This window comes from Vombatus ursinus, unplaced genomic scaffold (genome assembly GCF_900497805.2).
Source record: "Vombatus ursinus unplaced genomic scaffold, bare-nosed wombat genome assembly UNPS02014798.1, whole genome shotgun sequence".
Classification (NCBI taxonomy): domain Eukaryota; kingdom Metazoa; phylum Chordata; class Mammalia; order Diprotodontia; family Vombatidae; genus Vombatus; species Vombatus ursinus.
Window position 1 is genome coordinate 1977093 of NW_020954576.1, and position 72089 is coordinate 2049181.

The 72089-nt window shown below is 39.7% G+C and overlaps 1 protein-coding gene and 1 pseudogene across 2 annotated transcripts; one reads left to right on the top strand and one right to left on the bottom strand.

The window, feature by feature from the left end:
* Nucleotides 1–16134: 16134 nt before the first annotated feature.
* On the bottom strand, nucleotides 16135–18415 carry LOC114049878 (annotated as a pseudogene).
* Nucleotides 18416–27937: 9522 nt separating this feature from the next.
* LOC114049947 (peptidoglycan recognition protein 3-like) lies at nucleotides 27938–51352 on the top strand. Of its 2 annotated transcripts, XM_027871430.1 has the most exons (11): nucleotides 27938–28196; nucleotides 28375–28431; nucleotides 31782–31881; nucleotides 34242–34361; nucleotides 35803–36004; nucleotides 39597–39715; nucleotides 40776–40928; nucleotides 45673–45871; nucleotides 47318–47436; nucleotides 49279–49457; nucleotides 51186–51352. In XM_027871430.1, the coding sequence occupies exons 3-10, from the start codon at nucleotides 31833–31835 to the stop codon at nucleotides 49455–49457; spliced, it is 1140 nt and encodes a 379-aa protein (XP_027727231.1). In that variant the 5' UTR covers nucleotides 27938–28196; nucleotides 28375–28431; nucleotides 31782–31832; the 3' UTR covers nucleotides 51186–51352. The 2 variants fall into 2 exon arrangements, with proteins under 2 accessions (XP_027727231.1, XP_027727232.1); XM_027871431.1 differs by lacking the exon at nucleotides 28375–28431.
* The last annotated feature ends 20737 nt before the right edge of the window (nucleotides 51353–72089 follow it).

Here is a 72089-nt window from a genome sequence, read left to right on the forward strand (position 1 = left end):
GAAGGGGAACTGTTTACGTTTCTCCTGTGTCTTTTTGTGAAATTCCCAGTTCTCCTTCCCCCCCCTTTTACCCTCCCCCCTCTCCAAGCTGGTTTGGGAGGAAATAAATTAGCCTCTGCCTTCTCAGCAGCCGCGGGGATTGCAGGCTTTCACCACCACAACTGGCCTCAAAGGGCATTTATCTTGTAATTAAGTGTATTAGAGTTATCTGTATATGTTCCTTATTCATTTAGGGACTAAATTCCGTAAGGACAGAGATCGTGTCTTTCTTAAACTTTGCGTTTTCTCTAATTCCTAGTATAATGTTCTACACACAGTAATTTGAATTCATTAATTCGATAAGAAAAAAATATTGACTGTCTCCTATGTGCTAGACCTGGTGTTTAGGGGTTAGGGGAAGGGTGAGGACCCTGTGGCCTTCTAGGTCCTCAAAGGCCCCACTTGAGGACCTAAAGGACCACAGGTGGCCTTGAGGCCCCAAGTTCCCCACCCCTGTCAGCTAGGGTATATGTGATAACTAAGAAACTTTTTCTTGAGAAGCCCGTCTTATAGATAGATATCCCCAAGACTTAACATATAAGCCAGAGTATAAGGGAATAAGAAAAAGAGTGATATACCTTGAGATCTAGAAATTTCAGTGGTTACCTAGTATGATTTTCTCATTTTACAGATGAGGAAAGAAAGTCCCAGAGAGATTAAGGGATTTAGCCAAGATCTGTAGCTAGCATACATGAGGGCCAGGACTCAGACTCACCACAGAATCAGAGATTTAGAGATGGTGATGAAGTTGGGGATTGAGCTTCAACCCCCTCCTCTTATAAATGAGGAGGCTGAATCTCAGAGCGACTTGTACGAGGTCACATAGGGAGTAACTGGCTGAGACTGAATTTGAATTCAAGTCTTTTGACTTCACATCTCACTTTCTTTACACGTCATCAGGTTTTCTAAAAAACACCAAGACCAATGATTTCTCCATTACACTACACTGAGAATTACAATGTGCTATAGGAATTCAGAGAAAGGAGAGATTTCTTTTGGCTGGGAGAAGGGGTTTTGTGAGGAATATTCAGGGGAAGACTTAATGGAGGAACTGGTATTAAAAGATAGGTAGAATTCATGCAGAAAGATGAGATGCGGAGTGTAATGTGTAAAATTAATAATCAATGCCTCGAGGGCTTTGCTCTGTATTGCTTTGCTAAACTTTTATCAACTACAATCATTTTAATCAGATAAGAGGTAACTGTGATTTATGGTAAGAATATAGTCCCGGGTGAAAGTCTGTGTGTAACAGAAACTAAGATATAGTCCCAGAGAAGTACCTGTGCTGTTAATTTTAGGAATATAATTATAATCATCTTTATATTAAAATATAGTGCGTAAAAGGTGGACCTAGCCTATAATGTAAAAAGGCTTGCTTTTTGTAACACCATAAAAATAAACCTACTGTACTTACTGTAACATCATATGTAATGAGCTGTGTATTGACACATCATGGACTACTTGAGCCAAAAGCCTGCTTGAGTAAAAGGGTGCTGACCATTTACACCATAGCCAGCCTACTTGCACCAAACGTGAATCAAGAGAACTATAAATAACTGTGAATTCTGTTATTCGGGGTTTCAAACCCTGAATACTGGGCGGATTGTAGACCCCACCTTTGTTTCTCTTTAAAAAGGTTGGTTTCTCTGCCCAGAAAGGCTTCCCAGTTTCTTTATCTCAGGGGGGCATTTTGGGCTAGGGGATTTATGTGAGCAAAGACTCCCATTTGAAAAAGGGCTAAGCCAGTGCGGTGAAGAGAGCCGGCAGATTGTTCTGGCTGGAGAGGATGGTAGGGTTCGTACTGTACAATGCTTTGAATGCCAAGCTAGATGTATATGGAACTGGCCTTGTTTGCTGTTTATTTTCTTTCCCCAGTAGCATCTTGGATGAAGGCACAGACAACATGCTTTTCATACTTGCAGATGACAAGAACTTGGGAGGGATAGTTAGCATAGTGCATATTTAGAATCTCAGAAGATCTCTGCAAGCTAGAAACATAGGTTGACTCTTAGAAGATATAATTTCATAGGAATAAATGTGAAGTTCTACAACTGGGTTCAAAAAGTCAAGTTCACAAAGATGGGATTGGGGAGACCTGATTAGAAAGTAGCCTATGTAAACAAGAGCTTGGGATTTTAGTGTACTATGGACTCAAAATGAGCCAACAATATGGCAGGGCAGCCCAAAAGTCTATGAAGATTGTATTAATAGAGGCATAGTGCCTAGAAAGGAAGTGATAAGGCAAAATCAAAAGAGGAGTGGTTCTCTTTCATGTATTGGTTAGACTGGGTGGTCCTCTGAGATCACTTCCAACTCTGAAATTGTGTGATTCTGTGGGAATGGAGACCATGCCCTATGAGGTCGGATGGAAGCAGCTAGGGATGTTTAGCCTGGAGGACAGAAGACTTGGTGGTGGGTTGAGGAGGGCATGAGAGTTGGCATTGAACATCTGAAGGGTTGTCAAGTGGAAGAAAATGAGATATTTGTTCTGTAAATCTTAGAAAGACAGATTCACCCTGATGTTTAGAAGAGTTTTAAAATAATTGGAACTGTCCCAAAGTGGAATGGACTGCCCAGGGAAATAATGGATCCCTTCCATGGAGGTCTTTTTTTGGTTAAATAACCAATTGTTATGTGTGTTATAAGGGGGTTCTCTTTCAAGTTTGGTTTGGACTAGATTAGGGGCTCTTCACCTGGGGGGGAAATCCATAAATTTGTTTTAAAAATACTTTGGTAATTCTATTTCAGCACAATTGGGTTCCTTTGTAATCCTATGTATTTTATTTTATTCATTTAAAAACATTATTTTGAGGGGCAGCTAGGTGGTGCAGTGGATAGAGCACCATCCCTGAAGTCAGGAGGACCTGAGTTCAAATACGATCTTTGACCAAACACTTGACACTTACTAGCTGTGTGACCCTGGGCCTTAAAAAAAAAAAATGCTAATTGTCTGACTGAATCACAGTTCAGAAATCACAGAATTTCAGAGCTGGATAGTAGCCATCTAGTTCAATGTATGCATGAAAGGAATGTCCATGAATATATCAGTAAGTGAGCTGTGATAGTTAGCTGAGATTCATGGAGAAGGGCGGCGAACAGTAAAAACTGGGAAAGGAGGAAGGGGCCAGAAGAGAAGGCTTTGAATGTCTGGCTAGGAGTGCTTGAAATTGACCCTGAAGACTGTAGAGGACCACTGGGAGTTTCTGGTCAGTGGACGAGATGGGGTTGAGGTTAATTTTATAGGAGGTATGCACTGAATTATTCTATCAACCTGTGTAGGCAGAGAGGCCGGTTAGGAGACAATTGCATTTGCAATGAGGTGGTGAAAAGGAGTTACTAGGCACGAGAATGGAAATGAGGGGCCAGATGCAAGAGGTGTTGTGAAGGTATGCACAGTTTTGTAAATACTTCCTCTTTCTACACTGGCTTAGCACTCCTATTCGCTACCATCCCATCATTTCATGTGAGTCTGTATGAGTGTACCTGCCTTTGCCAGGAACCTGCAGAGAGAAAGCCTGCCTCGCAGGCTGCACAAGTTTCTGTGCGGTGCCCTGAGGGATATTTGCCGTTTCTTGGTATTGGATTTTTATTCATGGTATTGGGGTGGACCTGGGGAATCCCCCCCTTCCAAACTTCCCTATTTCTGTTGAGGGCAATAACATCTCTCTAATCCCTGAGGTTCAAAATCTTGACATTATCCTTGACCCTCCCGTCTCTTACCACCCATATCCATTGGTTGTCAAGTTTTGTGGCTTCTGCCTCCTCAACGTTTCTTTCATCTTTTATCTACTCTCATGGCTGCCATCCCATTGGAGGCCCTCATCACTTCTCACCTGAACTATCAGGTCTCCTTCCTAATTGGACACTCACCTTTCAATCTATCTCTTTTCCAATCCACATTCCACACGGTTGCCAAAATAAAATTTCTAAAGTACCAGTCTGATTGTATCATTAGCTTTAGTGGGTCCCTATCACCTCAGGATAAAATTCAAACTCTTCATATTGGTATATAAAGTCCTTCCCAACCTAACTCCAGATGATTCTTCTACGTTTATTTCACATTATTCCCTTTACATAATGGCCTGCTTACCATTCCTCAGACTTGGCATTCCATTTCTCACCTCTGGGATTTTTGTACAGTGTTGTGGGCCAGGATGCTAGTAGAACTGGGGAAGCTTGAGTTAATACCTACACTACCACAATATCAGTGTGTGTGTGTGTGTGTGTGTGTGTGTGTGTGTGTGTGTGTGAAAACCAATAAGCAATGGAGTAGAGTTGGGGCAGTTTGAGTCAATTTACCCCCAGGTAGGTTGATCTGGGACCCAGATGTGGGCCTTTTGGGCAAGAAGGATATAAAAACAGTTTCAAGATTTTGGCAGAACATTCTTTTTTAAATTTTTTTTAATTAATTTATTTTGATTTATCAACAATCACTTCCATATGCTTTTGAATTTAAAATTCCTGCCCCCCTCTTCCTCCCCACCACCCTCCCCAAGATGGTGCACAATCTGATATAGGCTATACATATACATTCTTATTAAACATATTTTCACATTAGTGATTTTGTAATTGGCAGAATATTCTCGACACTTCGAGGAACTTCCTTTCAGATAGCTATTATTTAATCTCCTTGACTATGGCTTTTACTTGTTTTTTAGACTGTGATGAGCTGGGGGTTGTCAGATATGGTTTTTTTTTATTAAAGAAATTGTTTATTTGAATTCTCAGACTCTGGAGTTCATGGAACCAGATGTGGAACCTTAACCAAGACAAGTGTGTCTGCTGGGCCTGGAATACGCTCCCTCCTCACCTTCGATTCTTAGAATCCTTGATGTCCTCAAGGCCAGGTGCAAGTCCTAATTCCTTCAGGAAAACTTTCCCTGACGACTGCAGCTGACAGTGATCTTCACGCTCTAATAACTCTTCCCAGAATCAGAGAATCTTGGAGTTGAAAGGGACCACAGAGACCATCTAATATAATCTGTACACAACTTAAACCTCGAACATCCATGAACAGGAATCCCTGCGGTGCTCAAGCACTAGCATTTAATTGTTTTGCCCACTTCTTATGTACTGCCTCGTATTACTTAACTCTGTGAATATAGGACTTGTCTATATTGTAAGTGCCCAGTGTGCAGGGGCTGTATTTTCTCTATATGTTTCCATAGGATCTAAGCAGGATCTATTGCACATACCATAGCTGCTCAGTAAATATGTGTAGAATGAATGAATGGATTGTGCAAATACTGTACAGCCCATGAATCTTTCAGTGAAACCTTGCGTAAACTTTCTCTACAGTCAATGTGCCCTCTGCTTTTTAGGCTGATGGGAGTGGGGCATGGGTGGGGAGCAAAGATTATATAAAGTGATATTGTTGGCACTTAGTACGCTTGGTGTGATGAATTTTATTTATTTATTTATTTATTTTCTAGTGAGCGGATGAATTGCCCCAGCCATGTTTGGCTTCTGTGGGTTTGAATTTCCTGAACTGGCCCTGGTGCTTGACAGTAGGAGTCCCAAGACTAGGTAAGGGGGCAGCTAGCTAGGGATTTAGCATAGATTCTAGGATCCCAAGACAAATAACCCCTCATGATTAAATCAGATTTGACTGTTCGTGCCTAACCTACAAGTGTTCCAACAGGGAAGACCTCTGGTGCCCTCATGCGGCCTTCCTCAGATTTTACATTTGCTGTGGGAAGTGAGAGCTGAGACTTCAAAATGACCAAGGTTAGGAATTGTAGACTTCTAATGTTCTAAGATATTTTTAATTTACTTTTTTTATTAATTTATTTTGATTTATCAACAATTACTTCCATATGCTTTTGAGTTTAAAATTCCTCCCCTCTTCCTTCCCACCACCCTCCCCCAAGACGGTGCACAATCTGATATAGACTATACATATACATTCCTAATAAACATATTTTCACATTAGTGATGTTGTAATTGGCAGAATATTCTTGACACTTCAGGGAACTTGCTTTCAGATAGCTATTATTTAATTTCCTTGACTATGGCTTTTACTTGTTTTTACTTCCCTGGACTTTTTTTTTTTTTTTAAACCTCCTTCTAGATTTCAGTGAGCAATCAGAATTTTTCTTTTCAGCTATATTTATGATTTCACAAAATTTGACTGTCTCCTTGTTTTTGGAGGATCAACTAGGAGAATGAAAGCAGTACCTCTCTTGTGTGAGTTGTTTAGGGAAATGCCCATTTGGGGGTCCTTTCTGAAAAGTCTCTTGGAAATACGATCTGGTCTCTAATTGGGCATCAGTCAGTCAGAAAATATGTCTTGAACAAATAAGCACTGAAAAATAGGAGACTAATTTCCTGTCCTTGGTATTAGTTTTCTGTTCTTAGTGACAGTAACAGTCCCCCACATCCTCAGCCCTTTGCTGTGCTCTAACTAGCAGAACAGTTTTATGGGGGAAAAACCAAAAACTGAAACAAACAAACAAAAAACAAAACAGTACACTCAGAGTTAGGAGATCTGAGCCTGATACTTAGCAGCTGTGTGACTGCAGGGAGGTCATTTAACCTTTCTGCATTCCTGCTTCCTCACTTCTAATATGTAGGTATTAGTAAATGAATACTTTCTATACAGGGCAATTGTGAAGAAAACCTACAAATGCGACTTCTCTTCTTTTCCCTCCATTTGCTTATTTTGTTTGAGAAAATTTAGTCTCTGGGGAGGGAACAGGCTGGTGCTTTAAGACTCAGCTTGGTAGTTTAACAAATCCTTAGAATCATGTAATATTAGAGCTGGAAGGTTACATACAGTTTAGTTTGATCCCATTATTTTACAGGTTAAGAAACTGAGGTCCCAAGAGAGGAAGTGACTTGCTGAAGTTTCCATAATGCCATGATTCCATTACATCAAACCACACCCTTTTGTGGAATGAGTGACTTGCATGCAAATGAAAGAATTAGAGGGGAAAATAATCTTAGAACATTAAATTAATAAAGACTAAGCAGTTACTTGAAAGGAGGGAATTTTTTTTGCCTTTCTTTGTATTCCCAGAATCCCCTTAGCACAGTGTTTTAGTAGGTGCTCAATAAATGTATGTTGATTTGGTTAGGACCAGTGGATAAACTGCTGGACTTGGAGCCAGAAAGTCTTCAAATCTTGCCTCCAATTCAACTTACTAGCCTGTGTGACTCTAAGAAAATCACGCAATGTTTCTGGGGCTTGGTTTCATCACTTGTAAAATGGATTTGTGGTCTCTAAAATTCCTTTAAGATCTAAATCTATGCCACTCGAAGACTAATTCAGCATACTGGCTGATGTGATGGAATGGTGGTAGTAAGAAGGCTTCATGGAAGAGATGAGATTGGATCTGGGTTTTAGAAGGAGGTCTTTCCACAACATTTGACCAAAAATCTGTCCTTTGGAAAAACACTGATCTCTGTTTTGGAGAAGCTGCACAACTGTGGAGGAGGAAGAGAAAGATGAGGAGGAGGCAGTGGTAAAACAGTGAGATTTCTAAATTCCTAAACCAGGAAATTCCTGGTGGGCTATAGTTCTGTCCTCAAGACCAATGTGAATAATACAAATTCCCATTCAAATTGCTTCTGATTCCCAGGCCAGAGCTCTTTCTGTCTTATCATTCCATCTCCCAATTTAATTAAATTCAACATACATTTATTAAGTGCCTACTGCATATAAGACAATATTCTCAGTCCTAGGGACACCCATGAGAAAAATAGTTCTTACCCTCAAGTAACCTATATTTAAGAGGGGAGTAGATGGAGGGAAACAACACACACACATAAGAAAGTAAGGACAAAGTATGTACGAAGGACATTCAGGAGGAAGAGAGGGAACAGGTAAGACCTTCCTACACTAGTCCATACTTCATTCAGTTGCCAAAGTGATCTTCCTAAAGTGTATGTCTGACCATATCAACTCTACCTCCCCCACCTCCCCTTCTCAATTCAGTAAACTTTAGCGGCTACCTGTTACTTCTAAGATCAAGTATTAAATCCTCTGGTGTTCAAAGCCTGAGAATGTTATGCCCCTTCCCAATCCTCCCACTTTTCCAGTTTCCTTACACCTTACATATCTCTCCTTCTTCCCTCCCCTTGACACAGGCCTGCTTGCTTTTCCTTGAACGAGACATTCTGTCTCTTGACTTTGGGCATTTTCACTGGCTCTCCCTCATGTATAGAACACTGTTTTTCTTCATCTTCACCTCCCAGATTTCCTGACTTCCTTTAAGTCCTAGCTAAAATCCTACCTTCTATGTGAGGCCTTTCCTGATCTCCCTTAATGCTAATGCCTTCCCTTGGTTGATTATCCGATTTATCCTGTATATGTCTTACTTGTACATTGTTGTTTATGTTGTTGCATTTGTCTTTTGGCTTTCTTTGTATCCCCAGTGCTTGGTACAGTGCCTGACACATAGTTGGTGCTGGATAAATGTTTATTGATGTTAACTAAGATGGTATCAGAGCTGTGCTTTGAAGAAATCTGGAAATTCTGTCAGGTGGAACTGAGGATAGAACATATTCCAGATGTAAGAATACTTAGGCAAAACCAGCCATATACATTAGTACTATAACTCATCACGACATGTACATGCTCTATAGAGCATTTAGGGGAGCACATAGATAAGAATTTGGTAGGATAGAAAGGTCTGCATGCATTGTTATTCAAGCCCCCCGAAGGGAATACCAGCATCTACAAGATTACAGATCCAATTGCGTTTACCAGGTAGGTGGTGCAATGGAGAGACTGCTGGATATAGAGTCAGGAAGACCTGAGTTCAAATGTGACCTCAGATACTTCCTAGCTATGTGACCCTGGGCAAGTCAATTAACCCTTTTTGCTTCACTTTCCTCATGTAAAATGAGCAAGAGAAGGAAACAGCAAACCACTCCCGTATCTTTGCCAAGAAAACACCAAATGGGGTCATGGAGAGTTGGCCATGACTGAAAACGACACAACAATAACAAGTTTACCATAACTTTGCTCACCATAACTCTATGAAATAGTGTAAGTCTTATTACTCCAGTTTAGCAGATGAGGAAATTGAAGCTCCAGGAAGTTAAGTAATTTGTGTGTGATCATAAATCCTGGAACCTGCAATCAACCTCAAGGTAGTGGCTTCCAGGTACACCTGTGGGTCCATCACATCATGAATAATCAGTCTTTGCTACCATCTAGTGGTCAAATCTTGTAAGCTCATCTTTTCTTTTAAGCCTTCAGGAAAATAAATTTGTCACTAACAACTGTTGTAGCTTCGTCTTGTATATTTTTGCATGTTGTATTGTTATTGCAATTATCCTTGATAGAATTTATTCTTCTCTGTATAACTTTGGCTTTTGACTTAATCATTCTTTTTATTTTATTTTTTAAAAATTAAAAAAATTTTTTTATAGGCAAATGGAATTAAGTGACTTGCCCAGGGTCACACAGCTAGTAAGCTAGTAAGTATTTGGTCTGAGACCAGATTTGAACTCAGGTCCTCCTGACTTCAGGGTCAGTGCTCTATCCACTGTACCACCCAGCTGCTCCCTTGCCTTAATCATTCTTAAGCAAATCATTCTTGTTTCCATTTAAGACTGCATCTTTTAATTATTATTTACCTCAGTTACCATTCTAATTGTGTGGTCTAGAAGATTAGTGTTTAAAATGTCTGCTTGTGGTTCTGCTTCTTGGAGCCAAGATGGGAGAGTAAGAAGTAAGTTGCTCTCACCTTCCCTCAGTGACTTGTGAAAGCTCAGAAAATATCGACCCAGGAAAAACGTTGAGCCAGCAAAAAAGCAGAGCTAGCACTCTTGTACCCCAGGAAGCTTGCGGGATGAACAGGAAAGGCCTTTATTGCTCTGGGGGAGAGGGGCAGCGCAAGATTGGAGGTGTCACAGCAAGCCAGTGGCAAGCCCCACCTCAGCATACCAGGGGGAGAACCTGAGACCCAGGTTGGTGGAACAGGCAAGTGCCAACGCCAGAATCCCTGAGAGCCTCAATACAGGAAGGGGAACTGGTAGACACCAGCTCAGAAAATGATCATGGGCAATAGTGTACTCCAGCAACGAAATCACCTGGTATCTCAACACAACTCTGGGAAGCACAACTCCAGAAGGAAAACTCCAGGCTAACAGAAATCCACCAGCAGCAAAACATCCCTGTGCAAGGCTCTGGCAACCAGGAGCCAAACATTCAGGTGAAAGGCCCTGGTGAGCAGGAAAAGAAGCTTGGGTAAGAGCCCCTTTCAATCGAGGAGAACTCAACAGTTTTTTTTTTTTGTAAAAAGTCAGATAATAGGCAAACACCATGAACAAAAAGCAGAAATGGAAAATGACCATGGATTTCTATTTTGGGGAAAGGGAAGATCAAGGCACAAATTCAGAAGAGGACAACATTGTTAATATACTCACATGCGAAACCTCAAAGGTGAATATGAACTGGTCTCAAGCCCAAAGAAGAGCTCAAGAAGGATTTTAAAAGTCAAACAGGAGAGGTAGAAGAAAAATTGGGAAAAGAAATAAGAGGTATGCAAGAGAGAGTCAATAGCTTGGAAAAGGAAAGACAAAAATTAACTGTAGAATACAAGTCCTTAAAAAGTAGAATTGGTCAAATGGAAAAGGAGGTACAGAATCTAAAAGAAGAAAACAACTCCTTAAAAATTAGAATTGGGCAAGTAGAAGCTAATGACTCTATGACAGAGCAAGAATCAGTCAGAAACAAAAGAATGAAATAATACAAGAAAACATAAAATACCTCATTGATAAAACAATTGACCTGGAAAATAGATCCAGGAGAGACAATTTAAAAATTATTGGTCTACTTGAAAACCATGATGAGAAAAAAAGAGCCTGGACAACATCCTTTAGGAAATCATCAAAGAAAATTGCCCTGAGGTCCTAGGACCAGAGGATAAGTTAGTCATTGAAAGAATCCACCAATCACCTCCTAAAAGAGATCCCAAATTGAAAATGCCAAGGAATATAGTAGCTAAATTCCAAAACTACCAGATCAAAAAGAAAATAGTGCAAGCAGCCAGAAAGAAACAATTTAAATATCATGGAATCACAGTCAGGATCACTCAGGACCTTACAACTTCTATATTAAAAGATCGGAGGGAGTGGAATACAATATTCCATAAGGCAAAGGAGCTTGGATTATGACCAAGGATCAACTACTCTATGAAACTGAGCATAATCTTTCAGGGGAGGAGATGGATACTCAACAAAATAGGGGACTTCCAAACCCTGATGAAAAGACCAGAGCTCAACAGAACATTTGACCTTCAAATGCAAGACTCAAGAGAAGCATAAAAAGGTAAACAGGAAAGGAAAAAACCCCCAACATATTATTAATAAGGGCAAATTGTTTATATCCCTACCAGGGAAGATGATACTTGTAACTCTTAAGAGCTGTAATGTCATTATGACAATTAAAAGGGAATATATTTAGACAAAGTGTATGGGTTTAAGTTGACTTTGATGTGATGATAAAAAATCTAAGTGATAAAAAGGAATTGTACTGGGAGAAGAAGAAAGGAGGAGCAGACAAGGATAAATTATATCACATGAAAAGGCACAAAAACCAAATACAGTAGAGGGAAAGAAGGGAGGGAGATGAGCATTGTTTGAACCTTACTCTCATCACATTTGGTTCAAAGAGGTAATAACATAAACAGTTAGGTATAGAAAACTAACTTACCCTATAGGAAGTAGAAAGGGTAAAGGGAAAAGAAAAGGGAGGAGGCTAATAGAAGGGAGGGCAGACTGAGGGAGGCAGTGGTCAAAAGCAAAACTCTACTGAAGAGGGAAAGGAAAAAGGAGAGAAAAAAGCATAAATGAAGGGGGGAATAGAATGAAGAGGAAGACACAGATAGTAATCATAACTGTGAATGTGAATGGGATGAACTCTCTCACAAAATGGAAATGGATAGCAGAGTGCATTAAGAACCATAAATCTACAATATGTTATCTACAGGAAACACATTTAATGTAGAGGGATACACACAAAGTAAAGATAAAAAGCTGGAGCAGAATATATTATGCTTCAGCTGAAGTAAAAAAGGCAGGGGTAACAATCCTGATTTCAGACAAAGCAAAAGCAAAAATAGACCTGGTTAAAAGAGATAAGGAAGGAAACTACGTCCTGCTAAAAGGTATCATAGATAATGAAGTAATATCGTTACTAAATATGTATGTACCAAATAGTATAGCAGCCAAATTCTTAAAGGAGAAGCTAAGGGAGATACAAGAAGAAATAGATAGCAAAATTATACTAGTGAGGGACCTCAACCTCCCCCTATCTGAACTAGATAAATCTAATAACAAAATAAACAAGAAAGAAGTTAAGGAGATCAACAGAATCTTAGGAAAGTTAATATGGTTGACCTCTGGAGAAAATTGAATGGGACAGAAAGGAATGTACCTTTTTCTTGGTGGTGCTTGGCACCTACACAAAAATTGACCATGTACTAGGGCATAAAAACCTCACAATTCAATGCAGAAAGGCAGAAATATTAAATGCATCCTTTTCAGATCATGACGCAATAAAAATTGCATGTAATAAAGGGCCATGGAAAGATAGACTAAAAATTAATTGGAAACTAGATAATCTAATCCTAAAGAATGAGTCAAACAATAAATCATAGAAACAATCAATAACTTCATCCAAGAGAATGACAATAATGAGACAACATACCCAAACTTATAGGACACAGCAAAAGCGGTCCTTAGGGGAAGTTTTATATCTCTGAATGCTTATATGAATAACATAGAGAAAGAAGAGATCAATGAATTGGACATGCAACTAAAAAATCTAGAAGAAGAACAAATTAAAAATCCCCAATTAAGTACCAAATTAGAAATTTTGAAAAGCAAAGGAAAGATTAATAAAATTGAAATTAAGAAAACTATTGAACTAATAAATAAAACTAAGAGCTGGTTTTATGAAAAAAAAACCAATAAAATAGATAAACCTTTGGTTAATTTGATTTAAAAAAAGAAGGAAGAAAATCAAATTACCAGTATCAAAAATAAAAGGGTGATTTCACCACCAATGAAGATGAAATCAAAACAGTACTTAGGAGCTAATTTGCCCAACCATATGCCAATAAATTTGACAATCTTAATGAAATGGACGAATATTTGCAAAAATATAAATTGCTCAGATTAACAGAAGAGGAAATAAAATACTTAAACAACCCTATTTCAGAAAAAGAAATTGAACAAGCCATCAATGAACTACCTAAGAAAAAATTTCCAAGGCCAGATGAATTTATAAGTGAATTCTATCAAACATTTAAAGAACAACTAATTCCAATACTATATAAACTATTTGGGAAAATAGGTGAAGAAGGAATCCTACCGGATTCTTTTTATGATATAAATATGGTGCTGATACCTAACCTGGGAAGAGCCAAAACAGAGAAAGAAAATTATAAATCAATTTCCCTAATGAATATAAATGCAAAAATTTTAAATAAAATATTGGCAAAGAGATTACAGCAACTTATCTTGAGGATGATATTCTATGACCAGGTAAGATTTATACCAGGAATGCAGGTCTCTTTCAATATTAGGAAAACTATCAGCATAATTGACCATATCAACAACCAAACTAACAGAAATCATATGGTTATTTCAATAGATGCAGAAAAAGCATTTGACAAAAGAACACACCCATTCCTATTAAAAACACTAGAGAGCGTAGGAATAAATGGAGTCTTCCTTAAAATGATAGATAGCATCTATCAAAAATCATCAGCAAGCATTATATGCAATGGGGATAAACTTGAAGTATTTCCAATAAGATTGGGGATGAGACAAGAATGTCCATTATCACCCCTGTTATTCAATATTGTGCTAGAAATGTTAACTGTAGCAATTAGAGAAGAAAAAGAAATTGAAGGAATTAAAATAGGCAAAGAAGAAACAAAGCTATCACCCTTTGCAGATGACATGATGGTACATCTAGAGAATCAAGTGAAAAATTACTTGAAATGATAAGTTTAGCAAAGTTGCAGGACATAAAATATACCCACACAAATCATCAGCATTTCTATATATTACTAACAAAGCCCAGAAATAAGAGATACAGAGAAATTCCATTTAAAATTACTATGGACACTATAAAATATTTGGGAGTCTACCTGCCAAAACAAAACCAGGAACTATATGAACACAATTACAAAACACTTTTTACGTAAATAAAGTCAGATCTAAATAATTGGAAAAATATCAGTTGCTCATAGGTAGGCTGAGCTAATATAATAAAAATGACAATTCATCCTAAATTAATTTACTTATTCAGTTCCATACCAATCAAACTACCAAAAATTATTTTATAGAACTAGAAAAAACAATAACAAAATCCATTTGGAAGAACAAATAGTCCATAATATCAGAGGAACTAATGAAAAGAAATACAAGTGAAGGTGGCCTAACTGTACCTGATCTTAAATTGTATTATAAAACTGCAATCATCAAAACTATTGGTACTGGCTAAGAAACAGAGTAGTGTATCAGTGGAATAGGTTAGGTGTGCAAGACACAACAATAAATGACTATACTAATCTACTATTTGATAAATCCAAAGACTCCAGCTTCTGGGATAAGAAATCACTATTTAACAAAAACTGCTGGGAAAACTGGAAAAATGTATGGCAGAAACTGGGCATAGATCAACATCTTACACCCTATACCAAGATAAAGTCAAAATGGATACAGGATTTAGATATAAAGACTGATACTATAAGCAAACTAGAAGCTCAAGGAATAGTTTACTTTTCAGATCTACGGAGAAGGGAAGAATTTATGACCAAATAAGAGATAGAGATGATTATGAAATACAAAAAGGATGGCTTTGATTACATTAAATTGAAATGTTTTTGCACAAATAAAGCCAATGCATCCAAGATTAGCAGAGAAGCAGAAAACTGGGAAAGAATTTTTACAACAATGTCTCTGACAAAGGCCTCATTTCTAAAATATATAGAGAACAAATTTATAAGAATACAAGTAATTGACAAATGGTCAAAGGATATGAAGAGGCAGTTCTCAGAGGAAGAAACTAAAGCTATCTATAATCACATGAAAAAAGGTTCTAAATCACTCTTGATTAGAGAAATGCAAATCAAAATGACTTTGAGGTACCACATCACACCTATCAGATTGGCTAACATGACAAAACAGGAAAATGATAAATGTTGGAGACGATGTGGGAAAATTGGAACACTAATACATTGTTGGTGGAGTTGCGAAATGATACAACCATTTTGGACAACAATTTGGTGATTAGCACTTTTAATGACTCTATTCACTTAAGTTCAAAAAAATTGAACTTGTTCAGCATTGAAAACATGGAGATAAACTCTTAAGTCAATAAGCATGTGGATTTATATATTTGACATAGGTCATTGCCCCTTTCTGCTTTTCTCTGACTCCTATTATCTAAGGGGGCAGCTCCAACAGTTGAGGAATAGTTTCTCATTTTAAAAGAGGTAATCCTTCAGTCATGTCTGACTGTTTGTGAGAAAACCCATTTGGGGTTTCCTTGGCAAAGAAACCGAAGTGGTTTGCCATTTTCTTCTCTAGCTCATTTTATACATAAGAAACCTGAGGCAATTATGGTTTAGTGACTTACCCAGGGTCACGCAGCTAATAAGTGTCTGAGGCTGGATTTGAACGCAGGTCTTCCTGTCTCCAGGCCTAGCATTCTATCCACTATGTCACCTAGCTGCCCACAATATGTACCAAGGTTTAAAAATGTTTAAAATGACATTTGTGATGTGTCATTGGAGTATGACCCAGTGTTTTCCTTTAACTTTAGTAAAGATATTTTTAAAATTCCCCCCTGCCACCCCGATGGTTCACGTTTTAAACCTTGGAGATTACTTGTGCAGGAATGGAGGCAATGCCTGTGAGGTATCATATGTTAACTTCACTTTAAACATTGTCAAGAATAAATTTAAATCCCGTGATGTGGCAGATCCATCAATCCAATTAACCAGCCTTTGCATAGAATGTTTGATACTATAATTTCATGATCAATAAAAAACCGGACAACCAGTATAGTCAGCTATCAAGCTCTTCCTTCTTTATGATGGTGGCTAACGCTGCAACTAGCCTGCTGCTTTACGATGTCTTCCTCATCTGCAGCCCGTCTTCCTTATATTGTTTTCCTTCAGTAATCTTTTTTTTAAAATTATTTTTATTTTTTAAAAACAATTTATTTATTAATTTTTAGTTTTCAACATTTACTTCCATGAGATTTTGAGTTTTAAATTTTCTCCTTCTCCATCTCCTCCACCCTCCCCAAGAGGGTGTACAATTCCTTCAGTAATCTCTTAACTGCTACTTGTAGCCTCTTCTATTCTTCTGTGACTTTCTTAGCCTGGATACTATGCCAAAAAGAATGTACAGATTTAGATGTAACGGATGATTCCAACATCAATGCCATTGTGGCTATAATTTTACTTATTTGTGCATCATATGGTTTATCACTCGCTGCTGGCAATTTAAACACATATTTAACAAAATCGTAAGATCTCCTGGTTTTGCCTCCTCCGCTGCTTCCATCATTGAGGTGTTGGTCAGAGCAAACACTGATTGCACCATAAACTTCTATTTGCTTTTCTTGTTAGGATCCATCAATCAATCAGTCAATAAACTGCATCACAGATACATTAATTGATTTTGCACCAGTAGTTCTACTATTATATCTCACATAGTACTGGCAGAGTTCAGTGGTCTTCACTTGAAAACATGCATGTCAATCTGAAGATTTGCCAAGATTTAGGTCGGTGATGACAACATCTGTGAAGAGAACGTTTCTGAAAGATTACCATAAACAAAAGAAGAAAATGCCTTGTTGAAAAAACTTCTAAGAAGTATCTTCAATTCAGAGGCAGTGTTACATAGTAAATAAATACTGTGGTGGGCTAAGAGTCGGGAAGACCTAGGTCCAAATCTCACTTCAGACACTAGCTCTGTCCTTTGCTACATTTAAAAAAATTATTATTTCATTTCCCCCCAATTACATCTAAACACATTAAAAAATTTTTTTTTTAAATTTCGAGTTCCAAATTCTCTCCCTCCCTCTCTCCTCCCATTGAGAAGGCAAGCAATTTGATACAGGTTATACATGTGCAGTCACACAAAACGTATTTCCATGCTAGTCATGTTGTGAAAAGAAAACACAGGTTTAAAAACACAAATAAAAACAAAGTAAAGAAAAAGTATGCTTCAATCTACTTTCAGATTCCATCAGTTCTTTCTCTGGAGATGAATAGCATTTTTCATCATAAGTCCTTTAGAATTGTCTTGGATCATTGTATTGCTGAGAATCTTTGCTACATTTTTGATAATTTCTTTATGTCCTATGATGTGGTAAATTTTTGTAAGTGTACTGAGCACATTTGATTAAAATGTCAAGTCTATTTCACTCCAAAAATCTAGCAAATCGAAAATTTTAGTATTTTGTCTATAACTTCTTCCTTATTGGTTTTTGTTTAACTTGTCATGTTCAGAAAATGAGGTATTGGAACCCCCCACTATTAATGCTTTTCTATTTAGATTTTTGTGATTCAGTTAATTTTTTCCCTTAAAATCTGATGTTAGCAGTTCATTTATAGTTTGATTTCTTCTTCTTGTTTACATATTTTCTATTTTTGTAGATGCTCATCAATTACCTTTTAATTTTCAGTTTTGTATAACATTTTGGATAATTGTTTTATTTCCTTTCTGTTATGAATTAACTTTGTAAGTATTTTACTTTAGTCATTCAATTTTCTTTTTTTGTTTATTTTTTAAACAATCAATTTAATTAATGGTTTATTATATTTTTAGTGTTTAAAAAAACAGCACTTAGTTTTTATCTGTTCTACAGTCTTTTTGATTAAAAAACTTAGTTTCATCTTAAACCTTTCAACCTTAAACCTTCCACTCCTTCCATCTTATAGCACTCATTGAGACATAGCTCCCTGCTAATGACACAGTATCATTGACCACCTTTTCTAGCTATGGTTGTATTTTCACTCATACCCTTTGATTCACTGGTCATGGTGGAGAAGGTGGAATACTCCTTACCTTCATATTAGGAGACTTCAACATACAAATTGATGATATTCTTTCAAATACCCTTAACTCTTGTTATATTATACTGCATTAAGAGAAGCACTGTTAAATTTTCAGTGTGAACATTTTCAATTCAAAAATCAAAAAAACCCCTACAAATCAGGGCTTGATATATTGTTTTGTTGATTGTCTTAAGAAAGTGAGAAAGCTGATAGACTTAAGAAAGTTATGGAGTTAATAATTTAATAAATGTGTTGTGATCATATCCCCCCAAAGAGACAGTTATCAAATATTTACCAGAGTACCTCTGCTTCCTTCCTTGCTCATCAATCTCCTCCATTCCAATGACCTACTCTTCCACTCCATCCCAGCTACATTTAGAGATGGTCATACTCCAGAGTCATGAGTTGCCCCATGAACATGGGTTTCCCTACTTACACTCTTCATTATCTTTAAGTGTGCACGTACTCTCCATGGTCATTGTTTGCATTGGTAGGGGAGTGTGACCTATGCTTATGAGTGTACTATTATGTTATGTTACATTTTGATCATTTCTGCTTTTGCCTTCTATTGAATAAATGTTACCTTATAATTATTATTGCTTTGCCTTCTATTTATAAATACTTCATGATTAAGAATTAATGGTATTATTAGCGACTTGTATAAATGTGAAGCACAGTGGTGGGGGCTCAGGAACTGCAATAGTGAGTAGTAGGAGTAGAACTTCCTCACACTAAGATCACCTATAGGACCCTGAGAGAATGAATTGAAGTGGTATAGCTAGCCACCTGTGGCTGGCTCACTCCTCTGGGGACACCACCCCAATCTACCAGTGTGAGTACAGGTAGAGTGAGTGATCTAGCTCCAGCCCAGGGAGAGAAAAACCTTGGAGAGAGTTGGGGTTGGTGCCACATCTGTGCTATACTTGTAATGTCTCCAAGTCTTTTTTTCCAGTACAGATTTTTTTAAATCTTATTTTGTTGTACTTTCTGCTCCCTCTGCTGATTGGTTCAACCAGAGTATTTTATTTCCTATTACTTCTATTTCTCTATTTAAAATTTCCACAGCTTTCTCCATGTTTTTGACTTTGTTATCAGTCTTTGTAATAGGTTGACACTCTGAACCATGCCAGTACAATGGTTTTCTCTCATGATTTCATATGCCAAACTTGTATTCCCCATTCATTATGCTCCAAAAGGGGGTGGTGGTGGTATATAGGTAAAATATACCATATTTTGCTCCTGTGGTACAACATGATAATCAATCTAGCATACACAGTAGCAAGGGGAACATTGTGTCTTTGGTTGCATTGAATCCCTTTCCCCTCTTTATCCTGCAAACACCATGCTATTCCCCATGTGCTATCACTGAGTTTTCCATCTTTTGTCATCTTTCTAAATGCAGTGAAGTTTAGGTTATAAAATGGATAGATGAAACTATGACAGAATGTCAGTGTTCAGGTAGGGGCCAAAATGACTACCTGTTTAATTATTTCATTTTTACCAATGATAAATCTGTCATTATAGATGCCAGATCTTTATTGACACTAGGGCCTCCTTCATTTCCTCTAAAGTGTGTATGATTTCTTTTGTTAGGTTCACTTTCACTTTTTGGGCCATTACTGAAGTAAATTTGTTATTTTTTCCTTCTGATGGCTTATCTTCAGGACTTTTAAATTTAAAAAAATTTATTGATCTTTTGTTTCTATATCATCTTCATTTCACCTCTCCCTATTTATCAATTGTTAGTCCTTGTAACAACAACAGCAGATAAGAAAATTTTTTTTACTAAAACTAGTCAACACATCAACCCAGCTTGGCAGTATATTATATGTTCCATGCTCATGGACTTCAAAAAGGAAAAGGAGGTGCATTTTCTCACCTCTTATTTAGGACAAGCTTGATTATTGTATTTACACAGCTTTCAATTACTTTTTTTGTGGGGGTTGTTCGTTCCATTGGCATTGTGGCAATCATTGTGCATATTGTTTCCCTGTTTCTGCTAGTTTCACTCTGAATCAGTTCATATAAATTTCTCCGTAGTTCTCTGTATTTTTTCTTATTAATTGTTTCTTATGGAGCAATAATAATGTATTATACACTCATTCCACAAGTTATTTAAAAATTCTCACATGAATGAGCATCTACTTTGTTTACAATTATTATTAAGTTTCTTTTACCAGAGAAATGCTGTTATGAGTATTTTGGTGCATATGGGACACCATATTTTTCTTCTGCCTTTGATCACCTTGAGTTATATTCTTAGCAATAGGATCTCTGGGACAAAGTGTATGGGTATTTTATTCCCTTTCTTAGCCCAATTTATAATTGCTTTCTGGATTTTGGCCCAATTTATAGCTCCATCAACAGTGTATTAACATTCCTCATCATTTTTTGAAGTCCCTTAAACACTAGCTATTCCCATCTTTTGAAGAATTTACAGGCATAAGATAGAACCCCAGAATTTTCTTTTATTATTAGTGATTTGTATTCCTTTATTAATGTAGAGGTTATACCCTTTGTTACATTTGCATTTAGTATCGATATTGGTTCATTATCAATGATTCCTTTGATCATAATCTTCAGAAACTTTTAATATGTCTGGGTCTAGTACCAACTAAGGTCTAACGTGGGAGATTTTTTTTCTTGCTGTTTGTTCATTTTCTTGTTCTTTCCTTTTTCATATCTTCAAAGTTATTCCCTTTTAAGGCCCTTTGGATGTCTTTCTTTTTTCTCCTCCATCTTTTTTTTTTGGCTTCATTCATTAATACTTTTATTTTATTTTGAGTGCATTCTAATCTATTCATACTGAAGGGGACAGAAGAACAGGGCTCTACCACACCTCTCACTCTACCACTTTTATTCATCCACCCAGTGGAAGAACTCCTGGACCAAGATTTCTGAAGAAAAATAAAGTAGTTCTTTTTAAAAATATTTATTTATTAATCTACTTTGATTTATCAACAACTACTTCCATAAGCTTTTGAGTTTTAAATTTTTCTCCCCCTCCCTCTCCACCTCCATCCCTAAGATGGCATGCAATCTGATATAGGTTTTACATATACCTTCCTATTAAACATATTTTCACATTAGTCATGTTACAAGGAAGAATTAAAACCAATAGAAGGAACCACAAGAAAGAGAAAATAAAACAAAACAGAAGATAAAAAGGAGCAAATAGTATGCTTTAATCTGCATTCAAACTCCATAGTTCTTTCTTTGGATGTGGATAGCATTTTCCATCATGAGACTTTTGGAGCTGTCTTAGTTAGATCCTTGTATTGCTGAGAAGGGTTAAGTCTATCAGTGTTAGTTATCACAGAATGTGACTGTTACTGTGTACAATGTTCTCCTGGTTCTGCTCACTTCACTCAGCATCAGTCCATACAAGTCTTTCCAGGTTTTTCTAAAGTCTGCCTGAAAATAGAGTACTTCTTCAGCTATGCTGAGTTATTGGCAGATTTAGAATTGATGAGTAGCAAAAAAGTCAGAGTCATGATGTGGCAAGGCCCAGCTCTAGCCCCTAATTAGTACAAAATCTAGACCCAAGACCAATTCTAATCTTCCCAGGGAAATCTTTTCTTTATCAATACCAGATTGTTTTGATGATTACCACTTTGCAATATAGTTTGAAACCTGGTACTACTAGGCTGGCTTTACCTCACTCAAAGTGAGAACCTGAAAAGATCATAGCTTAAAAGGGCCAGGGCCTCCCATTGCATCCTAGGCCATCTCTAGTTGTCCTGAGGAATATTTGGCCACTGGACCCAGATGACTCTGGAGGAGAAAATGAGGCTCCCTCCTTCAAATCAAAGTCAATTGCAAGTCATGTCATCATCTCCCTGATGTCATGGTTCTCTTTGAGAATGAAGGACAAACACAACAACAAAAATTGATTCCTTTGATATTCTTGACCTTTTGTTCCTCCAGATGAATTTTGTTATCATTTTTTCTAGCTCTATAAAAAATTCTTTGGTACTTTGATTTATATGGCACTGAATGAGTAAGTTAGGTAGAATTGTATATTTCTCCAATTGTTTAGATCTCTATTTGTGTGAAAGGTGTTTTGTAATTGTGTTCATATAGTCACTGGTTTTGTCTTGGCAGGTAGACTCTCAAGTATTTTATATTGTCTGTAGTTATTTTAAATGGAATTTCTCTTCCTATCTCTTCCTGTTGGGATTTGTTGTATGTAGAAATATATACGATAGAAGTATATCAAAATACTGATAATTTAGTGGGCTTATTTTATGTCCTAAAACTTTGGGTTCATATATTTTTTATGTCCTACAACTTTGTTGGAGTTGTTAATTACTTCAACTAATCTTCAGTTGATTCTCTAGGATTCTCTAAATATGTCATCACATCATCTGAAAAGAGTGATAGTTTTGTTTCCTCATTGCTTATTTTTATTCTTTTGATTTCTTTTTTTTTTATCTTATTGCTATAGCTAGCATTTCTAGTACAATATTGAATAATAGTGGTGATAATGGACATTCTTGCTTTGCTCCTGATCATTTTGAGAAGGTTTTAAGTTTATCTCTATTACAGATAATGCTTGCCTTTATTTTTAGGTAGATACTTCTTAATAATTTTAAGAAAGCTCCATTGATTCCTATGGTTTCTGGTGTTTTTAACAGCAATTGGTAGCGTATTTTGTCAAAGGCTTTTCCTGCATCTATTGATAAAATCATATGATTTTTGTTGTTTTTGTTATTGATATGGCCAGTTATGCTGATAGTCTCCCAAATATTGAACCTGCCCAGAATTCTTGGTATAAGTCCCCCTTGGTCATAATTTATCATCTTTGTGATATATTGTTGTAATCTTGCTAGTATTTTATTTAAACTTTTTGCATAAATATTCATTAAGGAAATTAGCCCATAGTTTTCTTTCTCTGTTTTTGCTCTTTCTGGTTTAGGTATAAAAATCATATTTGTGTCATAAAAGAAATTTGGTAGGTCTCTTTTACATATTTTTTTCAATAATTTATATACTGTTGGGATTATTTGTTCCTTAAATGTTTGGTAGAATTCACTTGTCAGTCCATCCGGTCTTGGTGATTTTTTGTTAGGGAGGTCATTGATGGCTTGTCCAATATTTTTTTCTAAGGTAGGGTTATTTAAGCATTCTATTTCCTCTTCTGTTAATCCAGGCAATTATATTTTGTAAATATTCATCCATTTAATTTAGATTGTCCATTTTATTTGCAAATAATTGGGCAAAATAACTCCTAATAATTGCTCAAATTTTGTCTTCATTGATGGTGCATTAACCCTTTTCACTTTTGATACTGGTAATTTGGTTTTCTTTTTTTTAAAAAAAAATCAGATTAACCAGTACTTTATCTATTTTTTTTCATAAAAAAGCTTCTAGTTTTATTTATTAGATCAATGATTTTTTACTTTCAATTTTGTTAATCTCTTTTTTGATTTCCAGGATTTCCATTTTAGTGTTTAATTGCAGGTTTTTAATTTGTTCTTTTTCTTCTTCTCTTTTTTTAGTTGCATGCCCAGTTCTTGATCTGCTCTTTCTCTCTTTTATTGATGTGAGCATTTAGAGACATAAATTTTTCCTAAGTATTGCTTTGACTGCATCCCACAAATTTTTGAATGTTGTTTCATTGTTGTCATTCTCTTTAATGAAATTATCAATTGTTTCTATGATTTATTCTTTGACCAACTCATTTTTTAAGGATTGGATTATTTAATTTCCAATTAATTTTTAATCTATGCTTCTATAGCCCTTTTATGAATGTAATTTGATTGTATTATGGTCTGAAAGGGGGTACATTAAATATTTCTGTTCTTCTACATTTGGTTGTGAGGTTTTTATGCCCTAATACATGATCAGTTTTTGTGAAGGTGCCATGTACAGCTGAGAAAAAGGTATACTCTTTTTTTATTCCCATTTAATTTTCTCTAGAGGCCTATCATATCTAACTTTTCTAAGATTATAGTCATCTCCTTAACTTCTTTCTTATTTATTTTTTGGTTAGATTTACTAGTACTTAGAGAGAAAAGTTGAGATTTCCCCACCAGTATAGTTTCATTATCTATTTCCTTCTGTAATTTATTTAACTTTTCCTTTAAGAATTTGGATGCTATTCCATTTAGTGCATATATGTTTAGGATTGATATTACTTCAGTGATAATACTTTGCCTTTTAGTAAGATGCCGTTTCTCTGCTTATACCTTTTAATTAGGTCTATTTTTAATTTTACTTTTTCTGAGATCATGATTGCTACCCCTGCCTTTTTTATATCAGTTCAAGTCTGCTTGAAAATACATTTGCTTTGGCCCCTTATTTTAACTTTGTGTGTGTCTCTTGGTTTCAAGTGTACTTCTTGTAAACAACATATTGTTGGATTCTGGTTTCTAATCCATTGTGCCATCTGCTTCTGTTTTATGGGTAAATTCATCCCATTCACATTCACAGTCAGAACTGTGCATTTCCCTCTATCCTATTTTTTCCCTATTTATCTGTCTCTCTCTTTTTATTCTGTCCCATCTCTAAAGTCTGTTTTGCTTCTGACTACTGTTTCTTTTTATCCACTCTCACTTTTATCACCCATGCCCTTTTTCTAAATCTCTTCCCCAACTGCTTTCCTATTGAGTAAGATAGATTTCTATTACCAGTTGAGTATGTACATAAATTTTTCCCTCGTTGAACTAATTTAGATGTGAGTGATGTTGAAGCATTGTCTGATCCTCACAGTTTTCCCCTCCACTGTAAAAGACTTTCCTCATGTGCCTCTTTTATGTGAGATAATTTCCCCCATTCTACTTCCTCCTTCCCCCTTCTCCTAGAGCATATATCTTTCTCATCTATCCATTTCTTTTACATTATACCAACATTGTCAACTCACTCCCACATCTTTTTATGTAGCATCCTTCAACTACCCTGATAATGATAAAGTTCTTAGAAGTTATATGCATTATTTTCCCATATAGAAAGTCAAACAATTTAACCTTATTGAGCCCCTTATGATTTCACTTTCATGTTTACCTTTTTATGTTTCTCTTGAATCTTGTATTTGAAAGTAAAAATTTCTATTCAGCCCTGGCCTTCATCAGAAATGCTTGAAAGTCCTCTATTTTATTAAATATCCATTGTTTTCCTTTGAAGGATTATACTCAGTTTTGCTGGCTAGGTTATTCTTCATTACAATTCCAGCTCTTTATCTTCCAGAATATCATATTCCAAGTTCTTTGCTCCTTCAATGTGACAGCTGCTAAATCTTGGATAATTCTGACTATGACTCCACAGTATCTTAATGGTTTCTTTCTGGCTGCTTGAAGTATTTTCTTCTTCTTTTTTTTTTTGGCTAAGCAATAGGGTTAAGTGATTTACCCAAGGTCACACAACTAGTAAGTGTTATGTGTCTGAGGCTGGATTTGAACTCAGGTCCTCCTGATTCCAGGGCCAGTGCTCTATCCACTGCACCACCTAGCTGCCCCCATTCATCATTTCTTATAGTACAATAATATTCCATTATATTCATATACCACAACTTGTTTAGCCATTCCCCAATTGATAGGCATCCTCTCAATTTCCAATTCTTTGCCACCACAAAAAGAACTGCTATAAATATTTTTGTACATGTAGGTCCTTTTCCCATTTGTATGATTGCTCTGGGATATAGCCCTAGAAATGCTATTGCTGGGTCAAAGGGTACACACATTTTTATAGCCCTTTGGGCATAGTTCCAAATTGCTCTCCAAAGTGGTTGGATCATTTCACAACTCCACCAATAATGCATTAGTGTTCCAATTTTCCCACACCTTCTCCAACATTTATCATTTTCCTGTTTTGTCATGTTGGCTAATCTGATAGGTGTTATGTGGTACCTCAGAGTTGTTTTGATTTGCGTTTCTCTAATCAATAGTGATTTAGAGCATTTTTTCATATGACTATATTTTGGCTTTAATTTCTTCATCTGCTGCTCATCATTTCTTATAACACAATAGTATTCCATTACATTAATACACCACAACTTTTTCAGCCATTCCCCAATTGATGAGCATCCCTCCAATTTCTAATACTTTGCCATCACAAAAAGAGTTGCTATAAATATTTTTGTACATGTGGCTCCTTTTCCTATTTTTATGATCTCTTCAGGATACAGACCTAGAAGTGGTATTGCTGGGTCAAAGGGTATGTACAATTTTATAGCCCTTTGGGCATAGTTCCAAATTGTTTTCCAGAGTGGTTAGATCAATTCACAACTCCACCAATAATGCATTAGTGTTCTAATTTTCCCACATCTTCTCCAACATTTATCACTTTCCTGTTTTGTCATGTTAGCCAGTCTGATAGGTGTGATGTGGTACCTCATTTTGATCTGCATTTCTTTTATCAATAGTGATTTAGAGCATTTTTTCATATGACTATAAATAGCTTTAAATTTTTTCCCCTGCAAACTGTCTGTTCATACAGAGGAGAATTTTTAAAAGGACCAATAATTCAGCAAAACCTTACCCTACTTACAAGTTTCCTAAAAGTCAAGATTGACCAAATAAAAATTGATAACTTCAGAAGACAACAAGAATTTTAAAAAGAAAATCAAAGTCATATTTGTTAATTTGCAGGGTGTGAGGTGAAACCTCAGAGTTGTTTTATTGTACATTTAACTTATTTTTTATTTAGACCATTCTTTCATGTGATTGTGGATTCTTTACCATTCTTCTTTTTACTCTGATTAACCAGGAAAGGTGAAGACTTGGAATGGATGGGGCTCATAAACTAAAATTTTAAATGGAGGTAGTCCAGAGTCCTTTGAACCTGGGGTGACCTTACCTGGAAGATCAATTCAGTGAATTGGAAAGTGTTTCCAGGTATTACATTATTATAATTATGATAACATAACATTTGAATGACTTATACTTTTCAAAGCACTTTTCACAATTTCACACCCTTTATTTCATTTATTCTCCTTAATTGTTAGTGATCCTCCCTCAAATGTTTTCGTATTTATCTGTTTATATATACTATCCCTCAGTAAGATGTAATCTCTTTGGAGGCAGAGACTGTTTATAATTTTCATCTTTGTAGCCCCAGCTTCTAGCATATGCCTTGTATATAAGCAGGTGCATAATAAATGTTTAGTTATTAATTGATTGACTAGTGTTGGTTGTGGGCAAAAAATGTATCTATTGTTCCCTGGGGTGATTGGCTTAGGGTGTAGGTTTGCCAATGAGGTCTGAGGGGGTGAGCAGGAAGTGGCAATTCTGATATTAGAATAAATTATTATGAAGTAATGTGAAGTTCCCACCTGAAATATAGGATTTCCTGCCCTCATCGTCCTAGTCCTGACAGTGACATTGGTTGTTGGGGTGTGGGAGAATGAGTGACCTGACTTTACAACCCTCCTCACTTGCTCCTCTGGTCCCAGTTTTCAGCAGAGAATTTCACTTTGGGATGAATGATTCCCAAAGGTTAGACATAACTTCTCCTCTTTAGCTTTGTTGCCTGAAGTTTTGTTTTTTTTATTTTTTTTTGGACTGAAGGGAGAAGAAAAAGCTTGGGGAATGAGTAGGGTAGGGTTAGGCAACAGGTTTTTTCCCAGTCGAACACCTGAGCTTATTCACTGGGTGTGTCTGGTCGCTTATGCAGGTTCTTTCTGAATTGTGTCAGGTTTCATAATCAGCTCACTGCTTCAAGAGAAGCAGTCTTGAAATATACAGAACTCTGTTCTCTTTCCCTTTCTTTTTTATTAAGATATATTCTTTCTCTTTGTGATTACAAAAGATTCGAAAGAGAGAGGAAGGTAAGAGCCCCCAAAAGGGAGAGACAAAGAGGAGAGAGAAAGAGGGAAAAGGCAGAGACAGGGAGAGAGAGAGAGACAGAGAGAGAGAGAGAGAGAGAGAGACAGAGACAGAGATAGATACAGAGAGAGACAGAGAGAGAGACAGACAGAGAGAGATGGAAGAGAGATGTCTGTCAGGAGGAAAATTTTGACATAACAAGTAGCCATTTCATTCAGACCTGCTCTATAGGAGAACTCTGTCAGACAGAACACTGTCCATCTACTCCAGGAGCCTCGGGAAAGAGAATCCTCTTGGATGAAACCAGAATAACCTCTTTTTTTGGACTTAGCCAACTACTATCAGCAACACTCAGGTATTGTGATGTTTGAATGTGTTCTATTTCAGTGAGCCTCGTTCTATCTCTGTAGCTGAAATCTAACATTCAGCAAAATATCATAACATTTACTTCTATGAAATGCTTCTCTCTGCTTTTGAACAACTCTGAGATAATTTGTCTTCTTTTTTTCCATTTCCTGGTCATTTCCTGGCAGGCCTGGCAGAATCGGAGGATACAAGTATCCATTTTGCCTCTTTCTTCCTAACCCAAGGTACATTCATTACATTCCCTTTTCACTTATTGCTTCTTTCTTTTATGTTCTTTCTTGACTGCACCAAGTAAATTAATCTCCAGAGATTCCTTTCCAAAGCAGAGATGCTTATCATAAACCAAAAAGCTCCTAAGGCATTCCTTCCTTAAATTGGTTTTAGTTCATGGATCCTGTATCTTCTTCCCCTTTTTTCTAAAGATGATCCCCAAATATGCTTGCTTAAGTGATTGGGCTAAATCCATAGGTTGGGGATTGATGAGATGGTATGTTTATTTAAAAAGATATCAAAAATAAATTACAAATTCATTCCAGAAACAGAATAGAATCTAAAATCTCAAGGGACCTGAGGACATATCTAGTCTAACTTTCTACCTAAAATAGAAATCCCTTTACTACAATGGCTTTTAGGTGGTCATTGGGCTTTTGTTTGAACAGATGGCATAGAATTTTAGACAGCATAAAGTAGTGTGTCCAGATGAAGGAAAGTGAGAGTTTTGCCCTATTGACACCACATCTAAAATATTATCTTCAGGGAAGCCCAGGTTCTAGTCCTGGCTCTGCTACCAATTGTCTGAATGACCTTGGAAAAGTAATTTAGCTTCTATGGACTTGAGTTTCCTAATTAGTAAAATGAGGGGGTTTAGATTAGTTCTCTGAAATCCCTTTTAGCTCTACTATTCTGTGACTTCTAGTGATGGAGAACTCACTACTTCACAAAGTATCACATTCTATTTTGGACAGCTCTAATTGATAGAAAATTCTTTATTTTGCTGAATGAAATACACTTTGCTATAACTTATTAATTCCTCAGCTTTTCCTTTGAGAATTACAAAAAAAAAATTTGAACCCTATTCCACAGAAAAGCTCTTCGAGTATTTGGAGACAACTACTGTGTCCCCACTAAGTGTTGCCCACTAAACTGGAAGGGAGAAAGAAGTGAATAAGCATTTGTATAGTGCCTTTGTGCTAAGTGATTTTTTAAAATACATTTTTTACATTAAAAAAAACCCAAACATTACTCATTTCATCCTCACAATAACTCTGGGAGGTAGGTGCAATAACTCCATTTTATAGTTGAGGAAACTGAGGCAGATGGCAGTTAAGTAACTTGCCCAAGGTCACACAACTAGTAAATGTCTGAAGCTGGATTTGAATGTAGGTCTTTTCAACTAGGGGCAGCTAGGTGGTTTAGTGGATAGAATGCTGTGCCTGGAGTCAGGAAGACTCATATTCATACCAGCTGTGTGACCCTGGACCAGTTATTTAACCCTGTTTTCCTCAGTTTCCTCATCTGTAAAATGAACTGGAGAAGGAAATGGCAAACCACTTCAATATCTTTGCCAAGAAAACCCCAAATGGTGTCACGAAGAGTCAGATACGACTGAAAAAGACTGAATGCGAAGAATGACAGCTTCCTAAGTCTAGGCCTACAGCTCTATACACTGAATTACCGGCTGCCTCCAACTTGGTTGGTTCTCATATCAATACTTCAAGGATTTGAATAATGCAGCCTCTTTGTCTGTGCATATCAGTCCCTACATAACTTAGTCAGAAGTTTTCCAGAGTTATTGTGTCCAAAAAAAGTCATCATCCTAAAAGTCACATCTGCCTCTGTATAATTAAGCTAGGATGCATTTAAAATCTTTCTAGATTGGTAGGACTTTCCAGAGTTTGAGGTTTACTGTAACTGTCTTTGAGAATCTAGGGTCACCTTCATGTCACCTAGTCAGCTAGGAGGCACAGTGGGTAAGAGCACTGGACCTGGAGTCTGGAAGATCTTAGTTCAAATCCAGCCCCAGATAATTACTATGTAACCTTGGGCAAGTCATTTCATGTCTGTCTATCTCAGTTTCCTCACCAGTAAAATGGAGACAATAATATCACTTTCCTCAACAGGGTTGTTGAGATAAAAGGAGATACTTGTAAAACACTTTGTAAACTTTAAATAGCTGTATAAATTCTAGCTCTTATAATTATCATTATCATCAATTGGATTTGGGAGAAATAGGAACCACTGGAGTAAATTGAGCAGTAAGTCCTTCAGTAATGTCCTCCAAGGTCAATGACCACTTCTTGGGAGTGTTGTAGTGCTGTAGAAGAGACTCTTGATCAGGCATAAATTGTATTAATGTCTTCCAGTGCTGAGATTCTGTGATTCTGTGGCGAGCAAACAGAAACCACAGAGGCAGATTTCAGCTCAGTGTATGGAAGAACTTCTAATAATATGGTCTTGTTTTGCAGTCATTTCAGTCGTATTTGACTCTTTGAGTCCCCATTTGGGGTTTTCTTGGCAAAGATACTGGAGTAGTTTGCCATTTCCTTCTCCAACTCATTTTACAGATGAAGAAATTGAGGTAAACAGATGAAGAAACTGAGAAAGTGACTTGTCCAAGGTCACACAGCTAGCAAGAGTCTGAGGCTAGATTTGAACTCATGAAGATGAGTCTTCCTTGACTTTAGGTCTGGCACTCTATCCACTGCACCACCCAGCTGCCCAGCAATATGGTTTATCTAACAGTTAACTGCACCGCCTTGTGAAGTGGTGAACTCCCTAGTAATAGAGTGTTTGAGTAGAGGTCTCATGACCACTGTAGTAACATAGTGCCAAAAGTAATAAGAAAGACAGAAAAAAGGACAGAAATAATGGAAATGAGGAGAGAGACAGAAAGAGAGAGAGAGAGAGAGAAAGAAAAGAGAGAGAAGATGAGAGGGAGAGACAGAGAGAGAAGCCCACTGGGCACAGTGGTACACACCTGTAATCCCTGCTACTGGGGTGCTGAAGCTGGCAGATCACTTGAACTCAGTTCTGAGTTAGAGTCAACTAAGCCAATCAAGTGCCTGCACTGTCTGACACCAATATGATGAGACCATTATGGGGGGGGGAGCCCTAGGATGCCTAAGGAGTGGTGAACCAGGCTAGGGAGACCCATCTGACATAAAGAGAAGAGAAAAGCAAAGAAAAGGATAACAGCGTCTTGTACAAGAAAGTCCTTGCCAAATGCTTGTTGAGTTCAACTTTATGGCATAGAAGGGATTCCCAGATTGGGTGGGAGGTTGAACCAAACGCCATCTGAAGCATGCCCAGTGCCAGTGCCCAGGATGGTAAAGGGTCTATAGACACCTCAATATCCCTTTCAACTTTAAGATTCTATTACTGGGAAGCTTCCAGGGTTCAATTCAATTCAACTGAACAAGCATTGATTAAATACCTACACTTTGCTAAGCACTGTGCTCCATGTTAGATTGGAGATGTGTCTCCTCCCCTCAGACTGGGAGTTTTCTGAAACCCCTCAAGGATGCACACGAGGTGGATCCGTGCCTTAATGCTGAATGTATTATGTCTCTCCCAGGGCAGCTGTCTGTGGTCTGTCTCCTTAGGGCCCTTCCTGGGTTCCTTGAAGATGTTTGTGTGGTTTCTTTTTTTCTCCATTCTGGGCCTTGGACACTGTGGTGAGTTTTCTTCTTGGATTATAATGTCTTTGAGTAAACAGGTGGGCAGTAAATCTATCCATGCTGACAAAGGCAGGCCAGGCATGGAGAGTGAATCCTCCCTGTTAACCTTGAACCACCGTCCCTGTAAGTTCCAAACATCCAGTCTTTCCTACTATTTCTACCCTATTCCTTTGGCTCTTTTTAGCCTTATTGCTGGAGTCAACATGAAACACAAAGTTAACATGGTGAAGACAAAGGGCATAGATAAAACTCTATTGTACCTGTACCACACAATTTAAACCTTACACCTGTTATAGTCTTAATTATTTCATACATGTTAATATTTTTCCCCAGGCTAAAATATAAGCTCTTTGAGGACAGGGTCTTTGTCTTACATTTCCCTTATTTCCCAAGCAGTGTTTACTGTAATTATGTCAATAGATGTTGTTATTATTAATTATTATTTATGGAGCTTTAAGGTTTGCAAAATGCTTATCTAAAGCAATGAGTGGAAGTTATAGAGAGGCAAATTTCAGCTCAATGTAAGGAATCACTTCCTAACAATTAGAACCATTCAACAGTAGAATATACTTCTTTGAGAAGAGCTTGATCACTTCCTGCTGGGCATGTTGGAGAAGAGGATTCTTGTTCATGATCGCTAACATTTATGTAGAAACTACTATGTGTCAGCTACTGTGCTAAGAACGATCTCCTTTGATCTTTGCAACAACCATAGGATAGAGGTGCCATATTATCCCCATTTTATTGTTAAGGAAACCAAGGCTAACTGAAGTGAAGTGACTTGCCCAGGGTCACACAACTAGGAAGTATCAGAGGCCTTATTTGAACTCAAGTCTTCCTGACTCCAGGCCCAGCACCCTATCCACTGTGCCATCTAGTTACCCATTGTTATGGTTCAGGTATGAGCTGGATTAGCCAATCGTTGATCCATTCCAACTCTGTGATTCTCCTGTGTGAAATGACGTGGTTTGTTGCTACCTGCTACTGATATGAGAAGTAATGATATCAAAATGCAAATTAAGATTTTTTTTTCAGACATTGCCAACAAGAGAATTTATTTTGCTTGACTACACACATTTAATTCATCTGGAAGAATAAAAGGTCAAGAATAATAAAGGAATTGGGGCAGCTAGGTGGTGTAGTGATAGAGCTCTGGCCTTGGAGTCAGGAGGACCGGAGTTCAAATCCAGCTTCAGACACTTGACACATACTAGCTGTGTGACCCTGGGCAAGTCACTTAACCCCAATTGTCTCACCAAAAAGGAAAAAAAAAAAGAATAACAAGGGAATTAATGAAAAAAATACAAAGAAAGGTAGATTAGCAATACCAAATCTCAAACTATATTATGAAGCAGGAATTATTAAAACTATCTGGCTAAGAAATAGAGTAGGGGATCAGTGGAATAGGTTAGGTACACAAGACACAGTAGTCAATGATCATTGTAACCTAGTATTTGATAAACCCAAAGACCCCAGTTTTTGGGATAAGAGCTCACTATTTGACAAAAACTGCTGAGAAAACTGGAAAAGAGTATGGCAGAAACAAGGTATAGACCAAAATCTTACACCATATACCAAAATAAAGTCAAAATGGGTTCACAATTTAACTATAAAAGCTGATACTATAAGCAAACTGGGAGAGCAAGGAATAGTTTACCTGTCAGATATATGGGGAAGGGAAGAATTCACGACCAAACAAGAGATAGAAGATGTGTCTGGCCTGGTGCTGAGAGTTGGAGATACAGAAAGGGGCAAAAGACAGTCCCTGCCCTCAAGGAGCTCACAATCTAATGGGAGAGACAGTAAGCAAATAAACATGTACAAACAAGCTATATATAGGATAAACAGGGAGTTAACAAGAGAGGAAAGGCCCTCTCTGGAATTGAGAGGGGTTAGAAAAAAACTTCTTGTAGAAAGTGGGCTTTTAGCTGGGACTTAGAGGAGGCTAGGTAGGAGGAGGAGGGAGAGCAGTTTGAAACATGGGGGAAGAGATTGGGTGGTGGCCAGTGCCTGAGGCATTAACCAGTAGGAGGATGTATATGCCTTTAAGAACTTCCTCTTGAGGTTCAAAAGGGGCCACAGACAGCAGGTCAGTGTTAGAATTACTAAGTGAATTTGAATTAAAATTGAATTTCTTTAAAATGGAATACTTTTAAAAAAAACCCAAACAAATTGTGCATGAAGGAGATTCATTCTGTTGTAAGCAGTCTTCTTTTTCTCTTCTTGTGTGGGGAAATATTCTTATTTGTCATTGTTTTTCAAGTTCATAATAATAAAAGGGAAAATTAAAATAAACAAATGCACTATGTTTAAGAAACACTTAGGGTCCAATGATGAGAAGGCATATTCTCTTGCAGATGACATTCCCAACCTCCTCATTTCAAATGAAAGCAAGACAGACTCCACAGCAAACGATTTCCAAAACTTGATCAACAATATCACTTTGCTCATTAAAAAGGTCAAGATGCCTTATGGAGGTGAGTGACCTTCTTGCCTGGTTGGGTTGATTCAGTTGGTCTTGAATGTTTCTGCTGGTTCAGGGAGGGTGAGGTAGAGGGGCGCCACTCAACAACATGGATCTGGGAGAGGTTGGGAGAGGTTGAAGTCTTTACTAGCTGTGTTGGAGGTTGGGGATGGGGAAGTGGGGAAGAGCCCCAAAGAGGTGTTAGTCTACCAATGGTCTTGATGATGTTGGGCACTGGTACTGGTGATGGGAAGAGGAGAAGGTCTAGAGAAAGCAGATTGGGCTTAGGGAGTCTTCAGTCTGATGAGGGGTGGGGAGACACAACTTTTACCCTCATGGAGTCTTGAGTTAGAGGGGGGAAGACAGCAGCCACTGCCCTGAGGCTACCAGGCTGACAAAGGACATTTGAAGTCCTTGCCCTCAGGTTGCTCCTGGATTGATAAAAGAGACATAAACATAATCCTCAGAGAGCTGCTGGTTGATGGACAATTAGAGTACACGTTTGGGATGCAGAGAGACAGAAAGACAAGAGCAAACAGAAAAACATGCACAAAATTAGTGCACAAGAAGGAGAAGATGAATACAAGTGTGACTTGGGGTCACCTGTGGGCTTTGATGTACCAAACTACCACAGATAGTAGAAAGAGCTCTGGCCATGGAATCAGAGGACCTGGGTTTGAATCCTGCCTCACACTTACTACATATGCTACTATATGTGTTACCTTGGATGAGTGATTTCTCCTTTTAGGACCTCAGTTTCCTCATCTGTAAAATGAGAGTTGTATGAATTGAACTTTAAGGTCCCTCCCTTCCTGCTTTAAAACACAATGCTCATGCTATTGTGAAGGAGAAGAGCCTGGAAAGGTGGAGGGGCTGGGGTTTGGCTGGGGAGGCCAGCTCATTAGAGAAGGTTAAATGGAGGAGGAGGAAATGAGACAGGTCTGGGAAGAAGAGGGTAGACAGGGCTCAGGGGCACAGGAGGAGGCCTATCCAGACGAGGAACACTCACAGGCAGCAGAGCAGATTACAGCTCACAGGTTTTGCTGCTGGAGGTAGAAAGTCTATGCTGGGGTGGGGGTGATGGGTGGCATTCATGAGAAATAAAGACAAGATAATGAAGAGGGAAGGAGGAAATGATATGGGAGAGGGCCTTATTTCTGTGCATCTATTAAACATTAGAGGCAGAGAGGAACCCTTGATTTCTTTTCTTTTGGAGGCAATCAGGGTTAAGTGACTTGCCCACGGTCACACAGCTAGTAAATGTCTAAGGCTGGATTTGATCTCAAGTCCTCCTGACTCCAGGGCCAGTGCTCTATCCACTGTGTCATCTGGCTGCCCCAGGAACCCCTGATTTCAGAGCACCAGCCCAGACAGGATGCCCAGGAGAGAAGGGTCTATCGAGAAACACTGAGGTGAAAACATAAAGTGAAGTCTCTGAGTGTTTTTCCCTTGAGGCTCCTTCCGGATGATCCCTCGACCAGAATGGGGAGCAGGGCCTTCTGGCTGCAGCATCCAGCTGAGGAGTCCTATCCCATACCTCATCATCCACCATATTCCTGGGCAGGAGTGCCATGAGAAGAGCACCTGCCAGCAGAAGGTGAAGGGCCTGCAAGAGCTTCATGTCAAAACGAACGGCTGGTGTGATGTGGCTTACAAGTAAGACACGGGGCAGTGGCCTCCAGGCTGGCCAACGAGGCCTCACTCAGGTGGTCTGGGTTCTTTATTCCATTGTTGTTGTTGAGGTGTTTCTGACTCTTCACGACCCCATTTGGGGTTTTCTTGGTACAAACACTGGAGTGATTTGCTATTTCCTTCTCCAGCTCATTTTGCAGATGAGGAAACTGAGGCAAACATGGTGAAGTGACTTACCCAGGGTCACACAGTTAGTAAGTGTCTGAGGCCAGATTTGAATTCACAAAGGTGAGTCTTCCTGACTTTGGGGCCCAGCTCTCTGTGCACTATGGCGCCACCTAGCTGTCCCTCTTCATTTCATGGTTGTCCTTATTTAGTCAGCTAGGTAGCTCAGAGAATAATAGTGTGCTGCTTGTGTGCCAGTCAGGATTTGAACCCAGGTCTCCCTGAGCACCTCACTTAGTCACTCAACCTCAGTTTACTCATCTGTAAAATAGGGATAGTAACAACACCTATCTCATATTGTTGAGAGAATCAGATGAGATAACATGCAAAAGTCACTTTATAAACCTAAAAGCATCATGCAAATGTTAGTTGTTATTTCTATCATCACTGTCATCATCATCATCATTATTTTCAGGGTTCTTTTATGGAAGGCTTGTGTCTATTCATAGCACTAGGTTGGGTTGGACCACTTACAAAATAGCACCTATTTTCACCGCTGTGGACAAGCTATTTATTAGAGGGTGGAAATTTAGTCCATTGAAAAATAATAATATTGTGCATATACATGTGAAAGACAGTGTGGTAATAATGGACAGAGAGTTGCCTCTCAGTCAGGAAGACCTGGGTTCCAATCATGCCACACACTGGCGGTGTGATCCTGGGCAAATCACTTAACCTCTCAAGGTCCCAGGTAACTTGCTAGGAAAATAAGTTGCAGAGAAGAGGAGAAAGTTCCCCTCTAAAATCATCCTACACCCATTGTTACAGTTGAGGAGGCTGAGGCAGATAGAACTTAGTGACTTTTCAAGGATCATGCAACTAGGAAGTATCTGAGGCTGGATTTGAACACAGGACATCCTGACTCCTGGGTCAATGTTCTATTTACTGCTTTTTGGCAAGCATGACCTAGAGAAGGAATTTAATAAGAAAAAATGGTGGTCTTACACAAGGGCAGGCAACAAACATTTTTTAAGCCCTAACCATGTGCTAGGCACTGTGCCATGTGCTGGGGGATACAAATACAAGGAAAAAGAAAGATGGTCCCTGCCCTCAAGGAGATTACATTCTAACAAAGGAAGACAATACAAAAAAGAGAGCAGAAAAGGGATGGGGTGAGAGGAGGGGACTGAGGGCTGGCTGGCCTGGGCTCCTCTCCAAAAGGGAGATGCCAGAGAGAACTCCCAATGGAAGAAGAGGACTGGAGGCAGGAAAGGTAGGCCGGGATGAGAAGGTCCTAGGGTCCTACGGGTTCACCAAATCAACTTCACAAGCAAAGGCTTTAATTCAATTAAACTGAACAAGCATTTATTAAACACTGTACCAGTCACTGTGCTAAATATGCATGCAAAGGAAAGAAATGAAATAATCCCCTCAAAGAGCTTACTGGATGGGAAAGCCATGACTAGATAGATATTTGTCTGCAAAAGACATGAGGAGTTGTTAATAGACTACAGGGGCCAGCTGGGTGGCACAGTGGATAGCACCTGGCCCTGAGGCAGTGGTAGATTTAAGCACGGGCCACAAGGTGGCACCATAGTGCACAGAACACCAGGCCTGGAGTCCGGCTGATTCATCTTCTTGGGTTTGAATCCAACCTCAGACACTCACTAGCTGTATGACCCTGGGCAAATCACTTAACCCTGTTTGCCTTAGTTTCCTCCTCCATCAAATGAGCTGGAGAAGGAAATGGCAAACTGCTCGAGTATCATTGCCAGGAAGACCCCAAATGGGCTCCATGAAGAGTCAGACACATCTGAAATGACTGAACATAGGATCAATGTGAATCAGTAGTGTAGGAAGGACTGGGAAAAGTACCTTGCAGAGCGTGGGATTTGAGCCGAGACTTAAAGGAATCCAAGGAAGCCAGGAGATGAGAAGCAAGAACATTTTCTTCATTTTACAGATGAGGAAACTGAGGCCCATGGAAGAAGCTAAATTACTTGCTCAAGATCATACAAACAGTATGCATGCCTTCTGACTTGATTTGAACTCAGGTCCTCTTTCTCTAGAGCCAATTCTCTTTCATTGTACTCTGCCACCTTTTTTTGTTGTTATTATATTGTTATTATATTCTGTTAAATCTTTTGTTCGGTTGCGTCTGACCCTTTGTGACCCCATTTTTAGGTTTTCTTGGCAAAGATACTGGAGTGGTTTGCCATTTCCTTTTCCAGCTCACTTTACCGATGAGGAAACTGAGGCAAATGACTTGCCTAGGGTTACGCAACTAGTGTCTGAGATCATATTTGAACTCAGACAAGTCTGAGTCTAGGCCAGGCGTCTGTGTGCTATGGCGCCACCTAGTGGCCGATGCTTAAATCTACCACTATTGATTTTCTATCCAATTCCTTTTCTAAATTAGTTAACTCTTCCTTTATCCATTTAGTTGCACTGTTATTAGGTATGCAGCAAACCGATATTGGTACGCTCTCATTACCAATAGGATACTTTTAAACAAGACAGAATTTTCTTGTTTATATCTCACTGCCTTCTAAACTGAATTCAACTTTGAAAGACATCCCTGCACCTCGATTTTATTGAGTTAGCCATAGCATGGAGAATTTGGATCTACCCTATGACCTTAGATCCACGTACGTCTTTTGGCATTGTATCATTTATCCTTCTGACTCCCTACTCCTGAGTCTCTCCCGTAGCCTCTAGGCGCTGCTACACTCCTCTCTCTTCTACCCGTGCATCCTACTTATGCTGGTCTCGCTTTCTCTACTCTACTGTCTTGACCCTGTTATTCATTTGAATACTGTCCTCTATCTTTTTCTTACTGCCTTGTTCTACCAACACTCATGTCTGCACACACTGCAACCTTCAGTTACCCATATTATCTTGCTTTCTTTGCTCATAATGATTTTTTGCAGAATGTTGCTAGAGGAAGTCACACAACTGTGCTTCCCAGGTCCAGTATAAATTCATGTAGAGGCAGTGAGATAGTTCAATAGATAGAGAGCTAGACCTGGAGTCAGGAAGACCTGAGTTCAAATCCACCCTCAAACAGGTATTGGCTGCGTGACAATTATTGGTCAAATCACTTAACTTTTCTGTACCTCGCATTCCCTCATCTATAAAATGAGAATGATAATAGCACTTGTCTTACAGGGTTATTGTGAGGATGAAATAATATTATAAAGTGCTATGCAAACCTTAAATCACTCTATAAATACTAACTATCATTGTCATTATTATTAAGAATCAGAATAAGACTGTAGTGGAGAAATTGACCATTGTACCTTTCATAACATGGCACTTGGAAAGGAACACAGTGCTCCAGGCATAGATGCTGTCCTCCAGGACGTTTTGTGGGTTGGGGAGCTGGGGTTCGTCCTCATAGCTGGGTTGTACTGTTGGCCTTTAAACATTGGATTTCCTTACATCCCAACAGTTTCCTGATTGGTGATGATGGCAATGTGTATGAAGGCGTGGGCTGGACCATCCAAGGCACTCACACTGTTGGCTACAATGACAAGTCACTGGGGTTTGCTTTTGTGGGGAGCATAGCAGGTAATGGCCAACCCAACTAGGTCCTAACTGAGCGACTTCTGAGCTCCTCCAGGGATCATTTACAAGGAAAGGGAACAGAGATATCCCACCGTAGATCTGGGAAATATAAACCCTACAACCTGATTAATTCAGGGTTTTTTTCTTTTTTTGGGGGGGGTTCAATTCAGAATTACCTAGCTAGTTGATATGTCTTTCCTTTATTTTTGCCCAGGGAGAGACAAAGTGGACCATATATTTTATTCTATTTATTTCAGAAATATTAAAACTTCAATAAATTCTCAGTGACCATTTTTATCATGGTGTTAGGAATCTGCATACTCCCTAAATGTTTTTCTTTTTTTTTCTTTCTAAAACAAATGGTTTGTTTTGAAAATGTTACAGGCATCAGCTAGGAATCAAATCTCAATAGGTATCTCTCTCTCTCTCTCTCTTTCTCTCTCTCTCTCTCTCTCTCTTTCTCTCCCCCCACCCTCCTCTCTCTCATTTTACAGATAAAGAAGCCATTGTTTTGAAATGTGAAGTGACTTGTATAACGTCACATAGCTAGTAAATGGCAAGGCCATCATTCGAACCCAGGACTTTTGGTGCCCATTTCAAGCCCACTGTTCTTTCTGCCATCTCATTCGGCTATTTTCTACTCCCACTCTCTCAGACCGCCTCTGAGACTCCTCAGCTCTGGCTTTGAGCCTGCTCAGGAGACCTGCTGCCCATCCCGTCTCGTGCCTTCCCCTTTCCTGCATCTGAATCTTCACACATGTCAGTGGTGCTCTTCCCATTTCCTCTCTATCTAGCCTCTTCCCTCCCTTGCTTCACTTCTTCCTCCCCTATGGACCCTTTTCTAATGAATTCCATCCATTTCTGCTCCGTCTAGGCTCTCCTTTTGTCCTCAGCACTGATGGATGACAAGAACAGGGGATGCTGTAGCTCTTCATAGCGATTCCTAGATGGGGTTTTGGAAAGAAAGGCATAGAGAGCTCTGCCCAGGGTGGAGGTGGGCGAGGGGGGTTGGTATTTGAGTTAAGCTAAGAGATGAATGTTCTGGCTTATGATCTCTTATCAGGAAGTTCTCCCAGTGCTGCTGCCTTGGCTGCGGCTGAGAATTTGACCTCCTTTGCTGTCTACAGAGGTTACCTCTCATCCAGGTACATCCAACCACTATTTGTTCAGAGTGAGTCCTGTCTGGCCTCCCAGAAGAACAGGGTGTCCAAAAAAGGTAAGCCTTTGACTTAGTCCATTCCATTTCTGTTTTTTTTATTTTAAAACAAAATTTTAATTGGTATCTGTTGGTTTTGCCTTGCATTTCTCAAAGCATACCTCCCCTCTCCATTCTCTTTCAATATAATAAATTTAATATAATTTCATTTTGTTTCATTTCATTTTAGTTCAACTCAATAAACATTAATTGAGTAACTGCATAATTAAAAGGCTGTATGGCAGCTAGGTGCCTCACTGGATGGAGTGCTGGGCCTGGAGTTAGGAAGAGCTGAGTTCAAATTTGACCTCAGACATTTATTAGCTGTGTGACCCTGGTCAAGTCACTTAACCTCTGTTTGTCTTAATCCTTTGGAAAAGGAAACGGCAAACCACTTCAGGGTCTTTGCCAAGAAAAACTCATAGATGGTATTGGTGTGCTATGGTCCACTGGGTCATGAAGGATCCAATGTGACTGAACATTAACATGATATAGTGCAGTGGTGCCCAAGGTTTTTTGTTCTGCAAACCTTTTTTCAACAACAAGCTAATTTAATACACTACTTACAATATTCTTTTAGATTTATTAATTAAATATTTAAATATTAATTAAATATTAAATATTTAAATATTTAATGCTTCAAACATACACATAATAATAATAATAATAATAATAATAATAATAATAATGATAGTGCCTACTATGTATCAGGCACTGTGCTAAGCGCTTTATAATTATGATCTCCTTTGATTTTTACAACAAACCTGGGAGGTAGGAGCAATTATCATCCCCATGTAACAGTTGAGGAAACTGAGGCAAACAAAAATTAAGTGACTTGCCTGAGATCACATAGCTAGTTAGTTTCTGAGCTAGTAAGTGTCTGAGGCTGAATTTGAACTCAGATTTCCTGAGTTCCAGACGTGGCACTCCAATGTACCACCTTGCTGTGAATAGGTTCTATTTGTAATGTAGTCAGGCAATTATTTACTGCTCAGGGCACCATCAAAGAACTTTTAGTTCAAACCCCTTGGACCACCAGGGTTCAAGAACCGCTACATGGCAGCTGCTGTGAATAGAGAAATAGCCTTTAAATCAGGTATGTCCAGGTTCACCCCTTGACTTCGACACATACTAGCTTTGTGTTCTTGGACAAGTCATTGCACTTCTAGGATGTCTAAATCTATAAATTGTCGAGAAAGGGTCAATCTGCATTAACAGAGGATTTCCTCATCGAAAGATTCCCGTACAAAGGAAAAATCAAAAGCTCTTTCTTCTTTCCTTCTTTATAATTAACAAATGCCAGAACACTGTACTAGCCACTGAGGGAAATACAGAATTTAGGTAAGACACAATCTAGTTGCCCTTGACAAATCCGTCCCTCTTCAAAGACCCTCTGACTTGTCCCTGCCTGGAGGGACCCTTCCTGTTGTGTCCTGGCTGATTTCCTTCAGAAAGAGAGCCTGAATGGAGACTGTCAGGGTCCTGAGGATGGGCAAATCTTCAAGACTGACCCTCCTCTAGTTCTGTCCCTTCCAGTCTCTCCTGATGAAAAATATGGATGTCTTTCAGGTAGAGAATAATGATGATGATGAATATTTCTATAGCCCTTTCTATGTGTCAGGAATTATATAAAATGCTTTAAAATTTTATTCACATTTGATCCTCACAACAACCTGGCGAGGGAGGTGCCATTATCATGACATTCTAGAGATGAGGAAATTGAGGCGAATAGAGGTTAAATAACTCGCCCAGGGTCACATAGCTAAAAAGTGTCTGATGCTGGATTTGAACTTAGGTCTTCCTGACTTCAGGCCTGTGTGTATATACCTTAAATACTCAACTATGTGTACTAAATAGCATTTTTAAAAAATAGAACTGCAATTTCATCTGGGAAGGGAACTCCCAATGTGCAAACAGGGGATAGAGAGCACTGGGTCCTAGCTGTGTGACCCTGGGCAAGTCACTTAACCTCTGTTTGTCTCAATTTCCTTAACTCAGGTTTTCCCAATCTATTCATTTTCCAGTGTATTTTCTTAATACCAAATAGCAAACATAATTTGCATTAAGTTCTGATTTACCACAATTATCCTAATAGGAGAACATATCTCATTGTAAATAGATTTCCTAAAAGGGGAATGATAATAATAGCACCTACCTTGCAGGGTTGTGGTGAGGATCAAATGTGCTTAGCCCAGTGACTGGCACGGAGAAGGCACTTATTTATTGGCTAGTGACTACGTTTTTCTTTCTTTCCTTCCTTTCTCCCACTAAGATATACAACTCACCTGAAACTCATACAACGGCTAGCTTAGGGTCACGCAGCTAGAATATGTCAGAGTCAGGGATTGAACCCAGGTCTTCCTACTTTTCACACTAAAACATATATACATATATATATATTTATATATATGTGTGTGTGTGTGTGTGCTTATGCATGTGTTTTCTTAGCTTAATATTTTAAAACTCAAATGAAAGTTAATTTTTAAAATGAGCTTCATTCATTTTTAAGACCTTGATCAGGCATTTCTCTGCACTTGGACAGGTATTTCAGTCCATTCACAGGTGGGCTGATTCTTATGAGAGCCTTATCTCTCACATACATACATGTATTCATACATGTATGATGTGTATGACTACACACACTCACGTATTTTATTCAGTGTAGTGTGGGAGAAAGGGCTCTGGTCTTGGAGTCCGATGGCTTGAGTTTGATTCCAAGCTAAGATACTTACTCTAACTACCGTGTTGGTGTTCAGTTTCTCGGTTGTGTCTGACTTTATGTGACCCCATAGATTTTGTTCGTGAGGTTTTCTTGGCAAATACACTGCAGTGGTTTGCCACGTCCTTGCCTAGTGTGTCCTTGTTTTATAGATGAGGAACTGGGGCAAATAGGGGTTAAGTGACTTGTCCAGGGTCACACTGCTAGTAAGGGTCTGAGGTCGAATTTGAACTCAGGTCTTCCTGACTTCAGGCCCAGTGCTCTATCTACTTCATCACCTCACTGTCCCTGCACCACCTACCTGCCCCTGAGGAAGTCACAATTTCTCTGAGTTTCTTCATATAGAAAATGAGGATAAAGTGTTATAAGTGTGAGCTATAATTACTACAAATTATTGTTTTTTAGATGAAAATTTCATTTTGTGTTTATTTATATCAAATAACGCATTTTTTTATGCCTGGGGTTGGTGTGTAGCCATGCTTTTCTCTGGTTCTCTTATCTTCCATGAGAGACTCTTGGCTCTATGTAATCTTTTTTTAAAAATTTCATATTTTATTTTTCCCCAGTTACATGTAAAAACAATTTTTAACATTCGTTTTTAAAACTTTGAGTTGCAAATTCTTTCCCTTCTTCCCTCTCCGCCCCCCCCCACCCCACTCTTGAGAAGGCAAGCAATTTGAAATAGGTTCTATGTGTGTGGATGTGCAAAACATATCCCTAACAGTCATATTGCAAAAGAAAACAGACAAAAAACTCAAGAAAAATAAAGAAAGTAAGAAAAAAAAGCATGCGTCAGTCTATATTCAGACACCATCAGTTCTTTCTCTGGAAATGGATAGCATTTTTCATCCTAAGTCCTTCAGAGTTGTCTTGGATCGTGGTATTACTGTGAATAGCTAAGTCACCCACAGCTGATCACTGTACAATATCGCTTTTACTTTGTACGCAGTACATTTCACTTTGCCTCAGCCCACAATTCATTTTTAAAGGGCTTAGTGACCTGGAGGCAGCCATCTTTTTCTGATTCCTTGCCCACACAGACTAGTGTGTCATCTTCTGTGGGTAGACTCTGTCTGTACCTCTGCCTGTTGGCCTTAGCATCTGTCCCAGGGCTTTTGCTCTGAGATAGCTCTGCACTTCATCTGTGCCTCACCGCTTGTGGCATCCCCAGGATTACCCAGAGGGGCCTTCTCCACAGGGCAATGGGACATGTGCTGAGGAATAATTTTTTGCCTTTACCTTGGGACCGGGCTGGTAGAGGCATCCCTGAGATACTCTGTCTGGTGGCCTGGCATTCGAGGGCTATACCCATCTTGCTGAATGGCAGTTATGTGGTAGAATATCGGGTGGTGTAGTGGGAGAGATTCAGAAGACTTTTTGGAGTCCGAAGTTGTGGGTTTGACCTGACAATGGTCAACCACATGATCTTGACCAAGTCATTTCACTTGCTTGATACTCAATTTCCCTACCTGTAAAATCAGAAGTATGAGAGTTAGAAGACATAGCTTTGAACAGTGGCTCTCCCGCTTACTATCTGGGGGACACTGAGCAAATCCCTTAAAATTTGGGGGCCTCAGTTTCCTCATTTATAAAATGAATGGGTAAAACTTCACAACCTTGAAGCTCCCTTCGAGTTTTAAGTCTATGAGCTAGGAGCCTACATGGCAAGAGGCAGGGAGCCAATGGACCTGAGTTCAAATCTGACTTCAGGTGATAGCTGTGTAATCTTCAGCAAGTCACTTAACTTTTCTTGGTGTTTGTTTCCCCATCTGTAAAATGGGAATAATGATACTACTTCAGAGTTGTTGTGAGGATGAAAGGTTTTATATATATACATATATATATATATATGTATATGTGTGTGTGTGTTTTGAAAACCTTAAAATGCTACATAAATGATTGCTATTATTATGATCATGACCCCATTGACCTCATAGTTATGAGGAAAGAGTTTTGAAAGCCCTAAAGTACAGTAGGAATATAAACTGTTATTATCATTACCATTGGCCTTCTGATTCTCCTGATTTCCTTCTCATCCCTCTTCAGAATGCCCTGACATCATCCCTCGCTCCTCCTGGGGAGCCCGAGAAACTTACTGCGCTAAGCTGCTTGGGCCAGCCAAGTACGTCATCATTATCCACACTGCAGGCCATAGTTGCAATGTGACTGAAGAATGCAAGATAACGGTTCAAAATATCCAGTCCTATCACATCGACCGGATGAAATTCTGTGACATAGGTTACAAGTAAGACACATGAAAATCCCTTTTCTATTTTCCTCCATAGACAGCCAGGTGGGCCGCTTATTAATTGATCCCTACAACAAACCACGATTAGGAAGATCACCATGGTAGATACTGGAAAAGATGCAAAGTTTAGGTGAGATAGGATCCCTGCCCTCATGGAGCTTATAGTCTAATGGGGGAAGGAGCACATCTAATTACATTGGTTAACATTAGAGGCAGCTAGGTGGATGGTGGACAGAGTGAATGGAGGGCTGGGCCTGGAGTCAGGGATATCTGAGTTCAAATCTGGCCTCAGACACTAGCTATGCGACCCTGGGCAAGTCATTTAACCCTGTTTGCCTCAGTTTCCTCACCTGTCAAATGAGCTGCAGAAGGAAATGGCAAACCAGTCCAGTATCTTTGCCAAGAAAACCCCAAATGGGGTCATGAAGAGTCAGACACTGATCAACAACACAACAAAAATAATAGGACTTTGAACTCGACGCCATCTCAGTGTTTGTTTAGTTCCATTCCATCTAGACCATTCTCTAGGATGGATTTTCTGATTTGAATTCACCTTGAACATGAGTCAGCTCTTCAAATTGGACATTAATCTATTGCTGAATGTGTTCAAGAGGCAGCATTTACATGTTGGATAGAAAACTGGCTTCTGAGTCAGGAGGACCTGGGTTCAAGTCCTGCCTTGGACTTGGCTAGTGTGGTAAACCATAGCGGTTATGTGGTTCTGGACAAATTATTTAACTTCCATAACTCTCTAAGATAAAAGATAGAAAGTAGGCACTAACCTGCATCCCAATGAAATCACTGGTTAGACTAAAAAAATGTTCACTTTCAAATGTGTATTGGATTTAGAATTTGAAAAAAATCTTAGAGATCATCTAGTTCAATTATCATATTTTGTAGATATGAAACCCAAGGCCCAGAGAGGCCAAGTAATTTACCCAAGGTTACACAGGTAGTAAGTAGAGCTGGGATTTGAGGCCAGGCCCTCTCGTTTTAGATCCAGACCTCTTTCCCCTTCCTGAGTTCAAATCTGGCCTCAGACACTTATGAGTTGTATGACCCTGGGCAAGTCACTTAGTCCTATTTGCCTCAATTTCCTCATCTGTAAAAAGAGAAGGAAATGACAAACCACTTCATTATCTCTACCAAAGAAAATGAGTTCACAAAGAGTCTAACACAACTGAAAACAACAACAACAACAACAACACTCTTTCCCCTGTAATATGGCATCCTTATCCCTTTAATAGATACTTGCCCTTTTCCCTTCCTCTCATCAGCCCCTCCCTTCCCCTACACTCTCTGCTCTTTCCTAGTTGATAACGATTCTGCATTCTGAGTCAAGTCTCAGTTAACACAATCTTTCACCAGGATGAAAACCTTTCTGCTTTCTTGATGCCGTTTCCCCTTATTCTGATAGCAATATCCTTTCTATCTCTTTTTGAGTTTCCTGGTAGGTGAGGACGGTAGAGTGTATGAAGGAGTGGGCTGGGACACCGAGGGCGCTCACACTTACAGCTACAATGACATCGGTCTGGGAATCGCTTTCATTGGCTTGTTCACTGGTAAGGAAGAGGCTTGGGTGCAGTCGGTGGGTTTGGGGTGTTGGTGATGGGCAACGATGGCGGTGCAGCCAGGACATGCCAGAAGTCTGTATTTATTGGGCAGTGAGATGTCTCTTTGTAATGACTGAGTGAATGAATGAATGGAAGACATTTATTAACCCCACACTGTGTACCAGACCCATGCAACCCGGAGATAGATTGACTTGGAATTTGCCTTTGTTGCTCGCTTTGGTAGCACTTACGCCAAAAACTGGAGTTTGATTCTTGACTGGCCGAAAAGGGAATTCTACCAGGCATTTGTGCCCCAAGGAGATACACATTCCGTCTCAATCCAGCTTTTATGATGCCTCTTTTGTTTTCATTCTCAGAGGAGGTTGGAGTCGCTATTTCCTTTAAGGAAGGAGGGCGGGAGTAGACAATTTCCTTTCTACATCTCCATGTGTTTCATAGTAAAATTTTGGAATAATCTGGCAGATGCTGTCAGTTCTTGGTTGCCAAATAATAGGGGTAAGGGGAGGAGAGATAGTTTGCAGATGGTGCCAAAACAGGGCATAATTGAAATAATAATTTGGATTAAATTTGAAAGTTTATTAAGAAAAAACACAACAAAACTTTCTGATTACAGTTTTATCCTCCTGATAGAGTCTGGAAGACCTAGGTTAAAATCTTGTCTCTGATCAGATGTGTGGCCATGGGCAAGTCATTTAACCTCTCTCAGCCTCAGTTTCCCAATTTGTAAAATGAGGATAATAGTACCTGTGGTATAGGGTTGTTGTGAGGTACCAATGAGTATTATGTAAAGCACTTTGAAAACTAACATGTGTATTAATTATTATTGTTATTATTGTGGAACTCCATAGATCTCTTTCCTGTCCTTCTAGAAAGAAACTTTTGTTTTTCCAGTCCCTATTTGGATAAGTTTTGTCTGATATTGAAATGAGTCAGACTTCCCAGAGCACATGCCAAGTGATACAGAACAGGGTGCAAAGATGGCATGGGAATGGGTGGGCTAGGTACTTGGCAGCCATTAGCCTGCAGTAACACGCTTCCTCTATATGGTTTATTCGATCTGAGATTTAAGAATGAAAGGGACCTCAGAGACTCTCTGGTCCAAACCTCTTATTTTACAGGGGAGGAAACTGAGGCTCAGGCTGATTAGTAACCTTGTCCAAGGTCACATGGTAAGCATCAGAGGTATGATCTGAACTCAGATCTTCGTACTCCGGAGACCACATGCTGTCCATTGAGCTGTGTGCTCCCTAGGTTAATACGCATGAGGCCAATGGAAATATTACTGTTTGTATTCTCAATTATGGTTCTCCCCAGGGCATCTCCTAGGACAGTATGGGAAATAATATAACCCTTTCAATGTCAACAAGAAATCCATCAACCAATGAGCAAGCAGTTGCTTATTAAGCACTCTCTGTGTGCCAGGTACCAGGTTAAGCACTGGGGATACAAAGAAAATTAAAACCATTCCCTGCCCTCAAGGAGTTCACATTTTAACTGGGGAGAAAACATGCAAACAATCACGCATAAACAAGATATAGAAAAGATAAATTGGAGTTAATCTCAAAGAGAAAGCACTAGTTTAAGGAGTACCAGCAAAGGTTTCTTGCAGAAGGTTGGATGAAATAAGGGATTCTAAAAGAGTTAAATGAGTCAATTTATTGGAGGGACTTTGGTGCTAGGAGATCTTGGGCCCAAATCTTAGATGTGTCCATAGGCTACTGGGTGTGAACCATACGTGTGAATCCTTGGTCCATCATGGAGGAAAATGTACATCCCCTGAGCTGATGGTCATGACAAATTTTAGATGGTCTAAGTGGTGGTGTTTTTTAGGAACTTCTCCCAATGCTGCAGCCCTGAAGGTGGCCCAGGACTTGATCCAGTGTGCAGTGGACAAAGGCTACTTGATTCCTGACTACCTTCTGGTGGGACACAGTGATGTTGTCAATACGCTGTCCCCAGGGCAGGCCTTGTATGATAAAATCAAGACCTGGCCCCACTTCAAACACTGAGTATGTCTACCACCAACCTGCTTCATCACCTCTTACTTCTTCTTGGCCCCTGGGATTTGTCTGGCAGCATCTTCTGCCTGGGGCATGGAGGTGGGGAGGGCAAATCAGACACCAGCCTCCCAACTTTTTCTTCTGCATATCAGCCTCCACATCAGCTATTTCTCTACCCTGGGACATCCTTGTGGAAAAATGGGCCACTCCAGGCAGGAAAGGGGATGCTGCCTAGATTCCAATCTGAATCTGGGATCCAGTTCCAACTCCATTGGAGGAAATGGGGGGAGGGGTGTTCTATTATATGGCTGTTTATTCTAAAATTTGATCTTTACCAGTAGCAATTCTCAAATTTCATCATGCTAATGTGGAAATATGTTTAATATGATTGTACAGGTACAGCCTATATCAGATTACTTGCCATCTTGGGGAGGTGGGAAGGGAGAGAGGGAGGGAGAAAAAAATTTGGAACCCAAAATCTTATGAAAGTGAATGTTGGAAAATATCTTTACATGTAATTGGAAAAAAATAAGATCCTATTAAGTGAAAAAAATAAAATAAAAGAGGTAAAATGTCAAGGAAGACATATTTATATACTTAATAGAATCTCATCGTGTACAATCCTCTTTTTCTATTTCACATATGAAAATGCTTATTTTATTTAGTTTTTGTTAAGTCAATTAAAAAAATTATAAACTTGATAAACATTAACAAACATGAATACTTTTATGTGCAAAGAAGAAAAGAGAGGACTGCATATGAAATCATACAGCAGAGGGCAATTTTATGAGCAGCTCATAAATGACCCTCAAATGCCCTAATTTGGCAACAGATTAACAGGCATAGTGCCTAATAACTAGAATAGCTTCCTTACCCCTGTTAGCAGGTAATTTGGTCTGATTCCAACATGGCACCACCATCTTGACTCATAGAGTTTCTTGGGCTTGAATTTCCAACCCAAGTGACTGTGGGTGCCATAATGTTCCTCTTGGACAGAATGGAAATATTACAGCTTTAAGACCTGAGAGCATATGATATATGTATGTGTGTTTACACATATAAATATATCACATATATATGAACATGACAATTACTGAATCATACCCTTGCCCCAATAGCAGAAAGAGTCATGTCTTCCTGATCTTCTTCACTTCTTTCTGTTCAGGCTCTTCCACTTTAGGAATCCTGCTTTGATACTGCTTCCCACCTCCTGTTTCACTTCCCTTAATTCTCCACGTCCTTTCTGCGCTCTGATGGTTAAGTTGCTTGGTCACATTATCTGCAATTACTTCTTTGTCTCTATCTGTAACCTGGGGATATTCCCCGTCTCTCATCAAACTGGGATCTTCTCAAGCATAGGGGCTATGTCTTCTTCCAATCCTGATAACCCAACCCACTGGAGACTCCTTGAGGGCAGGAACTATGTCTTTTCCTCCTGGATCTTCCCCCAGAGCCCAAGGTAGGGTTTTGTACACAGAAGATGCTCAGGATCTCATATTGGTTAATGCTGGCAAACCTGACCCTTAGCAATCCCCTTACTTGATGTTAAAAGCTGGGAATTAGCATGAGGGAGGATACAAGGTCTTGCTTATGCTTTAATACAGCAATACATTACATTTTGCACATGCTTCTCCTGAACAAAAAAGGCACTCGTCATTTCAGTGGGGAGCAAGTATTATGAAGAGTATTTATTCGGGGGTCCCTGGCTAACTCTCCTTTTCTGTGTTCATGATCTAGAAGAAAGGGAGTTTCTGGAAAATGAGAAGACAGAAGAAGGAGGAGTAAAAGGAGCCCCCAGCCCCCAGCAATGTGAACTTTTGGAGGAGAAACTCTTGTCACACAGACACACACACACAGTGTGTTTGTACTATGACAATTTTTTTTGTTTTTTTTTCCCCACACTTAATAATATTTTATTTTCTCCAATTATATGTAAAGATAGTTTTCGATGTTCACTTTTATAAGATTTTGAGATCCAAATTATTTTTCTCCCTCCATCTCTTCCCCCCTCCCCAAGATGGCAAGAAGTCTGATATGTATGTCATGTATAGTCATATTAAACATATATATTTATACATGTATAGTCATATTAAACATATTTCCACATTGGTCATGTTGTGAAAGAAGTATCAGAACAAAAAGGAAAAACCAAGAGAAAGAAAAAACAACAAAAAGAGAAGAGAAAATGTATGGTTTGATCTACATTTAGACTCCAGAGTTCTTTCTCTGGATGTGGACAACATTTTCCATCGCAATATAAGACATTAAAAAAAAAACCATCTGTTGTAACATAATAAAATGATACTAATAAAACGTCTCAGTGGGTAGAGTGCCAGTCCTGGAGTTAGGAAGACTCATCTTCCTGAGTTCAAATTTGGCCTCAGACACTTACTAGCTGTATGACCCTGGGCAAGTAACTTTACCCTCTTTGCCTCAGTTTCCTCATCTGTAAAATAAACTGGAGAAGGAAATGGCAAACCACTCTATTGTCTTCACCAAGAAAACCCCAAATGGGATCATGAAAAGTCAGACATGACTGAAAAATGACTAAACAACAAAAACAATAAAAACTGTAGCATGTGATACTTTTCAAAGTGTTTTCCCATGACTTCATTCTACCTCATTCCATCCTTCATTTCACCCTGTGGTATAAGGTGGCAGAAGGCCTGATCTTCCCATTTTCCAAAAGGGGTAACTGAAACCCAAAGAAATTCAAAGATGCCCTTTGTAACTGTGCTTTGTATTTTATCCTCTTTCACAATGAATGGGTGATGGAGCCAGGATGAAAGCCCAGTGGTTCATCCTCCTATCCAGCCCAGACTCCTTTCTATTAAGCTTTATAGCAAACCTCGGTCTATCCAGCAGGGGGTGGTGAGCTACAGATGTTCTCATTCTCATCCTTCCATATTCTCCCTGTAAGATCCCAGAACATGCCACCAGAACAGGCCCCAGGCAAGGAGAGAGAGACTTTCTGACGGAGGCCATGCCTGCCTCTTTAATGAGGAAGTAGCTATAGAAGAATGTTTAACACTGGAAAATGGCGATGTGATATTTCCCTTTTGTAATATTGAATGACTCTTCAAAAAGACAATCTATTCCTTGCAGTGTACACTAAGGAAGAGATATTTTCCAATCAATTCACAGGCTCTATGGACCACATGCTCTTTCACATCCATGAAGGGCTGTGCTGGAAACGGCTCTTACCAGTTAGAGACAGAACTGATTGTTAAATTTTCAGTGTGAGTATTTACACCTTGGAAATCATCAAACGCTCCAAATCAGGGATTGATTTATCACCTTGTTAATTGTCTAGACTTAATAAAGTGATGGAGAAAACAGTAGTAATGCAGATGAAACTAAGAAGTGTGTTGTGGGTGCAATTTTTTCCCTTCAGGGATCTAGTTGTTAAATCTTTTACCAGCACATTGCTGTTCCCATGCCTACCATGTACTAGAGAGGGCTGGACTTGGAGTGTCAAGTCCTGAATTTGAGGCAGTGTGGTTCAGAGGAAAGAGCACTAGAGTGAGGAACTTTGGGCTCAAATCCTGGTACTGCCATTGACCGGCTGTGTGGCTTTGGCAAGTCATAGCACTGGCTTCAGACTCAGTTTTCACATTGGATTAAAAAAAAGAATAAGGATACCTTTCTTGTCTCCTTCAATCAGGTGATGTTGAATGAGATCATCTACATGAAAATTCTTTATAAACAGGAAGGAAAGAAAGAAGCATCTGTTAAACTTCTACTACGTGCCAGGCACGGTGCTAAGCACTTTGCAAATGTTATCTCCTGGAAGGTAGGTGCTATTTATTACTAGCCCCATTTTACAGTTGAGGAAACTGAGGCAGACAGCAATTAAATGACTTGTCCTGGGTTACCCGCTAAGTGTTTAAGATTAGATTTGAACTCAGATTTCCCTGATTACCTAGTGCTCTGTCCACTGTGCCGGCAATCAGGGCAACAATTTAGAGGTCATCTAAAGCACTGTCTAATGGCATGCTTCTTTACAGCTCAGGAGTAAAGAAACTTCTTAGTATCGTGACAAGAATGTTTCTTCCCAAGCTTGCGTGCTAGGTGAACCTCCCACACCCCCAAACTCTGCAACGGCTTGCCACAGATCACCAAACTGCTTCTTCTAGCTCTGTCCCAGGCCACCCTAGAGGCAGGTAGGTGGTGCTGTGGAAAGAGTACTATGCCTGAAGTGAGGAAGGCCTGAGTTCAAATGTGATCTCATACACTTCCTAGCTGTGTGACCTTGAGTAAGTCACTTAACCTCATTTTCTTCAACTATACAAGGAAGACCATAATAGCATCTATCTCTGAAGGAGATACTGGCAAAGATCAAATGAAATAATATTTGTAAAGCACTTGGCACATAATAGGTACTTAATAAATGTTTGTTTCCCTCCTCCCTCCCTCCCTTCTTTCCTTTCCTCCCTCTGTCCCTCTCTCCTTCCTAACTTCCTTCCTTCCTTCCTTACTTTCCCTCCCTCCCTTCTTCCCTCCCTCCATCCTTCCCTCCCTTCCATCCATCCTTCCCTCCTCCCTTCCTTCCTTCCTTTCCTCCTTTCCTCCTTCCTTCCTTCCTCCCTTCCTTCCTTCCATCCTTCCCTCCTTCCTTCCTTTCTTCCTACCTTCTTTCCTCCCTCCCTTCTTCCCTCCCTCCCTTCTTCCCTCCCTTCCATTCATCCTTCCTTCCTTCTTTCCCTTCTTCCTTTCTTCCTTCCTTCCTTTCCTCCTTTCCTCCTTCCTTCCTTCCCTCCCTCTCTCCCTTCTTCCCTCCCTCCCTCCTTCCTTCCTTCCTTCCTTCCTTCCTTCCTTCCTTCCTTCCTTCCTTCCTTCCTTCCTTCCTTCCTTCCTCCCTCCCTCCCTCCCTCCCTCCCTTCCTTCCTCCCTTCCTTTCTTCCCTCCCTCTTTCTTCTTTCACCACTGTCCTGGGGTAGTAGGGATGTTGTTGTTGGAAATCAGACTCAGTTGATCCCAGATGGCCTATGATCCCTGAATAATTCCTGTTTGTTTTAGATGGGTATAAGCTGATTTTGTTGGCAGCAATATGTGCTTCTTAATGACATTTTGGCTCCAGTTGGTATTAACTAGACTGTGTTAGAGTGGGGAAGGAGAAGAGCAGTCACAGGCACGTGGAACCAGCTAGAAAGGAAATGTTTATCACAGAGTGATTGGTCCACAACCCCACAGTATGTTCTAGAACTGGCCACAGAGTGTGGTAAATAGAAGGGATATGGCCTGGAACCTGTCTCCCTGATTGGACTAAACACATTTATGTTGAAATGGGAAAATGCAATGCCTTCATCAGCTAGGTTCTTCCTCCTTTATTCCATGAAGGGGCTATCTGTCTTTATTCCTCCAGGTTAGAATCACAGAACTTCTGAGCCAAAAGGAAATTGATGCACAATTACTCTAACCCGTGTTGGTGTTAGTCAGTCAATAAACATTTATTAAACACCCACTATGTACCAAACTGTGTGCTAAGGACTGGGGGTACAAAAAGAGGCAAAAGACAGATCTTATCTTCAAGGTGCTCACAGTCGTGTGTGTGTGTGTGTGTGTGTGTGTGTGTGTGTGTGTGCGCGTGCCCACACGTGTGCATGTGTGTATGTGTGCATGAATGTTTTTAAGTGGAAGGGCACATCCCCTCTTTTTCTGTTTCCTATTTTTCTTTTCTGTTAACCTTCCTCCTATTTACGAAATCTCCTCTTTCCATGACTTACAGTACCCTCTCCCTGCTCCTCTCTTTCTTCTCCATGTGACAGTGGGCAGGTCACTTTATCTCTCTGGGTCTCAATTTTCTTATATGGAAAAACGAGACACTTGGATGAGATGGCTTCTGAAGTTATTTCTACATCTAAATTTCATGGTCATGATTCTATGATCCTTCTCTCTCTCTTCTCTCTGCCTTTCAACATTTTAAGGGACCTCAAAGTTCATCCTTGACTACAGCATTTTGACAAAGGGTAATTGATCTGATTTTTTCTTGAAGACTTCCAGTAGTAACCCTATCCTCCCCTCTCTTCTTCCCCTCTTTCTCTCCTCTCCTTCTCCCTGTCTCTCTCCTACTTCTATTTCCTCTCTATCTCTCTCTCTTGAAATCAGGAGACCTGGATTTTAATCCTGGCTCTGATGTTAAATGTGTAAATTTGGGCATCTCCCCCTAACTTCTCTGAGCTTCAGTTTTCTCATCTATAAAAAAGAGAATAATCATATATTTACTAACTACCTTCCTACTGGGTTTTTTTTTTTGGAGGAGGAAATAGCTTTGTAAACCTTAGGGTGTGGTACATGTGTGTGATATTATTGTTCTTGTTATCATTATTATTATTCCAGACCCAAACCAATCTAAAATGGGAGAACAGAAGTATGTGAGAGAAGTATGTGGGCAGCTAGGTGGCACAGTGGATAGAGCTCTGGCCTTGGAGTCAGGAGGACCTGAGTTCTAATCTGGACTCAGATACTTGACACTTACTAGCTGTGTGACCTTGGGCAAGTCACTTAACCCTGATTGCCTCACCAAAAAGCAGAAGAAAGAAAAAAGAAGTATGTGAGGTTCAGAACAGTGAGCTTAAGCTCCCCGCCCTTGCTTCTGCTCCCCAAGAGGCTGTTGCAGTTGGACTAGCTAAGGGAGGAGTGAGGATTGGGTGGAGATCCCCAACTGTGAAGATGTTCCAGATGCTTTCATCTGGGCTCAAGGAAGCTCAGTGGGAGGGAAGCCCATTAGGTGATTTCAGTCTAGCTGGTTTTCCCAAGATGTGACTAAGAAATACTAGACATTTAATGATGAGTTGCAGTCAAGGAGTATGCCAACCAGGTAATTACCCAGAGAGGGTGTGTCAGGCTGCAGGATGAAATCCATCCGGGGTGGGGCTGGAGGGGTAACACCTTGGAGGTGAGGTGAGGGTAAGGTTATTCCACAATAGTTTGAGATAGAAAGGGATCTCTCAAGGATGGAGAACAGGAGAACTCTGCTCTTGAAACTGCCAAGAAGTCTAACTGAAAACTGAAAATGGTTTACTTTTTTTTTTCTGGTGAGGCAATTGGGGTTAAGTGACTTGCCCAGGGTCACACAGCTAGTAAGTGTCATGTGTCTGAGACTGGATTTGAACTCACATCCTCCTAACTCCAAGGCCAAAGCTCTATCCACTATGCCACCTAGCTGCCCTGAAATGGTCTACTTTTACTAATTCAGTCCCTCCTTACATCTGGCCATATCACTCCTATTCTGTTCAAAAGATCCCAGTGGCTCCCAGTAGACCCAGAAGTAAAATTCAAATTCCTTTGCCTGGATTTCAGTGTCCTCCACAAATCTGATGTCACCTCATATTTCCAGCCTCATCACATAGTCTTCCCTTTCATGAACTCTGTGGTCCAGTCCACCCTGTTGTTTCCCACCTTGCCTCGTGTGGTCTCCTGTGTCTAAGATGTCCCTGTCACTTGCAGACTCCTGCTCTGTGTGTAAACTCCAACTCAAATGCTGCCTTCTAGCTCTGTGGTTCTTAGCCAATGGTTCATAGATGCTTGCAGTCAGGGGGGTCTGTGAATCTGGATGGGAAAATAATCACAACTTTATTTTTTACCATCTCTAATGGAAATTTAGTATTTGATTATACTATTTAAGAGGTCCATGATGCACAAAGGTTAAGAACCCCAGTTTTAGACGAAGCCTTCATAAGCCCTTCATGCCCCTCCCCAACAACATTATAGTTCTTTTTAAAAATACCTTTCCAATACACTTATTATGCAATGTTGTATATTAGTTATCTGTAAATGTGTTTTTAATCAGTCAACAAGCATTTATTACATATCTGCTATATGCCAGGCATTGTACTAAGTGCTGCTAAGTTTTTTGTCCTCCTACTGGAATGAAGGGGGAAGCTAGGTGGTATAGTGGTTAAAATGCTGGGCCTGGAGTCAGGAAGACCTGAATTCAAATCCAGCCTCAGACGGTGATGAGCTGTGTGACCCTGGGCAAGTCACTTAACCCTGTTTTCCTCAATTTCCTCATCTGTAAAATGAATTGGAGAAGGAAATGGCAAACCACTCCAGCATCTTTGCCAAGAAAACCCCAGATGGGGTCACAAAACATTGAAATGGCTGAACAACAAAACTAGAATGTAAGCTCCAAGAAGGAAGGGAAAATGGATCATGGAAAATGAGAGTGGTGCTGCAAGATTGGAGAAAGGCGGATTCCCAATTTTTTTTTAAAAGAAAAGACTATAGGTTAGAGAGCTTTACTTTGATTCCTGGGAAAATTTTAGAATGGGTCATTAAAAAAGTGGTTAGTAAACATTTGAAAAAGAGGCAAGCAGTGACTACAAGGAACTTCATTAACAACAGGTCATGTCATACTAACCTCATTTCCTTTTTTAAATTGGCAAACAAGGAGAGTACTTTAGTTACAGTTTACCTAGATTTTAGCAAAGCTTTGGATAAATAACTCATCCTCTTCTTGTGGTCAAAATGATCAAATATAGATCAGACAGTAATAAGGTGAATTCAGATGGGATTGGTTAGCTGGACTCAAAGAGTAGTTGGTAACAGTTCAATGTCAATATGGCAGGAGGTATCTAGTAGAGTATACTAGGGATCTATGCTTGACCTTGTGCTATGTAACATTTTTATCAGTGACTTGGATAAGGTGTAGATGATATGCCTATCACACTTGCAGATAACGCAAAGCTGAGAGGGATAACTAACACACCGGATGACAGTCAAGATTCTTGACAGCCTAAAGCATTGGCCATCATCTAATAAGATGTAGGAATAAATGTAAGGTCTTGCATTTGGGTATAAAAAAACATAAGATAAGGGAGGCATGAATGGATAGCAATTATTCTGAAAAAGATCTGGGGGTTTTAGTGGACTGCAAGTTCAATATGAGACAGCATTGTGAGGTGGCAGCCAAAAAAGAATAATATGATTTGGGGCTCCATTAAAAGAAGCTTAGCTTCAAGGAATAGGGAGATTATAGTCCTACTGTGCTCTGCTCTCATCAGAACTCATCTGGAGTACTGAGGTCAGTTCTGGGCACGATGGTTTATGAAGGACGTTGATCACCCGCAAAGTATTCAGAGAAGGGCAGCCATGATGTTGAGGGGCCTGGAGTTTACGGTGCTAGCCTGGAGAAGAAACAATCCATGAGGGATATGAAAATTGTGCTCTCATGTTGGAAGGACTGTCATCTGGACGAGCGATTAGACTTTTTCAATTTTATCCCAGAGGGCAGATTTAATAGCAATGGGTAGAAGCAGCAAAGGAGTTAAATTTAGACTTAATGTCAGGGAAAATTTTCAAATAATTAGAGCTGTCCAAAGGTCAAATCAGCTGCTTGAAGAGCTGGTAGGTTCACCCTCCTTGGAAGTATTCAAATAGAGGCTAAACAACTATTTGTTGATTAGTTATAATGGCAGAGTTCTTGGGCTTGTGGATTGGACAAGATGGCTAACGAGGTCTCTTCCAACTCAAAATTGTGATTCTGTGGTTTTCTAAATACCGTAACTTCACCATCTTCTACACAGAGCTCTGCAAGCACTAGTTGTTTCTTAAAAATTATTTATTTTTAACGTTCATTTACAAAAAGGTTGAGTTCTGAGTTCTCTTGTCCACCCATTGAGAAGGCAAGAAATGTGGTATTAATTATACATTGGAAATTCTGCAAAACATTTCCAGGTTACTCACATTGCAAAAGTAAAGCAAGAAAAATAAAGTGAAAAAATTCAGCTTCAATCTGCACTCAGATTCCATCAGTTCTCTCTTTGGAGGTGGATAGCATATTTCATCATAAGTCCTTTGGAATTGTCTTTTACCACTGGATTCATCAAAATGGTCAAGTCACTCACAGTTACTTATTGCACAAAACTGCTATTACTGGGTACAATTTTCTCCTGGTTCTGATCATGTCACTTCCCATCAGTTCATGTAAATCTTTCCAGGTTTTTCTGAAATCAGAATCTTGAATTCTGAAATCCTGTTCATCATTTCTTATAGCACAATAGTATTCCATCACAATTTTTTCAGCCATTCTCCAATTGATTGGCGTCCCCTCAGTTTCCAATTCTTTGCCATCACAAAAAGAGCTGCTATAAATACTTTTTTTCATATAGGTCCTTTTCCTTTTCCTTTGATCTCTTTAGTGTATAAACATATTAGTGGAATTGTTGGGTCAAAGGGTGTACACAGTTTTCTAGATCTTTGCACAAAGTTCCAAATTGTTCTCCAAAATGGTTAGACTAGTTCATGACTCTAAACAGTGCATTAGAGTCTCGATTTTTCCACATCCCCTCCAACATTTGCCATTTTCCTTTTCTGTCATGTTAGCCAATGTTAAAAGTGGGAGGTGGCACTTCATAGTTATTTTAATTTGCATTTCTCTACTAAGCAGTGATTTAGAGCCTTTTTTTAAAAAAAATGATTATAGATAGCTTTGATATTTTTTGTCTGAAAACTGCCTGTTCGTATCCTTTGACCATTTATCAACCAGAGAATGACTCCTCATTAATTTGACTCAGTTCCCAAATATTTGAGAAATGAAGCCTTTATCAGAGAAACTTGCTGTAAAATCCACCTCCCCCCATTTTCTGCTTTTCTTTTAATTTTGGCTGCATTGGATTTGTTTGTGCAAAATCTTTTAAATTTAATATAATCAAAATTATCCATTTTACTTCCTGTGATCTTCTCTACCTCTTACTTGGTCATAAATTCTTCCCTTATCCAGAGATCTGACAGTAATTTTTTACTATGCTCCCCTAATTTGCTTATGGTATCACCCTTTGTGTCTAAATCATGTACCCATTTTGATATATGAGTTGAGGTTAGTTTATACCTAGTCCTGCCAGACTGCTTTCCAGTTTTCCCAGCAATTTGTGTCACATAGTGAGTTCTTATTCCAAAAGCTTGGATCTTTGGGTTTATCAAATACCAGATAGCTGTGGTCATATACTACAGAATAGATAGTTAATAATGTTGGTTGTATGAGTGAATAGAGGAAAGCTTGAGATATGGATAATCTAAAATCGAAAGTACTTCTTGATTTTTCTTCTGTTTTGGAGAAGTTTTCTCTTTTCTCTTTCTGTACTTGGCTCTAGTGAGGCTATCTTTCCTCGGTTTCTTCTAACCAATTAGCAATGAAGGATATTGTTTAGAGGTGGACTGAGGGATAGAGGGAAACCAGCCTGCTATCAAATGTGATGGAATATAATCCAGGAGACAGATAAGCCACATGTGGATCATTGAGAGAGGATTGAATGCAGCTCTTTCCATGAGAGAGGAGGACAGTACACAGCAGATCACGCCTTCCATATGAGTCAAAGGAGGGGGCAGCTGGGTAGGGCTGAACCTGGGGTGTGGCAGATGTGGAGGGATAAGGGAATGGGGAAGGTCCTGGGGTTGGAGAATGTAGGTGAGAATTTCTTCTGTGATTCTTCTATTGCTTCATTTAGAATAGTTGTGGGAGTAGCATGGCAGGTAATAGTGATGTAAGGCTAAGTACTGAAGGGGTGGTGGTGGGACTAAGAGAAATATTCAAGAATATTGATCTTGGTTTTGACAGCAACCACTACCCCATATGGACAGGCACTCTGAGGCGTGTTTTCAACAGTGGGAATGGATTTACACTAGTCCATCCATGTTCTCTCCCCTATCCCCAAGCTCCACCCCACTCCAAACTTCATTTGTGGGCAGGCTCCCCTACTAGATGGTTCCATGACAGGACTTTGTCTTTTCTAAATGTTGACGTTTCCCAGGAACTTAGGCCAGGGATCTGCACAAGAAGGACTGTAATACATTTTTTAAAAGTTGAGTGTTGATTGAGTTGGTTGGCTAAGATTAGAGGAGCGATTTATAGGGCAGAACAGGGTCCAGCTAACCAGCCTCTGCGGAGACAAAATTTGTAGCCTTAGTTCCAGTTGTACCACATTCCAACCTTTTGTTGTTGTTGAGTTATTTTTCAGCTGTGTCTGACTCTTTGTGACCCCATTTAAGATTTTTTTTGGCAATGACAGTGGATCAGTTTGCTATTTCCTTCTTCAGCTCATTTTACAGATAAGGAAACTGAGGCAAACAAAGTTAGGTGACTTCTCCATGGTCACACAGCTAGTCAGTGTCTGAAGCTGGATTTGAACTCAAGAAGATTAGTGTTTTTGGTTCCAAGACCAGGGCTGTCTCCACTACACCACCTAGTGGCCCAACTTGTCCATGATCAAGCAGTAAATAAATGTTGAAATCAGGATTCAAACCCAATGCTTCCTTACTCCAAGGTCAGTACTTATTCATTAGGTCACAGTCAGTCAGTTGACTAGAATTTATTATGTGCTTATTATATGCCAGGCACAAGGCTAAGTACTGGGAATACAAATATAAGTAAAAATAAAGATCGTTCCTACCCTCCAGGAGCTTATATTTTAATAGGGAAAAGCAACACATAAAAGGAAGTTGAAAAGGGGAGTGATGATGAAGGTAGCCAGGATTGGGGCATGGTAGAGACCTCTGGGAGTGCAGCCAGGTTGGAAATGGAAACATGACTAGACTTTGCACCCTCTTCAAATGGAAGTCCTGGGAGAAGCCATCCAATCACAGGGAGAGGCAGCGAGGGCTTTCAGTACGTGAATTCCAGGACTGGAGTGATCTTCCAGGATGAAGAGGTTGCTGGAGACATGGTAGAGAAGTCCAGGGTGCAGCTTGGTGAGAAATGAAGACCTAATTGGCCCGGGCACCCTCCTTAAATGAAGTTCTGGAAAGAAGCATTCAATCAGAAGGAGAGGAAGGAGGCCACTCTGAGGTGTGAATTCCATTATCCTATTCTCATAGAATGGCAGAGCTAGTTAATATCTTAATCATTATCCAGCCCCACATTCATTTTCCAGATAAAAAACTTGATGCCCACAGAGGGAAGTGACTTGGTCAAGGTCACACAGCTACAGGAGTTACTTACTCTTTGTCCAGAACTCTTACCACTATGCTGTGCTGCTTCTAAGTGAGTCTAAACCCCCCCCCCCCAATAAAAAACCAAGCATTGTCATATATCTACTAGCTCAGTGCTAAATGCTGACAGGGATACAAAATAGTCCTTACCCTCTAAGAACATGGAACTCCTGCTTCATACACCTGAAACTTTATTTTGATTCTTTGTTGGATTTACAGTTTTGTCTTTGTGGCCACTCTCTTGTTTAATGGAAACTGCCGTACTTAAATGCCTTTTCATCCTGTGCAATTAAAACCCCAGATATTATGATTCATCAATAGCTACCATTTATATAATGATTTATTGTTTACCAAGTCCTTTCCTCACACTAGTTCTGTGAAGTAGGTAATCTGAGTATTATACCCATTTTGCTTCTAAGGAAACTGAGGCTCAGAGTAGGTAAAGTGACTTGTCTGTGGTAATAAGGCTAAAATTAATGTGTTGGCTCTGGGACTCAAACTTCTGACTGTTTTGGCTCTGAGTCCAGCACTCTTTACATCCTGCCCAATATATATATGACAGTCTGGTGTAGACAAGATGTGTTGTGGATGGACTGGATGGGGAAAGATCAGTGTCAACTCTTACTATCAGGGAAGGTTTCAGGAGAGAAGGTAGAGATTATGGTGTCTAAGATTGGAAAAAATGGAGAGAAAGTTGTGCCAGGTTAGGAAAGCAACATGAGACTAGGCTTGAAGGTCAGAATGATCTACTCGGGACGATGAAGATCAAAGAATTTAGAGTCAGAAGGGACCCTAGAGCTCATATGGTTCAACATATATTTTAGAAATGAAACAAAAAGATGAGGAAACTGAGGCCCTGAGGAAGCCAGCTCCACTGGAGTTGAGGTGGATGTTGGGGAATTAAGGTGGGCTAGGATAGGATGGAATGGGACTGTCTGTGTTTTTGGATGTCAGCCTGAGGAAACCGGCAAAAAGGGGAAGGGAATGGCACAGAGACCCGAGGGGGGAACTTAGAACCAAAGGGCTTGGGTTCAAATTCTGGTTCTGTACTTTATGAACTGTGTGACCTTGGGAAGGTCACTTAACCTCTCTGAGCATCAGTTTCTTCATGTGTAAAACAAAGAGATTGGACTTGACCTCGAAGGTCCTTTCTGGCTATGAATCTATGACCTTTTGAATGTATAAGTTCAGGACATCATAAGCCACCAAAGGTGTTTTTGTGATGCACCCGAATCCTAAGGAATTTACCCAGAGACTAGTGCCAAATAGTTGAGCTTAACTGTCTAGGGATGGCAGTCCTGGTTCACAGGAAATCTGAGTCTAAAGGAAGCCTGAGAAATAAACATGGGAATGCGCTCAGGGGTGCGGGTCCCTGATCATCCAGCAGATGGTGCTGGAGAGCTGGCTGAGGTCCTGTGATCCACACGTGGACTGGCCTGGGCTTGCCTCTCTGGGTCCTGGGGTGGTCCAGGGGGCGGGGCTGCAGGGTGACAACAGGTGAAAGATGAGCAGCGGGTGCTGCCTTTGACCCGCTGCGCAGGGAAAAGCTGGTCGAACAGGTGGCAGCTGTTTGTGGGGAGAGACAAATGGCTTGAGGACAAGAGACTGTTAGGGTGTGTTGCTGAGGGGAGGGTGGAGAACCTGGGCATGGATATGAGGTTGGCAGCCAGGTTTCTCCTAGGGGAGCTCAACAGGACTGATCCTGCCATAGCCTCCTCCCCTTGTGCCTTGACAATTGTAATAACTCATATTTACACGGCAAAGCATGCAATCATAATAATGACAACAGCTAGCATTTATATAGAACTTTAAGGTTTGCAAAGAGCTTTGTAATTATTATAACATTTGATACAAGTCTCCTTCCTTACTACAGCCCAGTGATTTAACTAGTGCCAGTCTCATTATTCCCATTTTGCAAATGAGGAAACTGAGGCTTACAGAAATTAAAGGCGTGATTTGAACCCTGGTCTCCTGACTCCAAGATCAGAGCTTCTTCCACTAGGCCACATTATCTTACCATGGTGGCATGTTGAGATAGGACAGATACTGGAAGAGTGCTGGTGGAGTTGTTGTGGGGGCAGATCATCCCCAAAGAACTATACTGGGTTTCTTGCCTCGGGGTCATCTGGCCCGTCTTGGGTGGGAGGGAAGGAGTTGTATACCATGATCAGACAATATCTGTAAAAGCTGGCTCACTTACTGGGACCATATTTTATGAAGCATATTGAAAATCTAGGGCATAGCCATAGGGCGATGACCAAAATAATGAGAAAGCCATAAGATTGTATAAGGAGAGATGGAAGAAACTGGGAGTATTTAACCTGGGGGAGGGGATACTTAGAAAGGATATGATAGCTGACTTGAAAGCCTATTGGAAGAGGGATTTGACTCGTTTTACTTGGCCCTAGAATACAGAACTAATAGTAATGGGAAGAAGCTCATTAGAGAGATATTTAGGCTCTATGAGCTGCTTAAAATAGGAATTAGAGCATTTGTGTATTTCCCTTCACTGGGGCTCTTCAAGAAAAGGCTGAATGTTGTATTGGGTGTTTAGAAGTACTCCTGTTCAGATAAAGATTGGCCATGACCTTTGAGGTCCTGCCCAACTTTGAGATCCTGTAAATGGCTCTGCTAAGGCCTCTGAATCTTTGGGTGAAGGTATGGTTATGGAAAGGATTTGGTGGTAGAAGGGGAAACTGGAAAGAACCGAGTTTGCAATGTGATGGTGGACTTTTCCTTGTTCTTCTCTCCCTGGTTATACTTAAATGGCACTGGCATAGGGTGAAAGTTATACTTCTAATTCCAGGGATCTGTGATTCCACCCATGTAGGCTACTCCCTCCACTGGAGGAGATTGCAACCCTTCTGTGCCTTAGCGGAAGGCCCTCCTGAGCTTCAGTCTAATAGAATTCATCACCCAGTGGCCAACGTTTTGATGGTGAAGATCTGCAAATGAGCTAGGCTGATCCTTGGAAGATAGTCACAAAATTTATCAATGGCTGGTAACAATAATAACAACAACAATAGTAGTAGTAGTAGTAGTAGTTAGTGGCAATACTAGTAGTAGTAGTGGTAATACCAGTAGTGGTCATGGTAGCAGTAGTAATGGTAATGGTAGTTGTAGTGGTAATGGTAGCAGTGGTAGTAATAGTGGTAATAATGATAGTGGTAGTGGTAATAGTAGTAGTGGTAGTAGTAGTAGTAGTGGTGGTGGTGGTGGTGGTAGTGGTAGTAGTAGTAATGGCAATAGTAGTAGTAGTAGTAGCAACAGTGGTGGTAATACTAGTAATGGTAGTAGTAGTAATAATGGTAGTAGTAATGGTAGTAGTAGTAGTAATAATGGTAGTAGTAATGGTAGTAGCAGAAAGTAGCAGTAGCAGTAGTGGTGGTGGTGGTGGTCTAAAGAGAACTTTAGTAAAGGTCAACATATATGTAATAATAAAATTTCATTAATTCAGAAATTTGTGATAACTCACAGGCCACATGTAAGCCTCAGTGAGTATCCAGCGTCCAAAGCAGGTGGTAAACTGGCATGGGTGATGCTTTTAATGTGTCGTCATATGAGGAGGGCCTTCAGTGTCTTTTAGAATTGAGAACAACAGAATGTGGGGCTGGAAGGGAACTTAGAGATCACCTTGTCTACCCCTTCTTGTTTTATAAGGAAACTGAGTCCAGGACTGGACAAGCGACTTTCCCAGCTGGCATCTGAACATTTTGACAATGTGGTTCAGTGGAAAGAACACTAGATTTGGAGTCAGAGGACCTGGATCGAAATCCCAGCTCTGCTTCTTACAATCTGTGTGATCTTGGGCAAATCACTTCCCCTGTTGGGACCTCAGTTTCCTCATCTGTAATAATGATGTAGGGTAGACCAGATGACCTCCAGGGTCCCTTCTAGCTCCTAATCTGTAATCTATGATCCTATGATGCTAAAAGCAGGACTCTTTTTGCACCATGACCTGCCCAGCTTACTACATGGTCTGTATTTATTAATACCTATTCATTCCTTATTGACTGTAGTAAAATGAAATTTCTTTTGCATTATTCTGCAATCTGGATTTTCCACTTCTTTAAAAGGACTGTGTCTTGCCTGCCTTATAACAGCCCTATCCTTTTATTGGTACTCAATTAGGTTTTGCTGTGTGTGCAGAGAAACAAATTAAAGTGATTTCCCCAAGGTCACACAGTTTGTAAGGGACAGAACCAGGATTTGAACCCAGCTCATCTGCTTCCCAGCTCTTCTTTCTTGTCTGTGCCTCAATGCCTGCTCCTCTCTCTTTCTGGGCCAATTTCCTCAGTGTGTGTACTCATTTCTTGACTTCATGCTTGAAACTGTCATTGTGTCCTTTCCAGGTTTTGTTCTTTCTGTGCTGATTCATGTCAGTATTTGGGTTTTGGTCTAAGACCTCCTCAAGGGACCCTCTGCCATACATCATCAGGTTATTTAATAGATGCCTTTTGGCATGCTGGATGATGGATGGGTTGACAGTATCCAAAACTGAACTGATTATCATTTCTCCCAAACCTGCTCTGCCTGGTAACTTTGCTCTTTCTGTTAACGGCATCACTGCTTTCTCAATTGCCCACGCTTGAAAATGTAGATTTATTTTTGACTCCTCCTTATGTCTCAGTCCCTATGTCCAAATCAATCATAAGTCCTGTCAATTTTACCTCTGAAATGTCTCTCATATCCTCCACTTCCTGCCTATTTCCACAGCCACTGCCCTGTCAATCAGGCCCTCATTATTTCTGACTTGGACAGTTTTCAATAGACTCCTAACCCATCTCCCGCCCACCAATATTTCCCATACCCAGCTGTTGCTTTATCTTTTCAGTGCACAGGTGTGACAACTCCACCCCACCCCTCAACCCCCTGCTCAGAAAGACTTCCCACTGTCTTCTAGATTATGAGCAGACACTTTAACCTGGCCTCTGCAGCCCACCACAATAAAGCTCTGACTTCTCTTTGAAGCCTCGTTATTTACTCCTCCTCTCCATGTGCCACTGTGCCCAGATTACTCATCTTCTCTGACTTCATCCCCTACCTTTCCATATGTATGTTTCATGCCATTCACTATGACTGACATCTCTCATATGTCTACAACTCTAGGTCCTATTGGAACAATTAGTTATAGCCTAGGAAAGAGATTTGAGAGGAATCACAGATTCCATGAATCTAAGTGTGGTAAGGCAGTCTGCAGGGCTTCTTAAACTTTTTCCACTCGCAATCCCTTCTGCACTTCTTAAAGTAGGACGCCTGGGCCAGACCAATAATTTCTACAGCTTCCCCAACAAGTGGTCTTCTAATCTTTGCTTGGAGGATTCCAATGATAGGGCTCCCCCCACCCCCTTTCAAGGTAGCCCATTACACCTTTGGTTACCTCCAATTGTTAGGAAGCTTTTTTCATGTATTAAGCTAAATTTTGCTTCTCTGCATTTTCTGTCCATTACTAATTGGTTTGCTTCATGGAGGCCCAATAGAACAAATCCAATTCCTCTCCCATATGCTTGTCCTTCAAGTACTTACAGACAGCCAACATGTGCCCCTGCACTCAGTCATTTCTTTTCTTTTCTTTTTTTTTTGTGAGGCAATCGGGGTTAAGGGACTTGCCCAGGATCACACAACTAGTAAGTATCAAGTGTCCAGATTTGAACTCAGGTCCTCTTGACTCTAAGGCCAGAGTTCTATCCACTGTGCCACCTAGCTGCCCCACACTCAGTCATTTCTTTTTCAGGTGAAGCAACACTGTTCCTTCAGTCCATCTTTATACAGCATAGTCCCTAGAATTTCATCATCCCAGTTACCTTTTCTGAATGCATTCTAGATTATCTGTGTCCTTGCCAAAAATATGATGCTCAAAACTAAACACAATACTCAAATGTGGTCTTGGCCATGGCTGAGGACAGAGGGACCATTACCTCTCTGGTTATGAAACAGAATACATGGGTTTCTTTTTATACTCTGGTGCCTTCTTACCTTTCCAGGCCCCTTACTCTTTTACTCCCCTCTATGTGCACCACAATCCAATGGCACTGGTCTGTTTGCTGATCTTCACACAGGACATTCCATGTCCTGACACTGAGCATTTTCCACTGGCTATACCTCATACCATGAATGCTATACATACTCATTTTTGTCTCCTGGCTTCACTGGATTCTTTCAAGTCTCAGCTTAAGTCCCACCTTCTGCAAGAACCCTTTCCCAATCCTTAATCAAGGACTTCCCTCTGAGACTTCCCCCAATTCATCTTGTATATGTTTTGTTTGTACGTGGCTATTTGCATACTGTTTCCCCACCCCCATTAGACTGTAGGCTCCCATTTTTTTTTAACCTTTCTTTGTATCTTCAGCATTTAGTATAGTGCCTGGCACATAGAAAGCATTTAAATGCTAGATGACTTGACTGGACTTGACCCTGTACATTAAGTTAAAATGCTCACAAATCCTATCCCTTTGCTAATATGTTCTAGAATTTTGCCAAAAATCCGCGTCAAGCTCACTAGACTGCAATTTTTCAGGGCCTACTCCTCTTCTGAAGAAAGAACATTTTCCCTTTCTAATTCTTGCATCTTACACGGTACATTTCTCATTCTTTGTGACCTTTTAAAGATAACTCAAAGTGGCCCAGTGATAACACTTGCTAGTTCTTTTACTATCATAGGACATATTTCACCAGGACCAGGTGAATTAAATTCATTCAGAATTTCTAGGTTCTCTCTTACTCTATCTATGCTTATCTGTAGTTTCAATGACTTGTGACCCATTTTCATTTTGCCTTCCCCACTGGAAAGCTCATTCTCCTTGACAGATTGAGAAAACAAAACAAAACAAAACAAACCTAAAGTAAAATGAGCTGAGAAGCTCAGAGTTCTCAGCATCGTCATCCCACCAAACCTGAGCAGAAGATCGTCTTCTTACCCCCAACATAGCCTCACCTGGATGACTAGATGACACAGTGGATAGAGCACTGGGCCTGGAGTCAAGAAGACTCATCTTTCTGAGTTCAAATCTGGCCTCAGACACTTACTAGCTCTGTGACCCTGTACGAGTCACTTAACTCTGTTTGCCTCAGTTTCCTCATCTGTAAAATGAGCTGGAGAAAGAAATAGCAAACCACTCTAGTACCTTTGCCAAGAAAACACGAAATGAGGTCATAAAGAATTGGCCATGACTGAAATTACTAAACAATACAATGAACATCCCCACACCTCACTGACAACTCCCTTTATTTTATAGTCATTTTATGTGGTTTAATGAAGCAACACTAGTGTTATAATAGGTAGTCTTAAAAATAGCATCTAGTTAAGTTCACCATCCTAGGTCTTTAACCCTTGACCTTAAGGCTCTCATTGCTATTAAACTGTAAGTGCTCATGGAAGGTAGAACATGCCAATCTGTTCTCAGATATTTAAAACTTAGTGTGAATGAGTTTTATAACTTTTTTATAGTATTAGGTTTTGCTAGTGGGAGGTGAAGCAGAGGGATGAATGTGAAGATTCTGGGCATCTAAAGGGCTGGCATTTGATGTGAAGCTGGAGATACCAGAGAAAGGTTTCTCCTCTTTCTCTGTTTTACCAAGTGCCACACTTGCCCTGAGAATTTGGGTTCAATGTGCTGCTGCAGGTTAGCAGTTGCTGAGCATCACCAGGAAGTGTTTTGGTTTAAAATCAGTGTCAACCCCAAAAACAGAGTTTGTTCTAAGAAAGAAACAAATTATTTAAGTCATATATTCACATTTTTATTTCTCCTAGGCTGGCTTGACATGCATTGCATGGGAGTTATAGTTCAGAACTGAGCCCCCCCCCCCCAAGAGGGCCAGTCCAGAACTGGCTCGATTTGGGATTTGGGGGTGCAGAGTTATATATCCTTCAAAGAGTAGGTGTTCCCAAGGGGTTCCAATCAACTCTGATTAGTCAGCACACTGGGAGGTGGGCTATATTAAAATGAGGGTCTTGAATACATGACTTAGGTTACTTATTTCTGGTCCAATACCTTTTCAACAGGGACTGACATAATCCCGCCATCATTCTACCTCCTAACCAAAGGAAATACCTGTTCTATCAGAGCATCCTCCAACCAGACCACTCTCAGCCTTGGGCTCTCTTGGTGGAAGAATCTGTCTCCACCGAAGCCTGAGCAGATTAAATCAGTTCAGGCCTGGGTTGGAGTTTGACCAGGATAAGACTCAATGCAATCTCCTTATCAGTAATGTCCTTGGGAAGAACTTCAGAAGAAGGAGGTTGATGAGGGAAGCTCTGAGTCTAAAAATAATTTTTCACAACAGAGACTGTCCTAGTCTTTGTCTAAATCCATGGTCCACGTCTGGAATAATATATATAACTGAGAGAAATCAGTATTACCATTACTATTTTATTTTACTATTTTACTTATATAACATATAACATATAATAATAAGTAATAATTTAATAACAACAAGTATAATTACCATTATATTAATAGCTGATTATTTGTGATCCATCCCTTTCCTCCTATTTCTGTTAATACCCTACTCATGAAAAGGTCTTTCAGTCTTGGAAGGGCATGACTGAGTGATAAGACTACTCTTAGCTCCCAATGCACATGCTAGTTAACTAGGTTGGGTAAGACCCTACCCAGCTGGGAAACCTAATTTCTGTTTAGAGTATAAACAGAATCCAGTCTGGGGGAACCCTTACCCTGGGGAAAGAACTCTTGTCCTTGATCCCTTTATTAGAGTTTAGGGTGACCCAGCTCATGAAGGAGAAACAGCCAGAGAGGTCTGGATGGAAATGGCTTCCCCTGCCCACATTGCTGGAGGCTGCTCAGTCTCATAATGAAGCCATGTTCTCAGCAGAAGGAGCTGAAGACTTTTAGCCCACCTCCTCATTAAATGGCTACCAATCAGGGTTGAGTTTCACTTGTCAGGGGAGTTCCTTGTCAGAAGTTACACATCTGATTTAAGGCATTTCAGGGTCTTCCTTTGTGTCTTTGGTTACCAAGAGAAACCAGTGAACATCAATTTATTGATTATTAGCTAACCTAATTGATAAACTGATGATTAATTACCTAGAAACTCTGCCTCATAGGGGCTTTATTCTCAACACAACTTTGGTCTCTGCATCTCAGAGAAGATATAATAGAGCAGTACTTGAGGTTTCCCATATATTAGACTTTCCATCTACTCTCTCCTTGCTTTTACATGGCTGTACCCCATATCTGGAACGCCATTCCTCCTCACTTCCCCCCAGTTTCTTTCAAGACTTAGCTCAAGAGGGGCAACTAGGTGGCACAATGGATAGAGCACTGGCCCTGGAGTCAGGAGGGCGAGTTGAAATCCGACCTCAGACACATAATACTTCCTAGCTGAGTGATTCTGGGCAAGTCACTTAACCCCAATTGCCTCACTTAAAAAAAAGGCTTAGTTCAAGGGCTACTTCCTATAAGAGATCTTTCCTAATTGGCTTGGTTGTTACTGTCCCTGAAATTACATAATTATTTTATATTTACTTACCTGTGTATAGACCCCACCAGAATTTAAGCTCCTTGAGGGCAGGGAACTATCCTGAAATAAATTTTGTTTTAATTTTTTTTTATTTCCAGTAGCATGCCAGGCATGTAGTAAACATGAAATAAATACTTGTTGAATTGAGTTGAAACTATGAAAGTCTAGAGAAATCTGGATGACTTCTCGTCAGGGATATCATGGCTAGAATTTGTCACTTGGATAAGGGTTGGA

Bases quoted from the DNA above. Each gene is read 5' to 3' on its own strand.
- LOC114049947 (XM_027871430.1), top strand. From the start codon at position 31,833: ATGTTTGTGTGGTTTCTTTTTTTCTCCATTCTGGGCCTTGGACACTGT. The intron at 36,005-39,596 runs GTAAGACACGGG...ACATCCCAACAG, and splicing joins TGGTGTGATGTGGCTTACAA to TTTCCTGATTGGTGATGATG. The intron at 45,872-47,317 runs GTAAGACACATG...TCTCTTTTTGAG, and splicing joins TTCTGTGACATAGGTTACAA to TTTCCTGGTAGGTGAGGACG.